Source organism: Peromyscus maniculatus, chromosome 1 (assembly GCF_049852395.1).
Source record: "Peromyscus maniculatus bairdii isolate BWxNUB_F1_BW_parent chromosome 1, HU_Pman_BW_mat_3.1, whole genome shotgun sequence".
NCBI lineage: Eukaryota > Metazoa > Chordata > Mammalia > Rodentia > Cricetidae > Peromyscus > Peromyscus maniculatus.
Window position 1 is genome coordinate 186,328,907 of NC_134852.1, and position 59,349 is coordinate 186,388,255.

At 43.7% G+C, this 59,349-nt stretch overlaps 2 protein-coding genes and 1 long non-coding RNA gene across 4 annotated transcripts; 1 reads left to right on the top strand and 2 right to left on the bottom strand.

The window, feature by feature from the left end:
- Positions 1-558: 558 nt before the first annotated feature.
- Positions 559-1,874, bottom strand: Ch25h (cholesterol 25-hydroxylase). Its single transcript, XM_006984030.4, has one exon. The coding sequence runs from the start codon at positions 1,834-1,836 to the stop codon at positions 982-984; it is 855 nt and encodes a 284-aa protein (XP_006984092.1). The 5' UTR covers positions 1,837-1,874; the 3' UTR covers positions 559-981.
- A 6,650-nt stretch (positions 1,875-8,524) lies between these two features.
- On the top strand, positions 8,525-19,932 carry LOC143270976 (uncharacterized). 2 transcript variants are annotated; one of them, XR_013048163.1, is made up of 5 exons: positions 8,525-8,899; positions 8,995-9,188; positions 13,244-13,324; positions 15,742-18,291; positions 18,410-19,932. It is a non-coding gene; the product is annotated as an uncharacterized LOC143270976 (long non-coding RNA). The 2 variants fall into 2 exon arrangements; XR_013048164.1 differs by having other exon boundaries at positions 15,742-16,356; positions 18,030-19,932.
- On the bottom strand, positions 13,756-46,214 carry Lipa (lipase A, lysosomal acid type). The gene is made up of 11 exons (XM_042262788.2): positions 46,059-46,214; positions 43,759-43,995; positions 42,376-42,493; positions 31,947-32,145; positions 30,654-30,763; positions 28,968-29,104; positions 23,158-23,304; positions 21,925-21,996; positions 16,394-16,465; positions 15,310-15,557; positions 13,756-14,186 (listed from the first exon to the last, which is right to left on the bottom strand). The coding sequence occupies exons 2-10, from the start codon at positions 43,861-43,863 to the stop codon at positions 15,324-15,326; spliced, it is 1,194 nt and encodes a 397-aa protein (XP_042118722.1). The 5' UTR covers positions 43,864-43,995; positions 46,059-46,214; the 3' UTR covers positions 13,756-14,186; positions 15,310-15,323.
- Positions 46,215-59,349: the final 13,135 nt, after the last annotated feature.

Here is a 59,349-nt window from a genome sequence, read left to right on the forward strand (position 1 = left end):
GAAACAGGTGCTCTAAGACGGAATTTTACTCTTATTCTTTATTAAGAAAGGGCTGTATACTTTGTATGTGTGTCTTCGTTAAGAAAATAAACTATACAAAAAGTCCAGGGTACAGTGTTCTAAGGGTCAGTTGTACTAGCTAAGAATGGACACTGCCTGAAAATGAAGCTTAACTAGTCAGCTTCTCTAATGCAGACTTGACTTATCAGGTTTGCTGATAACAAGGCATCAATTACTGTGATGCTCTGACTCTAAATTGCCCCACACATAGCACTCCACAGTATAATGCCTGATGCAAATCTCCTATAAAAATAATATACAGAATAAGTCTATCGTGTGCTTCTTATTTAAAAAAAAAAAAACAGCCAAAAAGCATTCTGAATCAAAGCAGCCAGACAACCCCCCAACGCCTTCTCTAAACCCTTTCCCTCCTCCAATCACCTACCACCAGATTCCTCTTTCCATGGCAGGGCTGGTGGATACTTCAAAGAACACTGAGCAGCCCAAGACTCCCTTACTTTTTAGCTTTCATCCACCAGGTGCAACAGGAGCCAGTGCTTGTTTAGTTCTTGTTCTTTTTTATTTTTAAAATACAATAAAATTCTTTCAATATAAATATATCATTTCATTCAAAAACTAGAAAAAATTACTATAACCTTGGTCACTGCCCAGCAGGAAAAGTTTGATTATTTAAAGAATCAGAAATCAGGTACCCAGTTTCAGTGTGATTTCAGACCCAGGAAAGTCTTGGTTCTACAAACAAACCATTCCAGAAATTATAACGAGTCCAATACACCATGCTGATTGTCGGGCTTGAAGTCAATGACATTGGAGTGAGTTGAAATTTGACACCAAGACTACAATTGAATTGATATACAAATTATATAAATTACTGTGGCGGATTGCAGAAACGCATGAGATTTTTCTAGTGTTCAACGGCTAATAAGTTACTTGCTTCTGAAAAAAAAAAAAAAAAAAACCTCAAGTCTCTTTCTTTTCCTGGTTCAAGTGTGAAGTGCACAGCTCTCGGGAGTCCGCGGAACGCAGGGTGCCCAGCATTTTGTCCCAGTGTGTGAAATAAGGAGCAAAGTTGCAGTTAAACTGGGAGTGATGCAGATCGTGGTGAGCCACGCCCCCGTACCAGCCAAAGGGCACTAGTCTGTGAGTGGACCACGGGAAGTCGTAGCCCGAGTGGTCCTCCACCGACAGCCAGATGTTAACCACGTGAAAGGTGAGGATGGTGAGCGGGTGGCACTGCAGCATCGCCACGTTCAGCACGTCGAAGAAGGTCAGAGAAAACAGCTCCCAGATGCTCATGTACTGCGTGGCCAGCGCGAAGGAGGACGCGTTCTGGTGATGCACCTTGTGGAAGGCGCGGTACAGCCAGGGCACCTTATGGTGCAGCAGGTGCCACGCGAAGATCTCGGTGTCGAAGAGCAGCAGGCAGATCAGGACGTGGCTCAGGAGCTGGAGGAACTCCGGGGCCTCCGGCGGCAGGAGCGCGGGACTGCGCGCCCAGTGCAGCAGCGTCACCGGGAACACGAACACCAGGTGCTGGTAGAGCGTCTGCCCCAGGCAGGGCAGCAGCTGCCTCGCGGACGGCGAGAAGTCGGGGTGGATCTTGTAGCGTCGTACCATGGGCACCCAGGGACACAGGACGTCTAGCACCACAAATGGCAGGCAGAAGCCCACGTAAGTGATGATGGAAAAGACAACCGGGAAAAAGGGTGAGCGCACGAACGCCTCCCCGGTCCTCATGGAGTCCCAGAGGGGCTGTAGCAGCAGTTGGCTGGAGCAGCCCAGGTCTTGGAGCTCCGAGTCGTTGTGGTAGCCCATGCTGAGACTGTGCCCCACAGCTTCAGTCTCCCCAGTCCCGCAGGCTTTTCTTAGGACCGCGGCCCCGCCCCCAGTGATGTCAGCGGTCCTTCCCTCCGTTCCCTGACACAGAATTTTGCTTAAATAGCACAAAGCTGTGCGTTAGGTTGATGTCTCTGTCCTGTTTCACAGCTGCATCGAATCGCCTCTTCCACATACATGCATGCAGCGGCACTTGAAGCCAGTCTCCGGGCATACGGAGTTGTTTGCTCACTTTTAGGCTATTGACACAGGAGTGAGCAATTCTGGCTTAGGAAAAGTCACCCGCCATCCCTGCTACAAAGTCCTATGTTCATCACCATCAGAAAGTGCTGTTTCGCCACCGAAACAGAATTCTGAGTTTTAAAATGTCTGTTTTGACAGTGTCAAGACATACATCTATATCTTGAAGATCTTTGGGTGCGCGCACCTTACCGGAACAGCGCTCTTCATGGATGCGCTGCAAACAGCGATAGACTCCTTTACAAAGAGGGAACCCAGTTTCTTCCACAAAGGCTCCAAAAAGTAGCAGTCAGGCTCCAGTTAGCGCCGATGATCCTCCCCTCAGCTTAAAGTCGGGGTGTCCTGAACAGGAACCAGATCATGCAAGATGTCCGGAGAGGAGGCAGCCACTACCAGCCTTCGCTCTGGGACAGAGAATGGAGGATACTGTCCTTCACATCCACTGAGGGTCCCTCGTTTGGGCCAACGCACCTCACCTCAAAGCCTGGTGGAGGCTGTGATCTATGCAATCCCACAGCCTCCCAGGAAGCCTGAGAAGTGTTGGAGATGTCCCGTCTCCCCTGCCATTTCTTTGGAGGTCTCTTAGGCTCCGACTTCTCCCCAGCCCTCACTTTTTCCCTGCACCTCAACTCCTCAGCACCCTCTCAGATGCTGGGGCTGTGGGCCCAGAGACTGCGCGCTGGAGGTCAGTACTGGGTCCTGGGATAGCCCCCCAGGAAGTCCAGCACAGAAACATGGCCCGCGTTTTCAAGGTGACTAACACGTGGCACAAGGGACCCCAGAGGAAAGCCAGGGGCCATTCTCCTGGTTTTTCCTTCTCGTGTTTGTGTCCTGAAGTCGGCCCTTCTCTGCTGGCAGTTGACATAGTCTTATGCAAGCTTGCATTTTCCCGTGTTATTTTCCAAGGGAAAACGGCCATAGTGACCCTAGGAGACTGCTGTAAGCCCTGAAGGACAGGCGGAGTGCAGCCTCTGCCTACTCCCTGCCAAGCACCAGCTAAGAGTGCTACTTGTAATTTCACTTTCCTGGAGAGCTGGCTTCCCACCTCCATCAGGAAGGAGGCAGTGTTCCCATTACTGTGGTTTCACAGCCCTCCATCTAAGGGCTTAATGCACACAACAAAAGGAAATAAGACACATGTCATTTTAACTCTGTACTTCACAAGTAATAACTAGGATATTTGAAATTAAAATAAAATAAGATTTCTTACAAGCAGAAAAGATAAAAAGATATAAGGAATGAACCCATATTGTAAAAACACAAAACAATAAATGGGCCTAACATATACCCAGAAAAACGTGTGTGTTATTAAAAACAGGTTCATTTTATATATACATATGTGTGTGATATGATATACATATACAATAGGCAAGTTCATAATTCAGAGTGCCCATTTGCTATGTGTCCCAGAGTTATCACTGATGAAGGAATATGCACATTCTTCATTCATTTTTTAGAGCCCCTAAACTGCAACTTTTAATCATATCGAAGTCTTTTTAGAAAGTAAAAATAATTTTATAAAACCTATTACAACCATTATGGAAATCAGTGTGGAGTTGTCTCAAAACAAAACAAAACTACCATATAAACCAGTTATATACTTCTGGCCATATAGCATCCATATCCTATTGATGTTAAAAGAAGCATAACATGACAGAATTGGTATTATAAAGGACTTGCTAAGAGTCTTCTTAGAAAACATTGAGTCATACAAGTGGAATTTAGCTAAAGGAGTGCTTCCTTCAAAATACCCCAAAGATAAGTAGCCTGCTAACCAGACCTTCATGAGATAAGGGAAATTTGGGATGCTAGAATATAAATGACTACTGTCCAGAATTGGCCAGCCCTTAGGCTCTGGTTCCCATGACTTATGACCAGTCATTAAGCTCCAGTTCCCATACCAAAGGCATACCTCTAACAGACAGCTCATAGTGGGTGCTGTCCTAAGTAGCCAAGTAAGGACACAACTGCCATTAAGTCCCCTATGCTCTCATTAGGGAAAACATAATTCTGTCAGGTGGGCAAGATGACGCTTGGCAACAACTATTTGAAAAAGAACAATGCTGTCATACTTAAAGCAGCTCTGACAATACATAGTATCTTTGCTGTGTAAATTTCCTATCTGCCTAAGCAGCCAGACTTGCAGGTTCCCATCTCTGTTGAAGGATGACAGTGTATATAAAATGTGTGTGCCTAAGCATATATAAGCTAAGGAAATCTTTGGTTGGAGGCTGGCTCTTCCTTCATTTCTAAGTATACGGAGTGACTTCTCACCAACACTACCACAGACATACCCATCCATCCATGTTCATTGCTGCCCTATTCACAATAGCAAAGACATGTGTTGCTGGAGGGCTTCTCTCCAGGTTCCCCAAGCCCTGCAGTCCCACAATCCACTTATAAAATAATCACTCAGATGCTTATATCATTTATAAACTGTATGGCCATGGCAGGCTTCTTGCTAACTGTTCTTTTATCTTAAATTAACCCATTTTTATAAATCTATACCTTGCCACATGGCTGGTGGCTTACCAGAGTCTTCACATGCTGCTTGTCCTGGTGGTGGCTGCAGTGTCTCTCTGCATCAGCCTTCTGCTTCCCAGCATTCTTCTCTCTCCTTGTCCCACCTACTTCCTGCCTGGCCACTGGCCAACCAGTGTTTTATTTATTGACCAATCAGAGCAATTTGACATACAGACCGTCCCACAGCACTTCCCCTTTCTTTTTTTTTTTTTTTTTAAAAAGGAAGGTTTTAACTTTTACACATCTCCAAAGCCAGCTTGGTATATTTGGGAATTTGGGCGTAGCTTCTCTTACTACTTCCTGCTGGAGGGGGGCGCTGTATCTTATGGGGACACAAAGAAAATTTTAGGTTCATGGAGTAGTCCGTGAGACCATATCGTCTGAACCAGTTGCCTTGAAACGATTCTGGATGTTGGATCATCTGGGCCATGGTGTCATCGGAGACCTTTCAGGTGGTCTTGGCTGGTCAAACCCGATGTATCTTAATCTGGAACAAATCCATAGCCTCTGGCTTTCTGTAGAAACAAAAGCAGAGCCTCTTTTCCAAAGCAACATATCCTTATAGCCAAATTTTGAAGTTAAGGTACCTTTAAAACACACATTTTGGCATAACTCAATAGCTTTTGCAATCAAATGTTTCTCTTCAGTTACGAATATCAAAGAGAACATAATCCAGATTCTCTGTGTGGTAGCCATCTTTATGTGGCTTATGTTTTATATTACCTTGAGCCTATTGCTTTAAACTGCAGCCTTTTAAGCCTGAAATGGCGCTGTGGCTGCTGGCTCCACCCACTTCAGCTTCCCAACATGGCGGTGGTACATTTTCCGCCAGCTCTGGGAGCCATCGTGGGTCTGTGCTTTTATCCAAGCAGCGTGTAGCCCAGAAACCTCTTTTTGTTTTGTACTAGCAAAGGCTAAATCCACCACGTAGCTTAATGTGCCACTTGCAGAGGCCTCATTCCCGCCATACTGCAGATCGAGCTCGCATGCTAGGAACCCGCCAGTAGCTCAAACCAGCAGGCTGCCGCTCATTTGAGAGAGACAATTAGGAAGCTGTTTTTAGCTCCTAGCTACAGACGTGGAACCAGCCTGGATGTCCATCAACAGGTGACTGAATAATGAAAGTGTGATACATACCCACAATGGAATTTGATTCAGCTGTAAAGAAAAATTCAGTTTCGGAATTTGCAGGAATATGGATGGACCCAGAAAGTATGATATTAAACAAGGTGACACAAACTCAGAAGATAGCAGCTACATGTTTTCCTTATATGTGGTTCCTGATGTGTAATGCATGTATGTACATAAAGGGGGTAAATGAAGGTAAAGCCTAAAAATCTAGGAAAGATACCAAAAGAGGGTAAAAAGAGGTGCTGAGGACGCTGTGGAGGGAAAAAGGACATACGTGATATGAAAACAGAAAAAAAAGACCGAGGAAAGTTATAAGGGAGATTCAGGGGAAGTAAAGAAATGGGCGTGATGAGAAGGAATCTACTAAAATGCACTTTGTTAGAAAACACCACAATGACATCTAATGCCTTGTGTGCTAATGTTTTAAAGAAAAAGTTATAAACGCACTAAAGTCCTCAAAAAATAAGAAAAAGAAAGAAAGAAGGAAGGAAGGAAAAAAGGAAGGAAGAGGGAGGGAGGGAGGGAGGGAGGGAGGGAGGGAGGGAGGGAGGGAGGGAGGGAGAGAGAAGGAAGGCAAGGCAAGGCAAGGCAAGGCAAGGCAAGGCAAGGCAAGGCAAGGCAAGGCAAGGCAAGGCAAGGCAAGGCAAGGCAAGGCAAGGCAAGGCAAGGCAAGGCAAGGCAAGGCAAGGCAAGGCAAGGCAAGGCAAGGCAAGGCAAGGCAAGGCAAGGCAAGGCAAGGCAAGGCAAGGCAAGGCAAGGCAAGGCAAGGCAAGGCAAGGCAAGGCAAGGCAAGGCAAGGCAAGGCAAGGCAAGGCAAGGCAAGGCAAGGCAAGGCAAGGCAAGGCAAGGCAAGGCAAGGCAAGGCAAGGCAAGGCAAGGCAAGGCAAGGCAAGGCAAGGCAAGGCAAGGCAAGGCAAGGCAAGGCAAGGCAAGGCAAGGCAAGGCAAGGCAAGGCAAGGCAAGGCAAGGCAAGGCAAGGCAAGGCAAGGCAAGGCAAGGCAAGGCAAGGCAAGGCAAGGCAAGGCAAGGCAAGGCAAGGCAAGGCAAGGCAAGGCAAGGCAAGGCAAGGCAAGGCAAGGCAAGGCAAGGCAAGGCAAGGCAAGGCAAGGCAAGGCAAGGCAAGGCAAGGCAAGGCAAGGCAAGGCAAGGCAAGGCAAGGCAAGGCAAGGCAAGGCAAGGCAAGGCAAGGCAAGGCAAGGCAAGGCAAGGCAAGGCAAGGCAAGGCAAGGCAAGGCAAGGCAAGGCAAGGCAAGGCAAGGCAAGGCAAGGCAAGGCAAGGCAAGGCAAGGCAAGGCAAGGCAAGGCAAGGCAAGGCAAGGCAAGGCAAGGCAAGGCAAGGCAAGGCAAGGCAAGGCAAGGCAAGGCAAGGCAAGGCAAGGCAAGGCAAGGCAAGGCAAGGCAAGGCAAGGCAAGGCAAGGCAAGGCAAGGCAAGGCAAGGCAAGGCAAGGCAAGGCAAGGCAAGGCAAGGCAAGGCAAGGCAAGGCAAGGCAAGGCAAGGCAAGGCAAGGCAAGGCAAGGCAAGGCAAGGCAAGGCAAGGCAAGGCAAGGCAAGGCAAGGCAAGGCAAGGCAAGGCAAGGCAAGGCAAGGCAAGGCAAGGCAAGGCAAGGCAAGGCAAGGCAAGGCAAGGCAAGGCAAGGCAAGGCAAGGCAAGGCAAGGCAAGGCAAGGCAAGGCAAGGCAAGGCAAGGCAAGGCAAGGCAAGGCAAGGCAAGGCAAGGCAAGGCAAGGCAAGGCAAGGCAAGGCAAGGCAAGGCAAGGCAAGGCAAGGCAAGGCAAGGCAAGGCAAGGCAAGGCAAGGCAAGGCAAGGCAAGGCAAGGCAAGGCAAGGCAAGGCAAGGCAAGGCAAGGCAAGGCAAGGCAAGGCAAGGCAAGGCAAGGCAAGGCAAGGCAAGGCAAGGCAAGGCAAGGCAAGGCAAGGCAAGGCAAGGCAAGGCAAGGCAAGGCAAGGCAAGGCAAGGCAAGGCAAGGCAAGGCAAGGCAAGGCAAGGCAAGGCAAGGCAAGGCAAGGCAAGGCAAGGCAAGGCAAGGCAAGGCAAGGCAAGGCAAGGCAAGGCAAGGCAAGGCAAGGCAAGGCAAGGCAAGGCAAGGCAAGGCAAGGCAAGGCAAGGCAAGGCAAGGCAAGGCAAGGCAAGGCAAGGCAAGGCAAGGCAAGGCAAGGCAAGGCAAGGCAAGGCAAGGCAAGGCAAGGCAAGGCAAGGCAAGGCAAGGCAAGGCAAGGCAAGGCAAGGCAAGGCAAGGCAAGGCAAGGCAAGGCAAGGCAAGGCAAGGCAAGGCAAGGCAAGGCAAGGCAAGGCAAGGCAAGGCAAGGCAAGGCAAGGCAAGGCAAGGCAAGGCAAGGCAAGGCAAGGCAAGGCAAGGCAAGGCAAGGCAAGGCAAGGCAAGGCAAGGCAAGGCAAGGCAAGGCAAGGCAAGGCAAGGCAAGGCAAGGCAAGGCAAGGCAAGGCAAGGCAAGGCAAGGCAAGGCAAGGCAAGGCAAGGCAAGGCAAGGCAAGGCAAGGCAAGGCAAGGCAAGGCAAGGCAAGGCTCCAGTGTGCATGGGAATGTTACTATGCTCTACTGGTCTATCTGCCATTGATGAGATCGGGGTAAGAAACAGCTTTGAGCTTCTTGACAGGCAGCACATAAGAAGGAAAGAGGACAGTTGTTTTGTTTTTTGTTTTGTTTTTGTTTTTAATGTTTCCCCACAGGGAAACAAAAGGAGGGGCCAGGAGGGGGCAGGGGGGCAGGGAGGCAGGAGGGGGCAGGAGGGGGCAGGAGGGGGCAGATCTCCAGCCTCCCTATTGGTGGGCTTCTTCCCGTTAGACAGTAACAGACTCCTTATTTCCTCTCACATGCTCATGCTGTTTTCATCTTCACTTTTAGGGCAACTTAGGAAGGTTCTTCTTTCTTGTCCCTGATAAAGGTAGCCCTTCTCTTGATGCACATCTCCAGGAAGAGAGGAAGATTTGGGGTTTGTTGAAAAAAAAAAAAAAACAGATAAAACTCCTCCTTCACTTTTGGCCACTCGAGGTCCCCACAGGACTAGCAGAGCTCACTATCTCAGAGTTACAAATGTGTTATCCAGGTTCCTTCGGGCACACATTGTTCCTGGCTTCTGCTCTCACTATCATGCTTGGATGTGTTCGATCTGCTTGTCCACTATGAAAGGTGGGTGGCATGGCTTGATTTGCATTTAACTATTATCTGTGCTGTCAAGACTTCATGCGTCCAATCCAAACCAACTCATCTTCATTCTATTTCAGTGGTTCTGTTGTCTGCCATTATTGGTCTCCACGTGCTTACAGCATCAAACCCTGTAAAGCAAAACCACGGGGGCAGGCCTTCAGAATGCCCTGTCCCCACGTCACTGCACCTCAAGGCATGCCAAAGAACAGGTGTCCTCCTGCAGTTCCTGAGGATGGAGCACACAGGACAGATATTTGTGTCCAAGGTAGAGGTATGACTATCTCAAGGAGTCTCTCAGTTAAAGTCTTCACAGCCTGAAGGAGGCATAATATAACCGATGACGAAACAGAACTTAATGAACCAGAACAAAGTTGAGTCTTATATGGCATTTGCTAAAGTGGAGACTTTTCTTGAATTCGCTGGGCATATACCTTCTGTACTTTCTGCAAACCCAAGAATGTGATAGTTTCTAAGTGAGTAGTTCTTTTAGAGTAAGGATCCTAGGACCTGATCCCACAAGGCCAAGAACCTCCCTCCCCAGTTGCTGCTCTCTCTCTCTCTCTCTCTCTCTCTCTCTCTCTCTCTCTCTCTCTCTCATCTACCACCCCCCTATATCCATGTGAACTAAAGTGGAACTGGAGCCCAATACACACCAGACACTCACTTTGTCACTAACCTCCAACTCCCCCACCCCGTCCTAACCATAGCATTCTGTATGTAAAGAATGTTCAGAAGATACTGCATGTCCATTTTAGAAGATATCAACTCAAATTTGAAGATAAAAATAGGCAAATAGGCTTCTATATTTCTGTATTTATTAATTTTTATGTATTTATTGTGGAACATTAGTAGATGCAGTTTTGGGTCTGATATTCAGGGACATCTGCCCACATGAGTGAGTGTTTTGTGATTTCACACGATATCAGGACTTTGGCCACACTATATCTTGTACTTTTCCATTTGATTTAGACTTCCTCTTTATCATTTTCATCCTGGCTGGAGTCCCCTAACAACCTTCAAAGACAAGAATCCTTCCTCCTCCAGTTATTCTCAGAGTCTGAACATAATTAACTCAGTCTCAACTATTATTTGGTACCAACTCACCAAAAGTCTTCGAAGAGTCCCACCAAGAGAGCTAGGCAAAGCCTGATGCTAACAATATGTTCTTTTCCAACGAGTTTGGTGGTTTCTTTTCTTTCCCCGAGTGGGACAATTTGGACAGCTATCTGACTGAACCAGCTCTCCTTCGATATCAGAGATTAGCAACAGGACCCAAAGAGGTGGGGTGACCTCAAAGATCAAAATGTGACCTCACATTTCGAAGATGAAAGATTGAAAGATTCAGTCTCAGATAGGTCAAGAGTAGCTAGGGCTAACGAGGAAGTTACAGCTGAACCAAGAGTTAGATTCAGCCAGTTCTTAGCCAGGGTGGCTCTCAGAAGGAGTGTTGAGTCTGCTTTTATGTAGTAATTTTCAAAAGATTCAGGGACCACTTAACCTTGATAAACAATAGACAATAGTAGGTGTTGGTGAAGAAGCAGGGGATGTTAGCTCTCTATGCATGCCACCCCCTGCCCCAGAGCTCCCTTGATGCCCCTGACAACCCAGATACTGATGCATGTGGTTTTGATTTATCTTGTGGTGTATAAGCCAGAAGTGCCCATGCTGATGGGACTGTCATCCACCGGCCACTCTGAAGCAGACATATACAATTGTCCCTAATCAAAAAGGCCCACTAAGCCTGTAAAGAGAGAAAATGTCACCAGCCCTGTACTCCTCCCCGATCAAATAGGTTGCCACAGAGATCAAAGCTTTAGGAGAAGGCCTCAGAACTCCAGAACACATAGCTTAAACCATGCCAAGTCCATTTTTATAGTGAAATTGACACAAAAGGTTTCATTTGGCTAGTTCAGAAATAGACTTGAAATCTGAACCAGGCACAATACAACAAATACTGCTGAATGATGACTGACAATTTTTCATCAGAATACTTTCTTAAACTGCCTTCCATGCATCACAGGAAATCAGAGTGGCTTCTAGTCTTAAAAATATATAAATTATATATTGTATAAAATATATTAAAGAACAAATGATAGGGCTGGAGAGATGGCTCAGCATTTAAAGGCTTGAAGCGGACCCCTGTTCAGACTGGGATCAGCCATCTGCACTTACATGACCACTTACAACTCCCAGCAACTCTGGTTTCAGAGTATCTGATGCCCTCTTCTGGCTTCCTAGGGCACTAAATATATGCAACGCACTTACATACATGCAAGCAAAACACTCAGACACAAAATAAAAACAAATCTTTTTTAAATGACAAAGTATCCAATTACTGTCTATTCTAAATGTCTTCATTTATCAATCAACATCTTTACTGGTCACAAACACAAAATGATCTCCATTGTTTGACAACGAAATCAATAAATGTTGGTACTTAAGAGTGTGAGACTTCAGTTAAAGCCTTTTCTACTGCCTATCTACCCAATTTTCAGGTCATATTTGGGGGGACAGCTACTCCTTGAGGACATTTTCAGATGTTATTCATTATACAAAAACTAATCATTATCCTGGCTAGAACTTACCACAGCTACAGCTCCACCCATGATCAAATTGCCAACTGGCTCAAGAAGCTCCCTAAGAGGACCATCCAGAGAAAGTTTTTCTCAAAAGCTGTTGTGGGAGCTGAGTTTGGTGATTCAGATGTGGAGGCAGGATAACTGCAAGTTCCAGGCCAGCCTGGGAATAATAGTGAGATTCCCAAAACAAAACAAAACCTCGAAGGGAGGCTGGCAAGATTTACAAGCAAAGTCAAGAGCGTCCTCTTGTGGGGATGAGAAATAGTGATTTATTTTCTCCCCCTTCATTCTCCATTCTTCATTTCCCCCACAAGACTACATCTTAGAGAAGGGTCACAAATAGACGGGTGATAATACAGTTGATCTCAGCCAAAGGCGACAGGGCAATAATCCCAAGGAAACTGAACGTTAACTTCTTCTCTCCGTAGGCTGCAGGCTTGTGGAGGTCTTTACATTGTCAACATAGGACTTGGTAAAGCCAGTTGAAAAGCCCCAGGGAGGCCTCACCAAACGGCCAGAGGGCTTCTAGGGGCAGCAGGCTCAACTCACAGATACCAAGACAAACTAAGTATACCACAAAGCAGGGTGGGAGCACAGCTCAGTAGTGGAGTCCTTGCCTAGAACACACAAAGGTGATCCCTGTCCCTGTGGGGGAACCCGGAAAAGAGACCACAAATGGAAGCAAACAGGCAGAAAAAGCCAGTGTAGCAAGAGCAGCCGAGTGGTATCTGCACCGTCAGACTAGCCCACCCACTTCTCTTCAGTTCCCAGTGCAAAGTATGAAAAGAAGACAGAGAATGGACAGGTAGAAAGCACGGCGTGCACCGCTATTCATCCTGCCATCTGGCGGCCGTATGGAGGAACTGGGTTAACCCCGCCCTCTCAAGGACCCCAGGGAGGCCCTTTAACAACAGCCACAGCTGGAAAGACCAAGTCACTGATGGCCCTCCCTAGAACACTCTCCACACTTCTGGGGGAAACGAGAGCTAGCAATTCCAACTCGCTGCCCCTTTCTTTCAGCTCTGTATTTCGTTGGCAAAACCCGTTTGCCTTCGTCAAAGGAGAAAGAAGGGAGGGAACCTGTGGCCAGGGAGGAGGGTGACTGCAGGAGGCACAGGTGGCCAGGGAGGAGGGTGACTCGGCAGGAGGCACAGGTGGCCAGGGAGGAGGGTGACTGCAGGAGGCACAGGTGGCCAGGGAGGAGGGTGACTGCAGGAGGCACAGGTGTCCAGGGAGGAGGGTGGCTGCAGGAGGCACAGGTGGCCAGGGAGGAGGGTGGCTGCAGGAGGCACAGGTGTCCAGTGAGGAGGGTGGCTGCAGGAGGCACAGGTGGCCAGGGAGGAGGGTGACTGCAGGAGGCACAGGTGTCCAGGGAGGAGGGTGACTGCAGGAGGCACAGGTGGCCAGGGAGGAGGGTGAGTGCAGGAGGCACAGGTGTCCAGGGAGGAGGGTGAGTGCAGGAGGCACAGGTGGCCAGGGAGGAGGGTGAGTGCAGGAGGCACAGGTGTCCAGGGAGGAGGGTGAGTGCAGGAGGCACAGGTGGCCAGGGAGGAGGGTGAGTGCAGGAGGCACAGGTGTCCAGGGAGGAGGGTGGCTGCAGGAGGCACACCCAGGGTTTGACTACTTCAGTTCTTTCCGAGGCTGTGAGGAAAAACCACCCAGAGGTTGTGCCAGTCTTTGGACCTACCTAGGTATCACTTGTTCTAAATTCTTTTATCTAAATCAAAGCATGTATCCATCTTGTCAGTTCCCGCATAGTTACTACAATGAAGACTCCATTGGACCCTGCAAATGAAGACTCCACTGGAGCATGCAAAGATGAATGGTGGTATGTACTCTGTACTTAAGTGCGCAGTAGTTTGAGCCCTCTGATCTGCTTTGCTTGTTTTTTTTTGTTTGTTTGTTTGTTTGTTTTTTGCAGGCACTAAGGCATGAACTGTCTCTGTCACCTTCATTTGTCTCATTTGTTCAAGGAAGGAGGTGACTGACAGACAACCCAAGGTTCTGCCTGCAACTAGCCACTGCCTGGGGAAGGGCTTCATTACTGCCTGGTCTGAATTCAGAGCCTTGCTAGCATGGACTGCGCAACCAGCCCCAGCCCTCCTTTGGCCCAGGATCCCTTTCTCACCCCCCAAATTATTCATGGACTATATTAGTGAAGTTTCCAAGGAGGGGAATGAGAGTAGAGGAAAAGTCCTGAGTCCTGCCAAAAATAATCAAGCATAGACTAGCCATTAAAAAGCAAATACTGCCACACAATTGTTCAGGCCTGTGAGGCTGAGATTTATTGAAAAATTTAAGTATGAACCTTTAAAATGTTACAAACTTGTATCATTCCACTTGCATGTATGGACCAACATCAAGTAATATTGCTGCATCTAAGTTAACTAGGTCAGAAAACTTATCAACCAGCTCTTTGGCTGACAATAGACACATCAGTGCAGGCAAAGTGGACAGACTTGGGCTTCCTGTACACAACACTGGTTTTCAAGATAGAATTCCTGAGTTGAACTTTGACCTGAAAACACTCAGTTCATTTGCGTGAAAATGAGGCAGGACACTTGTCCCAGGCAGCCAGCCTTGGCTTCATGCAGACACCATCATTGCAGCCACATTCACTTCTGGAAGATCAGAGGTTTGTCCCTTCACAGGATGCTTCTTCACAGAAAGGTGACCTGATGGGCAACCACCTAAGAACACACACAGTTGAGTGTATCGATCTTCAAAGTATTTACAACAGTTATTTGTTAAACACTTGTTATTGAGGTTTGATAAAATTGAAAAGGGAATATTTTTTCTGGGCAAGGCTGGGATAACACTGGATTTGACCAGGTAATTAGCGCATAAAAACATGAAAACTGTTGTTTAGACAGGCAAACACAGGATACATTGTGCTGAAGAGCACCTAAGGCAAGGAGATGAGAATTGAGTACATTGGTTTTTTGTTTTGTTTTGTTTCCCCCCCTCCCCGCCGCTGCCCATGTCTTTGCCTTTTTGAGATAAAGTCCCACTCTCTAGACAACCCCTAAATCTAGCAGCAGTCTTCCTTTCTCAGTCTCCCAAGTGCCATGTCAAGCCCAGAACAAGGTACTTTTCATACTGTGTTCAAAGGAGAGAAAGGTTTATTTTTGCTAACAAACGACAGCTTGAAGTGTCTTCTGTGCGCTCCCTTGTGTTGGGTGGGAATAGAAAGGTAATCGAGCAGCTTTCAAATTACAGAGGGGTTGGCAAGAAAGCTCTGTGGGTAAAATGCTTGTTCTACAAGCATGAGAAAGAACCTGAGTTTATATCCCTAGAATCAATGTAAAAAACGCTGGGTGGCACATCATGTGCCTATTACCCCAGTATTGACGAGAGCGAAGTTAGAGAGAGGCAGATCCTGGAGGCTCATTGGCCAGCCAGTCTAGCTGAAGTGGCTTGCTCCAGGTTCAGCAAGAGACCCTGCCTCAAAAAATAAGATGAAGAGTGTCTGAGGAAGACAACCTCCACACAAGGCAGGTCTGGCCCATGCATAGCACACACATATGCATGTATAAGTGGCACACATACACCAAAAACAATTGTAAAAAGTAACAGAATGATTCCAATGACGTTTTCACATATCACCCATACTTTTTAAAGACTTAGAGAGGCATCGCTGGTTGTTTATCATAATAAAATTAGACAACTAGCATGCCTCTTACTAACTAGAGAGCATTGGACATCTTCAAAGTCATCATTTACTTGCATATAAAAAAAGATTTAGGCAAGAAAAACACAAGCATTTTACAGAAATTAAGCAAACATCTTTTTGCCCTATTAAAGGGTATATACCTCAAGTCTGGCTTTCACTGGTATTTCCTTAATAGACTGACTATTTCATTATACATCCTCCAGGGGGCATCCAAACCCCAGAGAAAATCCAGATGTTCCCACTCAGGAATGCGCTTGTGGTACACCAAGTTGGGGATCTGAGTCAGTAAGATGTTGATGTCACTGGTGTCTGCCAGCCAGTCCCGGTCCCCGCTCCACAAAGCAGTGGGTATAGACATGTTTCTCAAGTCATACGGAGGGGGGTAACTCTGCAAGAAAAAAAGATTCACAGAAACCTTTGTAATTGTTCTTGTTATCATTTTATAAATGTTATAAAATTATAATAAATGCAATCTCCATTGAAAAACAAATGTCTAGTAAGTCTGATCTGAAATTAAAACAAATAAACAGACAAAACCCACACATTTTGAGAATCACTTTCCTGTTTTTTAGGCAGTCATAACAAGGAAAGAATTGGAGCTGTGGACATGTTCCCCTCAGCCACACTGTAGGGACCGTTTTATCCTCATGGATCACCGTGGTTATCCCTAGATGTGGACGCAAGGACCCAACTGAGCAGGAACGAGCTCTGTGTTCAGATCCTCCTACATTCTCCCCCTGAATGTGAGAAAAGCTGCACAAACCCTCCATGGTGCAATTTTCTAAACTTTGAATCACAAACACAAAGGGCTACTTCGAGAACTAAGAAAAACAGAAAGATTTTCATACTTCGGGGAACTCGGTGCTCAAAAAATGGGGATTTTATTTGCACAGAGAAGAAAAGGCTTAAGCCCTGTAATATGTCTGAGGTCTCACCTCCAGCAAGCCGCCAACAGCCCAGGGCGTCCTGGCTCTAAAGTGTATGCTTATGACCCTACTGAATCCCAGTGGCCCCTTATCTACAGCCAGAGAGGATGGGGACAGGAGACCTGCACCATTCCACCACTGACAGATCTGGGAAGATCTGAGTGGACTGGGAGAAAATACCTTGCCTTGCCAATTCTGCTGACAACATTCCCCTGGTAACTGAGCCCAACCAAGTTCTGGAAACCCAGGCTGGCTTCTTTGGTAAATTTTCAAAGCTCATTTTAATTAAAAGTTTTACCTGGTTATAATGAAAATAATTCTTGTCACTGCTTCCCCAGTCAAAAGCTTGAAATTTCTGGTATTTAACAACCTAAAAACAATAAAATTTGGAGGAAAAAAAAGTTAGCAGACACTGAAGTTTGAGATAATATCATAGGTTGCTAGAGTCAGTCGGGTCTTTAGAAATCAAGTTATACCCAAATCCAGGTTTATTCATCATTTCCAAATTTTATATATATAAATGTATGTATGTATATATATGTGTGTGTATATACATATATATGTGTGTATGTATGTATAAATATATATAAATTTTGGTGGGGGAATTGAGACAGGGTTTCCCTGTGTAACAATCCTGGCTATCCTGGGACTCACTTTGTAGACCAGGCTGGCCTGGAGCTCACAGAGATCCACCTGCCTCTGCCTCCTAAGTGTTGGGGTTAAAGGCGTGCGCCACCACACCTGGCTCCAAATCATTATTTGAAATAAAATTAAAACAGTGCTCTGGTTTCCTTTACTCCATGACTGAATTTCCAACTGGATAGTTGGGAAAACAGCTATGACCTGAAGGGTTACCCGCATGAGATGAACTTTATCTGTATGGACATTTTACACTAAAATTTGCTCCTTAGGCTTTCTCAAAGAGGTAGTGATTTTACTTGGAGATGTACATGCATACTGATATTTCAGGCTGTGATCAGCTACTGTATGTCCAACAGTGGTCCGGTAAGGCTGTATCACTAAATGACATTGTAACTATCACAGTTTGTATTCAGTATACTCTATGATGTTCAAACAATAATAACACTGCTTAGTGAAATGTTACCCAAAATGTATACCTCTCCTTAAGAAATGCCTGACTATACAAGCATAAGGTTGTGTTTTTGTCTATCCTACTTATCTATATGTATTATTTGTTTAGATTTTGAGAGAGTATACATGTGTTCACTGTGTGTGTGTGTGTGTGTGTGTGTATGTGTGTGTGTCTTACACACACTTGCACATGTATGGAGGCCAGAGGTTGATTTGGGGTATTTTCATCAGTCTCTCTCAATCTTGCTTTTTGACACAGGATCTCTCTGAACCTGGAGCTCACTGACTGGCTAGGCTGACTGGCCAGTGAGCCCTAGAAATTTTTCCTGTCTCCTCATCCCTAGCACTGGGATTACAGGCATCTGCCACAGCACCCTGACATGAAACTCAGATCCTCATGCTTATATGCAAACATTTTTGCCAACCGAGTCATCCTCCCAACCCCATTTGTTCACGTTTTAATGACTTATTAACTGAACATTTTTCTTCAGACCTGGTACACAGCACTAAATTTTTCTGTACGCCAGCACAATTTTAACTAGTGATACTACCACTATGACATGATAGGAATATAATATGAAGATATCAACAAAAAACTCATTTATTTGTGAAATGTCAAACAATACAAGCTCATATTTCCCTTAAATGTCGAAATTTAAATGGATTAAACCCAAAATTGTCAAGTCAAGAAGAGAACTGTAAATTGTTCATTTTGGCCACATGATGGGACCTGGCTAAGAAAACAAACAAACAAGACCAGACGTCCCTTGTCAGAAATGTTCTTGATAGCCGTAAAGTTTCAGTTGGCACCAACTCCATTATAGCATATTTCTGTTTGACAGGATAAAATCAGTGTGAATTAGACACTCCGGGGAATTGCCACACTAGACACGTTTAGCATCCATTTTTGCCATCGCAGGTGACAGGTGTTAAAATACGTGTGGCATACTGAGCAAAATGCAGACAGACTCACAGCTCCTGTGACTGCATCCACTTCTACCTCTAATTGCAAGAGCGAATGCCCCGGTGCAGCTAGTACTGCCACGGTCTGCAGGTTTTCGTTTACCTCACTCTCACATGTCATGCATGTGTACAAAGCACCAGGTGAGTAGGAAATAGCTTCTAGCTCAGCCTGAGTTTAGTGTGCTCAGTGTCACTTGGGACTTCAAGCTACCAACACTGTTGTTAAAAACTTAATCAAATGTACTTTTTTTTTTCCCAGCAAGTTTCAAAGCAGCAAGTTTCAAACAGTGGATGACATCAGAATGATCTAAGGTGGTTATTAATAGGCAGATGCTAGGAACACATTCAGAATTCAGATCCTGGATGGATGTGGGATAGGCCCAGAAATCTATTTTATCAGTATCCTCAGTAGTGTGGCTAACATTGTAAAGCTAGATGAGGACAGGCCTCTTCTAAGAAGAATAAGTACCCAGGCTCTAGTCAGTGGTCAGGAGGGGAGAGACAAGAATAGGTGGGACCTGGTTATAAGCTTGTCAGATTTGGCTTGGAGGTTGCTATGGTCAACCTTGATTGTCAATTTGACGAAATTTGGAATCAACTAAGAGACACCTCTAGACATGTCTGTGTCTAGGAGGGTGTTTCCAGGAAGGCGTATCTGAAGAGGATGGAAGATCTACTCTGCATGGGTGGCATTCTATGGGCGGGGCTAAATGAAGAGGAAAATGAGCCAAGCACCCATATCATTTCCTGAGGCTGTCTGACAAGTACCAAGGCCATCTCAAGAGCCCGGGGGAGAGCAGTAACAAGAAAACACCAGGCAACGGCTGGGCAAAGCACCTCCTGTATTGACAGAGGGACACCGCAGTGAGCTGAAGGGCAAAGAGCACAGTGCCCTCTCCACTGAGTCATGGGTTTGGAAAATGCTGAAACCCCAAGGTCAGCTTGGCCAGAGAGCAATGTCATGGCTCTCGGCCTGCAGTCTCTAACCCTGGCCAGTTGCTTAAAAGGGCAGATGAAAGAGGCTGGAATTGGAGTAGATGTTGGGGTTACAGCCAATCCAGCTGCTCTCTCCCAAACCCAGTGCCCAGTGGGGGCCCTCGAACACTGAGGACAAAGGAAGACCTTACTGTGATGATGACACAGCATGGTCTCAGGGCAGCCACAGTTTCAACGTGGCCACGGGCCTCTGAGAGGCCAGGCAGAGTGGTTACTTGTGAACTGCTGAAGCATGTGGCATACCACACATGGGCTGCTGGTAGCCACTACGCTGACAAGTAGCTCACTATCTGTCTTCAGAGTGTCTCAGCCAGCCAGCAGATATATTTGGGAATGCACTGATTTCTGAGGAAATGAGGCCTTTTTGAGACATGTCCAAATAGAGAGGTAAAATGCTCACACATGTCGGGGTGTTAGTATGAGAACATAGGAAGAAAACAAATGATCATATACGAAACCATACTTGAGAGTAACAAGGACCTGAAAGAAGGGCATTTGTGAATTTGAGAGCCTCCCAAGGTCTAAGGCATCTCGTTTAAGTGGTAAATGTGTGCTACAATCATGGCATGGACAACTTGCATTCTGGGGACCCCTCTTCTAAAGAAGCCACACAAAACTCTGTCACCTGACATTTAGCTTTCCTGACACAACAGTAACCTAAGAGGTGGCTCCTTAAAGAGAAGCCTGGAGAGGGCAGTTCATGTCAGCCAGCGTCTCAGACCACACTTCTTCAGATAGGGCTCCGAGGCAAGAAAGGAGGTCAGCGTGGCACCCCCCCCCCCCCCCCGCCCAGGGACGTGTACACTTGGCTAGTAGTAGAAGCTGATGGATAGGTTTTCTAAAAATAAAGATCCTTCTGAGTAAAAGGGATTGAACTGCTGATAAATACGATAAGGATAATCTCAAAATCATTATGTTGAGAAAAACAGCCAGGTGAAACTAAACAAACACATTATACTGTACACCTCTATTCATATGAACTCTAGAAAAGGCAAAACAGACTGTAGTAAAAGAAAGCAGATCAGTTGCTGTGGGGAAAGGATTTACCTAGGAACATGAGGGGACCGTTGGAGGTGGCAAGTATGTTTCCTATCATATTTGAGGCAATGGCATTACAGCTTATGCCAAAATGTGTCAAGTTGTACAATGTAAATAGCACTATGTCACGTACATCGCAATAAAATGCAAAAATAAAAGCCCAAAGTACAGATTCTCCAGTGCAAATGAATTAGAACCTCTGTGGACACAGGAGTCTGTTTTCAGTTTTTAAAAGTTTTTATGTTTCTTTTGTGTACACGATGGAGGGAGAATACGCACTTGTGAACAACAGAGGACAACTTTTTGGGAAGCTGGTCCTCTCCTTCTAGCTGTATGTGAGTTCTGGGGAGTTCTGGGGTTGATTACAAGTTGCCTGGCTTCCACAGCAAGCACTTTATCGGAGCCATCTTGCTGACCCATACGTTTTATTTTATTTTTTAAAAATATCTTACTTATTTCAGTTTATTCATGTATGATGTGTGTGTGTGTGTGTGTGTGTGTGTGTGTGTGTGTGTACACGTATGTGCTCGCACACACATGCACAGTATACATATAGAGGTCAGAGGACAACTTGGAATACATTCTGTCCTTGGACCCTGCAGGTACCAGGGGTCAAACTCAGGTCATCAGCCTTGGCAGCAAGTGCCTTTATCCACTGAGCCATCTCCTGGCCCCGTTCTCTTCATTATTAAAAGTTAGTGTACATCCCACATCTTATTTTTATTTGAAAGAATCCTTTATTAAAAGGTGTAACCCTTAAGGAATGAAGTGTTTCTGATGCAAGTGTGTCTGCCAGGTACTCAGAAGCTGCTGTCTAAGGCACCTTCAGAGCATCTTGGTTTGAAGTTTAAACAGCAAAGTATTTCACACCTGGGATGAGGTTAGCTGGAAAAGACCATTCTCAAAATTAAGCTCTAAGGCAGAAGAAGTAAGTCCTCCCTTATTGTCAAGTGGGAAAAGGGGAGCCAGTTGTAAAGCCATTGGTAGGAGAAAAAAATAGTCCCCTTCTTTCAGAAATGATTCTGCCTAGAACCGCTTCTTTCTGAAATGATTCAGCAAGAGACATCAAGTAAATGCAGAGACATTTCCTACCTCAAATATGTACTTACTATCTGTGTAGGATCATTAGAATAATTTTATTTCCATTTTAAGATGCTTTTTTTTTGATCCATATGTGAACTCTAAATGCTCTCCCACTGACATACACTGCTTATGTGATAAAATGATCAAAATTCGATTTTAAACTTAGTGACTCCCATTATCATACATGATCGCTTTGGCTCTGGTTTATCCACTGATGGTTCGGGCACGATGTGTTTGTGGGTTAGTGCTGAAATGACAACTTCTGCCTCCAGAGAATCATATTTTATCAAACATGAAGTAAAGTAAATCTGGTACACAATAAAAAAAATCGGGAGGTAAAAGGAAAGGGGCATAGGAAAGGAATATATAATCTGGGGTGGAAATAAAGGAGAAAGAAGTGAGGGAGAGAAGAGAGCAAACCTCTGCCTGACCACTGTCAAGTGAGGCCACGCCCAACAGTGTGTATCACGAAGGATAACTAAAGTGCCCCAACTTAGTGACAAGCACCCTGGACTGTGGGAAGGAAACAGATGCATGGTTTTGTTTTGGCTTGGGAAAGGCATGCAGAGGACTGCTCTGGGAATCCATGGCTTGTCCCATACCAGCTTTACTCAGCACAGACTCTACGCGTGCCCATCTGTGCCCCGGCGTGCTTACCTGGCTCCAGTGCATCATGTTTTGCACAGACGTTCCTGCAGGACAGTGTGTTGTATACACTTCCACTCTAGACTGAAAGATGAATGTGATGAGTTAGAGAAGGAAAACCGTGTTAAGCTGATATGCACTAACACATTTTCCTTTTGAAGAGATAAAATAATACTAATCTGTACATAGTCTTTCAGAATATTAATCTCTCAGAGGCCAGAATAGATCTGACTGCACATACAGGCAATAAAAATACACACACCTGCAGAGTGCAGCAAAGGCAACAGTGAGGCAAATAATGCAAAGGGGTGCAGGCTGCAATCACAGGTCATTTTTATCATCTTAATGCTTTCCCAAAGTTCCAAACTTTACAAACGTAAAGTTCCTAAGTTCATTAAGAAGAAATAAAAATATCACTTTAAAAACGTCTCTACCACCTTCATTGCAGAATATTTTGTGGGGGGCAGGGTCGGACTAGATAGCTCCAACTTGAACTTCAGGTCCTCCTGGCTTAGTCCCCCAAGTGCTTCGGTTACAGACTGCACCTCCACACCTGCCTTTACTCCAGAATTTTAAAATCTTTTTCAGAATTCAACACTCTAAAATATAAATACATTTAGAAACACAAGCATGTTGTAAGCCAGAGATTTACACTTCGTAACAAGCATAAATACATATGTATAGACAAATATATGCTAATGTGTGTAGTATATATCTCTGTGTATATATGTATATCATGCTCCAGATTTAAACACACATAGCTTTTTTAAAAGAACACACTTCTGGAATAAATGCTATATAAATATTGTGGCTTGTGACCAATCCACACATTAATGGTTTCTATCTAGGCTCTGTGTAGGAAGCTGACAGGAATGAGCTCAAAGGCAGCAGCAGATGGCACCACTTGCTAAAGTTGATTGTTGTCTTTCTTTTTGTTGTTGTTGTTGTTTGTTTGTTTGTTTGTTTGTTTTTTCAAGACAGGGTTTCTCTGTGTAGCTTTGGTGCCTATCCTGGATCTCGCTCTGTAGCCCAGGCTGGCCTCGAACTCACAGAGATCCGCCTGGCTCTGCCTCCCAAGTGCTGGGATTAAAGGCGTGCGCCGACACTGCCCAGCGATTTCAATGTTATATTTCTTAAATGAAAGACTATAATGTCTGGGTCCAGGTCTGCATCTCTCCTACAAATAAGCACATCCATAAATAATAACCGACAGCTGAGATCAAGTCTCAGTGTCAGTGGACATACTGTGTTTAAATTCTTCTCATTGAAGCCACAGATCAGAAAGAAGATATTTGTGCAAAGCTCCCTCATGATGACGTGGGTGCAAACGTGAGTGCTCAGCCATTTCATCACTGCGTTCTGGGGTAAAAACTGTCTGTGTCCAAACAAGTCCTGTAAGAGAAAAAGAAAGCCAAGAACGGGTCAGCATGGCAGCCTGGTGTGCCAGCTTCAACATCCCTTTAGACGCACAGACATGCAAGGTTCTCCACAAGGGGCCTCCAGAACACAATGGCAATCAACCAGCATTTAAGCAGGGAACCTGTGAGATCTTTCTGGACTAAATCAGATGTACTTAGAGACATGTACCGAAGTTCCCCAAATGAATAGACAGAGGTAGAAAGCTACATAAGTTTATAGTAGACTATTATAAAGGGAGATGACCATGACCATTTGGTGAAGGGCTCTTCCCAGTTGTTTAGGCTCTGACTAAGTATGTTTCCCTCTAATCCGATATTAGCCAAATTCAGGCCCCCTGCAGGCTGTTTATTGTTTGTTTGTTTGTTTCAAAACAGGGTTCTTGCTGGATAGCCTTGGCTGGCCTCAAACTCATGAGAATCCTGCTGCCTCAGTCTCTCAAAGGTGTGAGCCATCATGAATGATTATTGTTAATTTATTAAGAAATATTTTTATGATAGGACAACACTTAAGATTGACCATTTGAATCATTTTTAACTGACCAGTTCAGTGGCAAGCACATTCATGCTTGTGCAATTATCCCTATGACCCATCTTCAGACTGATCATTTTGCACCTTGCCCCTGAACCCATTAAACAATTTCTCTGAACCCATTAGACAGTTAATTACTTCTCACTTCCCCTGCTCCCAGCACCACATGCGGTTCTTTAAGTTTTAGTGGAATACAGCCACAGTATCAGTTAAATGAATTATCCCTGGCTGCTTTGGTAGACAGGAATAGTCAACAGAAACCACTTGGCCCACAAGGCCAAATTCACTTGTTCTCTGGCTCTTTATAAAAGAAGCTTACCAATTCTTAGTCTACATTGTCCTTAACCAATAGTCGCTGAATCTGTGCTCCAGGGAGCCAGGGCCATCACTACATTCTCAAGGCAGATCTTGTACTATGCAACAGGAGACAGGTCTACCTTATATGGAACTCAGATCTGTCCCTTTGCACTCTTGCTCACACCCACCCATGTGTTGTGAGCACACATCCACCATTCCAAGCAAGAATGGAAAACTCAAATATCTACAAAAGAAATGTTGTGGGTTGAGTTATGTCCCCTTAAAAGGCAGACATTTATGTGTTTTAACTGTCAGGGTTTGAGACTGCCCTTATTTAGAGATTGGGTCTTTTCAGATGAATCAAGTGATAGAGAAGTTGGACCTTCAAGTGACATGATTAGTGTCCTTTTAAGGAAGGGAAATCTGGCCACAAAAAAACAGACATGTACACAGATAAAACAGCAACTAACGATGAAGGCAGAAACCAGGATGATGATTCTACAGCCAAAATGGCCAAAGGTCACCAGCACACCACCAGTAGGGACAAGACATGCAGCCCATTTGCCTTAGAACCTAGGAGCGGGGCACAGGGAAGCTGTAAACACAAATGAATGAAGCCACACATGCAGCCTGCTTCTCTGTCTCTGAGTGGATGATTGGGGAATATCAACTACTTGACAAAACTGAAGGTTCCTGCTAAGCTCAGCACTATGACCACTACTTGTTCTACTTGTTCTGGCTTATCACTAATCCACAGAATGGTGAAACATAGCTTCCTTTTTCCTCCCTTTAAAAAATGTCAGTTATCTGATCTGCTGTGTAAATATCACACTAGTTTAAATGGATAATATTGTATTCTAGTTTCTGCCAGAAAACTCGGCCATCCATAGACTGCCTGTGATCTCTGTCTGTCTTAGGGTTTCTCTTACTTCGATAAAATTCCATGGTCAAAGCAACTTGGGGAAGAAAAGGTTTATTTCAGCTTATAGTTCCACATCACAGTCCATTATCTAAGGAAGTCAGGTTAGGAACTCACACTGGGCAGGAACCTGGAGGCAGGAACTGATACAGAAGCCATGACAAAGTGCTAGTCACTGGCTTGCTCCCTCATGGACTGTTCAGTCTGCTTTCTTCCAGCATCCAGGACCACCTGTCCAGGGGTGGCACTACCTGCAATGGGATGCTCTCTTCTGCATCAATCACTAATTAAGAAAACACCCCCAAAAGCTGGCCTACATGCCAGTCCAGTAGAGGAAATATCTCAATTGGGTTTGCTCTTCCCAAATGACTGTAGCCTGTGTCAAGCTGACATAAAAACTAGGCAGCACACTGTCAAATCAATCTTCTGTTGGACAATGTCTCAAACCTGAAAACAGACATCAGGTCTTAATGATCTTTCCTGAACAGCCACACAAGAAGTAACTAAAAGGAACTAGGAAGTAAATTCCACATGGAGAAAAGGTCATGTGACATGGAAAGTAAGCCCATGCACAACTCTTGGCTTAGTGTCTACAAAAGTCACTGGACAATTGCACATATTTTGAAGTTCTCTATTTAGCAGGATGATGTATCATTGGCTCACATCACTGGCAGATGAAGGATAAAGTTGACCTGATGCCTCAGAAGAACCGACCCAACTACTACTGTAGCAAACTCCACAGAAAACCACATCAATGCATGTCATATACACAGATAAAGGAGAATTTGCCTTAAGTATTTGTAGGCATGATCATATTGACTTTAATGGGTTTGTAAATTACACTTTTGTATTTTTTTCAAAGGATTAGAGGGGGTGTGGTGGTATTGTGTTCCCCAAAATATTGTGTATCCTAATAAACTTATCTGAGGTCAGAGACAGAACAGCCACAATATTAAACATGAGGATAGGCAGTGGTAGCACACGCCTTTAATCCTAGCATTCCAGAGGCAAAAATCCATCTGTTCAAGGATTCAGCCAAGCATGGTGACTCACGCCTTTAATCCCAGGGAGTGATGGTAGAAAGCAGAAAGACATATAAGGCATGAGGACCAGGAACTAGAAGCATTTGGCTGGTTAAGCTTTTAGGTTTTGAGCAGCACAGTTCAGCTGAGAGCCATTCGGATATGAGGACACAGAGGCTTCCAGTCTGAGGAAACAAGATCAGCTGAGAAGTTGGCCAGGTGAGGTTAGCTGTGGCTTGTTCTGTCTCTCTGATCTTCCAGTATTCACCCCAATAACTGGCCTCAGGTTTGATTTTATTAATAAGACCATCTAAGATTTCTGTTACAAGGGGGAACACATTACTTCCACAAAAACGACGTGTATTTTTCATAGCAGCTTTATGCAATGGTTTTTATGATTATTTATTCATTTGTTTGTTTGTTTTTTGTTTGTTAGTTTTTGTTTTTACTTTCCCGGTGTGTCCCCAAAAGCACTCTAGTCTGAAACCATGATTCCCAAATGCCAGGCCCATAGTCTTCATTAGAAATCATAGAGAATGTTTTGTAAAAACACAGATCCCTGATCTCCACTCCAGATTTTACAAAACACCATTTCTAAAGTGGGATGGGGGACGGTGTGGCATTTTTAGGTTTAAAGCTAACTCATAAACTCTAAGGAACAAGCTAGATTTATAAAATGCATTCCTACAGCAACAATCACACTCTCCTGTATCCACTCTAGAGCTCCTCCCCCAAACTAGATGTCTACCACAGCAGTCAACTATATTAGCAAGTCTTCATAATCAAAAACCGGCTATGTTAATGAGGAAATCAATTAACAGATGAGCTCTCCATGGGAGAAATGTTCAGTCTGAAGAGCAATCTATAGAGTTGGATACCACCTGCATTGAAACAAAACAATATATTTCTCTTGCTGCATCTCTATGTGCATAAATACATTTGTGGGGTCTAGTATTCTAGGACCTAGTATTCAGGAATTACTTATAACTTCTGAAGTGTTTGCAATGCAAATCAATACTTCTATTAACAAGACAGTCAAAACAAAATTTTATCAGCATGTTTGCTGATGCCCTGAATTCCCACAAGAGTCTGACTAACCCCAAACTCACTGTGTCACAGTTACAAAGACAATGAAGTAGAACAACATTATAGTTCTTCTACCTCGTTAAGAGTCTCATTAAGAGCACAGTATATATTTTCTTTAAAAGACTTTAAAGTGGCCTGAGAGAGAGTGAGAGCAAGAGAGAGAGAGAGACAGAGAGAGAGAGAGAGACAGAGGGAGAGAGAGCTATGTTACACCTACCTCTAAGTAATGAGTCACTTAATAGCAGGGGCAAGTTCTAAGTCCCAAGTTCTGAAGGAATATTAGCATTGTGCAACCACCACATAGTATCCTTACACAATTCTAGATGGGACAGGTCAACCACTTGACACAGCTACTTGATGTAATCAAAAAAAATGTGGTGAACACGAGATTCATGAAGCCACTGCTGGCACATCATGCCACAAGCCTTTACAATAAGCATTTTTGCAAGATGAAGAAGTACGTGCTAAAATAATGATTTAAAGGATAGGATATAAAAAAGCCAGCAATAGTTATTATCATTATCAAGAATGGCATTCTGCTTTGCTTCTGTTGCTGTGAAACAATCTAACCAAAAGCAATCTGAGAGAGAAAGGGGTTTATTTCATCTAACACATCCAGGTCACATTCCATCATAGAAGGAAATCAGGGAAGGAACTTAAAGGTAGGATCCACGGAGATTCTTGCTGGCTCACTCACAGGCTAACACTTAGGTAGCTTTCTTACACAACCCAGGGCCACTTGCATAGGGATGATGCTGCCCACTGTGGGCTGAGACTTCCTGTATTAATAGTCGAGACAATATCCCATAGGCATGCCACAGGCCAATGTGATTTAGGTAATTTCTCAATTAGGTCTTTTTTTCTCAGATGACTCAGGGCTGTGTCAAGTTGGCAGTTAAAGCTGACTATGGCATAAATACTAGGCATCATTATATGCCCTACACTTTTATGTAACTCTTGTGACCATAGATTTTTGTATGCTAGCATCACCACAAATATGTGAACTATATGTTGGACCATCACTAGTTGATAGGAAGTTTTCAGTTTCAGTGTAATCTGTTGGGACCACAATCCAATGCATGATTCCTCAGTGTCAAAAACCCATTACAGGGATGGAAATGCAGCCATTAAAGGTTAGACTTACAACCAAACATCAAAAACCCATACACACCATATGGCTATATATAATGCTCTCTAGGATTTCGAGTGTGTGTGTGTGTGTGTGTGTGTGTGTGTGTGTGTGTTTATAAAATACATAGCACAGGAATAATGGATTGTTCATTCTTAATGAGCTTAAACTCCTCTCATGAGTGCTCTTTCCCCCTTGGAATGCAGCTTAGAAATGAATAGTTCCAGGGACGAAGCACTGATATGCTTAAGGGCCAAATCATACCTTCGATCATTTTCAGCATGGCTAGGGACAGGCACATAGAAATGGCATATTTCTGGTCTCCTATCCCCTGTCTATTCCTGTGTACCCACCTGCCCTGTGGATGAGAAGCAACTTTATGAATGCTTAAGTTACTTTTTCAAAGACTTCCTTGTACCTTCTTTGTATGGTGGATAGGGAGCTGAACTAGTGTGTTAACTATGACTACATGCAGCTGTGTGTCTAGTTAATAACACGGTTCCCCCAGGCGCCTCTGCAGGAGGAGGGCGGCAAGTACACTCACTGCTCCCATAATAGCATACACAGAGGACACTGCCAAGTCTCCTCTAATGACTAAGTTTTCAGGCCAGAAGAGAATATCTGAGGAGAACGGGGATGGGTGAGACCCACGTACCTCAATAAGAAGGTCTGGCAACTGTCCAATCTTGGCCAGAGGGCTCATGGCAAAACTGAGAGACACCACGGGGGCCATGGCGAAAAACATTTTAATCTTCTTTGCCAGCTCGGGTATCTGTGAAAATGCTATAAAACCTGTGGGGCAAAAGAAAGAATTAGATTGTCTAGTACTGCCTCCACAAAACAGAAGGGTCACTCATTGAGCCCTACGGAGGAAGCCCAGTAAGCAGCCACACACGTTGAACACTTGAACAGCCCTCTCAAACATTCTGGCTCAGAAACACAGAATTTAGGTCCAGATTTCAGCCTGCAATATGCATGGAAAGAAGTCCAGGATAAGAGAACCAGGAAGTCATCTGTCTCCATAGCAATGTGAATCTCTACAGCTCCACCCTACACGTCTACCCCTTCCTAATTTGCAAACCATCCAAACAGAACACCCGTGACTCAGAAGCCACATTTAGACTCCCCTCGCTGTAAAATATTTTTTACACTTCTCTCAGATCTCTCCATGCTTCTTGTCTCTAGAACACTTTAGAAACAACAGACTTTAGACAAGTCACCTAGTCATAAAAGGGGTAACACTGTCCCTGGAATACTTTAGAAAATGGACTTCAAGAGACAAGTCACCTAGTCATAAAAGAAGTAACATAAATAAAGAAGAATAGAGAAGAACATGCAGCACCATTTTTCTGGAGGGGGAGGCAATTTAACAACATGTTAACACCCTGAAAATCACTCACTCTTTTCACTTTGTGAATCTCCTTGCAGAATGTACTCTATGCAGAGCATGTGCCATGAACATGAAAGTGTTAGTGAACACCCAAACGGCAGAATTTAATAAGTTATGGAACATATTCCCAGCTTCTCATTAGAGAAACTTGCTTGTTAAAATTAATGCTAATTTGCATTTTTTAAACTTTGCAAAGTTTTGTACTTTTCTTTGTAACACAAACGTATTGAGCTGAGAAGACAGCTTAATCCATAAAGTTCGCCATGCAAACAGAGCCTGAGCTTAAGCCCCAAAGCCCATGTCACAAAGCCAGGTGTGGTGGTCTGCAATTCTAGTTTCTGCTCTGGGATGGTGGGGACAGGTGTATCCTTGAGGCTGCCTGGCAGTTGGTCTAGCCTAACCAGTGTCTAGCCCAGGCCAGTGAGAGACTCAAAGGAACAAGATGGGCAAAGCCTGAGAAGGACTGACAGCCAAGGTTATGCTCTGGCCTACAGCTGTGTTTCACTTAACTGTATTTCTTTAATTACTGCTTTGTTTATTTTAGGTGGTGCTAGGGGATAGACCCTGGGGTTCAAACATCGTGGGCGAGCACTCTACACTGAGCTGCACCACAACCTGGCACTGAGCATTTAAAGTATATTTTCTTATTGACTCTTCAAGGTTGCTGACACTGGAAAACTTCCTACTTTTCTATCTTCTCACATCCCTACATTGCTTAAATTGGAAAACACATAGCAGGACATAACTTGCATCAATTCTTTCAATTTTAAGATACTTAACAATTTATACTAAATTCTGAATTTCTGTAGATTATGACTGAACATTTCTTGCTCCACTCATGATTTCCGCTTGGCATTTGAAAAACATCTGTATTTGAAGTAACATCATTTTTATGTAACATCACTTCACTTTAAGGACATATGGCCTTTTCCCTCTTCAATGCATACATACCTATGGTGGTTCCTTGAGAGTGGCCCAGATAAAACACTTGCTCTTGACCAGTTGTATTCACAATGTAGTTAATTGAAGCAGGTAGGTCATATTTTGCCATCTCATCAAAACTACAATCCAAAGGACAAAGGACTCTTCAAATGAAATAGCACACAAAAAAGTAGAACAGCACCTAGATACTTGGCATGAAGTGTGTTAGCACACACTGAGCATGACCAAAGAAGCCTGCATGAGTTCAGAACACTAACCATGTCGAGGACCAAGGAAGTCCCCTTCATTCCCTTCCAATGGTATCTCTTGAAGGTAACACCTCTAATTTTTCACATCTAAAAATTAGCTTTATTCACTTTGCATATTTCCTGTTAATGGGATTATGTAACCTACCTTCTTTCATACCTGGCTTCCTCCATGTTGGTACATGACTATGGCTGTTTATTCTCATATTTTTATGTTAATACACCATACTTGGATCATTGAATGTACTGCTGGCATGCATTTCAGTATCCGTTGTTATGAGTGTAAATGGTGTTACAATAAACATTTTCTAAAAAGTGTCTTTTGGTAAAAGTTCTCCATCTTGTAATTCATGACTAAGGTAGCTTTAGTTTTATCAAAAGGAAGCATCTATAGGGCCAGCCTTCTATAATACCTGCTACACTATGCTGTAGTCTTTAACTAGGTAAGGGTGTGTGTGTGTGTGTGTGTGTGTGTGTGTGTGTGTGTGTGTGTGTGTGTGTGCATGTGTCTTAGATGAGGAAAGTGACAATCCAGTTATTAGAAAGCACTTAGAATATGCCAGGCTCTGTGGAAGCTCCTTCCTTGAATCCTTTTCTTTAGGCCCAGTGAGTTTATGAGAGAGTCCTTTATTATCCCTATTTTATAGATAAGGCAACAGACTCAGACAGTTTATAGCTGTGCCAAGTGTCACATAGCAGTTGATTGGTAGAGCCAGGAGTAAGAAAGAGAGAGATAGAGAGAGAAGTAAAATGAACATGGGAGTATGTGTGTTATGGGGCGGGGGGGGGGGGGGGTGCCTGATATTTAACCTAGCAGCTCCTCCCCAATGCCAGGAATGTTAAGAATAACTTAAGAATGCCTAACTGAATCTAATCACTTATGCATTCATTTATTTAAATTTACCTTCATGTTGGTTAAATTAAATTCCTGAGAAGTTTCACAGCTGTTCAAAAGACATCAGTTTCCTTATACAACTTGAGAGTTACTCCTAAATCCACCTCCCAGCTAAATTTCCATGTGTCTAAGGATACCGAGTCATAATCAACTGTGATGTACCTGAAGGCCCAGAATTCATCCTGAGAAACTGAAAGAGTCGTGTGTCTCTGAGACCAGGTGTTCCCTCTGCTGTTCCCCATCCACACATCAAAACCAGCATCGGCCAGAATGAAACCCAGGCTGCTATTGTCAGTGTTCGTGACCCAGTTACTAGAATCTGCCAGAAGGCCATGCTGAAGATATACGACTGGTCTGGGACCTGAAAAACATTGACGTTTAGAAGGTGACATATCCAGTCTTCTCAGCAAACGTGATGTCTTGCTAAGCAGTCAACAGTGAAGAGAAACTAAAGCAAACAGAACAACGGAAACAAATGAGTAAGCTGAGGGGCACATGTCCTTGAAACAGTGCTGACAAGGAGACAACAAACTCCACTTCTTTTTTTTTTTTTATTTTTTGCATCTCTGCTAACAAACCATTGACTTAAGCATCAAAATAAAATTCAACAGATTTGGGAAACTGGCAAAATGTTTCTATAATTGGCTCACAATGATTCCAAACAAAATAAACTGGGAGGAAAAATGTCATACACAACGAGATGGCTCTATCCACCCGCAACAACGGCTTAACCCTAAGCAGAGATAACAGCGACTATTGACCAAGATGAAGAATAACAGGATGGCAGAAGCACTCACGAGTGCTTAGGGTAGTGTGGCTCCTCATTTCTAACATTTGAACAGAACTAAGTATAGGCGTTGAGTGGCAGTGACATGTCAATCTACACCACTGAGGGTGTGCTTAAAAGATGAGGCTGTGCGTGTGCAGGAGCAGAGGCATATGGGAAATCTCTCTCTATTGATGTTTATAGTAGATTTAGTCATTGCCAAAATTTGGAAGTCTTGGTTGCTCAACCCTGCATCTGCTTGATTTTGAAATGACCCTAAGCCTGTCATTTAAAAAAAAAAAAAGCAAAGTCTAATAAAAAAAAAAAAGTATAGTTGTAGAATAAAGTCTTATGGAAGAAGAAGACATGAGTTTGAGATGGGAATCTGAAGGGGAACACAGAGGAACTGTGGGGTAGGGGGAGAGTAGGTATGATAAACATGTATGTGCTCACATATTAAATCCTCAAAAAATGTTAAAGAAAGTTAAATAGAAAAACACACACACATGAATTAAAAATGTGTATATGCCTTTATCTTCTATTCACCTCTTCCTGAGACAGTTAAACTGCCAGAAAAACAAAGACTTGGAGGTACAACCCCCCTTCCCCCACCCCCAGACAACCTGACCTCGCGAGACTTAGAGGGCCGCGACCATGCAGTCATTCATCAAGCAAACCCTTATTCAGCACCACCTGCATGACAGGGCCTTCTCACCATGGAGACATAGCAAGGAGCAAAAGCAAAAGAAAACAGCACCTCGGAAAACGAGCCAACCCCGGGTCCATGACCTTCTTCGCTTTCTAACAGTACTTTAAGGCTACGTCAGCAAGACTGAATTTACTGCAAAGGGTCTGCCTTCAAGGCACCGTGCTAGATGTACCATCCCTGCCTTCAATGAAGATTTTAGTTCATCTTGGGAAATATGAAAAATAATCATTAAAAGTTTGAAATTATAAACAGCATGACAAATATTACTGAAACTTCTGCCTCTGGGAGCTAATCCAAAAAAAAAAAAAAAACCTGAAGTATCATTTTTCTAGCCAAGGGCAGGCAAAGTGACTTCATCCTGGTCACCTAAACAGCTACCACCAAGCAAGCTGGGGACAGCAGCCCCATGGCTGTACACTGTAACGCTGCCCGTGTGGTGAGGTGAATCTTGGGTAAAGTTAGGCTTGACAATGACTGTGGTTCACAGGAGGAAGGCTTGGTGTGTGGGGGAATTCCTCCTGCCTCCCAAGACACGAGTCTTCATGGGAAGCTACTTCATTCCAAAAAGTCATGGGGAACCAGCTGAGGTCTAAGGAAGTAATAAAACCACGGGCAAGGAGGAAGGGGGTCAAAGTTGAGTGTGTCAGCATGACACAGAACTCAATTTTCACGAGCCATAAAGTCTCACTGGATTGATTCAACTTCATAACTGGTAGCCAGGGCCAGTGAGTGATCTTAGACTGCCAGGCTAAGGGGAGCCTTGCAGTTCCTAGGGAAGGTTATGACCTCAGCCCAATGGCCCCGCCTCAGGAATTAGCTTTAAATGGTAGAATTCTTTGCCTGGCTCAGGAATTGCAAGGCCCTCTGCAGCCTGACATCTTAAGTTCCTTGCTAGTTTGGGAAGAGTGTGCATACCCCACAAAAAGATTGAATATCTTTCTACAATAGCAGATTCTAAACAAACTGGTAAGAGGGACCTTGAATGTGGTATGTACCCATTTCCAGGGTTCCTTACGAGGGAGTACAAAGCTAGAGCTTCCCCTCAGCTTACATCTCCCAGAATTGGTCACATAACTCACCCAGTTCACAGGAGCTCAGCACCCAGCCAAGTGGAACCTATGCTCCAGACAAACTCAATGTCCAAGGGTTGGCACAACCATCCCTGAGGTAGACTTCGGTCTAATAGCTTTCTGAACAAACTCTCCTCACATGATAACCTAAGCAAGCTTCTACAGTCTGAATGGCTTACCATACTCTATTGTTCAAAACAGCTACCAATTATGTTCAAGGCCTATGTCGTATATGGCCTACATTTTCATATCCATGTTAAGGATAAGGCGACCCACGTGTGGAGAAAACAACTGGCCCTAGAACATTTAGCCAGCAGTGTGCCAACACTGAGACCCAGGTCTATCTCATGTCAAACGTCTTGCTTTTAGCCAGTGATCTAAAGGAAAAGTAATTTTAAAAACTAAAGTAGAAAAGAGGTATGCACATAAATATTAGCTCTGTCTCTAGCCAGCTCCTGGCAAGTCAAGTAGCCTATGCCAAAATTTGCTATGTTCTGAAACAATCCCGAGTGATTATGAAACAGACACATCACTGGCTTTGGCCCTGATCTGGAGAATGAGGAACTCCATGCACAGAGCCTGGCCTAGAAGGCCTTGTTTTTGAAGCTTCCTTGGCTGTTCCTAATCAGCCCACCAGAGCTGTATTCAGATCTACTTAAAGAGAGTCATGCCCAGACACTTGATTCAGCAAGTTGGGCCGGGGCAGAATGAGTCACCTAAAATGCCCAGGAAAAAGCCAAAAGACGTAGACATCCCCCAACAAGCTTCCAAGGGGGATCCTTAGGACCTCCTTCTCAATGATTAGTAAGAATGGATTGTGGGGTTAATAGCTCGCTGGTACAGCAAAGCCTAGTGTGTGTGAAGCCCCAGGCTTGCTCTTCAGTTCCACACAAATGAAAAACAACAATTGGGTTTTTACTTGTCCACAGTAAGGCTCCTGAGTGAATTTTTATAGTCTAGTTCTAGTTTGAAGATTCGGCCTTAAAAAAAAAAGTTCAAATACTATAGATTTTTGTTCCTTTCTGTTGTAGTGACAAAATACCTAAGAATGGTTAATTTATAAAGACAAAGATTTATCACTTTGAAGTCAAGGCTCAGAAGTCTAAGGCTGTTGTTTTCTTCGCTATCCCATACGGTAGAAGTTGGCAGAGTAAAAAGGCACACGCCTTTTTACTTAACCCCCATCACCTCGTTTTCCTCATCTGTGATACAGGCTAACCAGAGTCCTAATGACTCATTTGATGATTCATGTGTGACAGGGGGCACCTGGCTTGTCCACAGCAAGCAATCAGATAGCTGTGTGGCCTCTGTCAGTGTCCAGGCCTTCACCTCTCAAAGTCTCTCTGCAGGAAAGGGAGTGACCTGCACTGCTGGAGGGAATACAAAACCCTGCGTCACCAGGTCCCATCTCTAACGCAGGGCTGTTCTCCACACCCCCAGTGACAGTCACTGTGACCGTTAGGCAGCAAGAAGGCAGCAATGTGACCCACGCCGTTCACTGCAGGGCCTGTAGCAGCTGAAGCCGAATCTGGCGCAGGGCGCACACAGTGAAATGCAATGAACACATGATGGAGCAACACTTTCCTACCCGCCCACCCACAACCTGAATCACACTGTCCACATTGTGTACACCACCCACCCAGTAACCGCTTAGTACTTAGCTGTTCTAACTGCAGATTTGCTGTTATAGTCTAGCAGTAGTTATGTTTAAGGCTTCCTTAATAAACTAACAATGCTGGCAATCCTATTATAAGACATCGTTATCATTGTTCTATTATAAGCCTTGATAATTTCCTACCATCTCTAGTGTATTGACTAAATTTTATCATGGGTCTAGTTGTATAGAAAAAAACATAACATCTATGGAATTCAGAAGTATCTGCATGTGATACTGAAATACATCACTCACAGATAAGTGCAGACCAAGAGCCGTCTAGGTACAGGCACAGACAGACGGAGATTGAGGCATTCCAAATGCACCCTGTAGAACACTGAGTGACAGAGATTCCTGCATAGTCAGGATGGTGAGATACCCTTTCTGTCATTCTTCTTACTTATTTTGCAGACTGAATTTTGAAGAGAAGACCATGCCCCCACCCATCCACCCCTTGCCACACAATTAGTATATGATGGATAAAATCCGTATCATCCAACATCAAGGTGCCCATCACCCCTGTCTGGAACTGCCTTTTTGCCTTCCTGCCTTTCCAGACCATCAGAGAAGCTGCACATAACCACAGCATGAGTCCACACTTCAGTGAATGCTGAGAAATGATTAGCTCTGGAGAGCAGCAGACAGGCTCACAGAGGGAGCACTAGCAGGGAGCATACAGAGAGGATAACACTGGCACCTGGCTTCCAGGTGGTTCTACCCATTGTATGCATCTTCAGCATCTTCTGCCCACAGTAAATAAATTTAGACATCTTTCTGGAAACTCTCTTCTCTCCTTGAAGTTTAGGATAGACACTCTGTCACAGAAGACTGGATGCTAAGAAAGCAGGTACTGGAGATCATGGTGACGTGTGCGGATGCCTCACTGTGAGTGAGGGTAAGGTGCATCATTGTGCAGGGTAAGGTGTCTCACTGTGAGGGTCACATGTCTCACTGTGCAGGGTCACATGTCTCACCATGAGGGCAAAGTGACTCGTAGGCCTTACAGCAATGAAGGTGTAAGTATTATTTTTCTCATGTAACAGATGAAGAAACTCAAACTCGGAGAGGTTTGGTAAACTGCTACCCTCACGCTGTCACCTGAGGTGGCGCTTTTAGTATGCTCACCCGAGGTCACACAGCTGTTAGCTGTGTCCTCCACAGACTTTGTCCATGGCTTCTCTGAGCCCAGAAGATAGGGAAGCCTTGACTCAAATGTGACCTAGAACAAGGGACATTTGGAATCTCAATGCTTCACTCACCCCAGTCCCAAGAGGGCTACAGAAGTACTCAGGAATAGGCTGAGTCCTTGGGCTGCAGCATTTTCGGGTTTTTGTTTGTTTGTTTTTGGTTTTTGGTTTTTTTCGAGATAGAGTTTCTCTGTGTAGCTTTGGTGCCTGTTCTGGAACTCACTCTGTAGACCAGGCCTGCCTCTGCCTCCAGAGTGCTGGGATTAAAGACGTGCGCCACCACCGCCCAGCAGACTGCAGCATTTTCAAAACAAATGAGTCAGAGAAGACTTTGGCCTCCAAGGGGCACCAACTGCACTTAGCCCCATGGGGAAGGCCGTAATTACACGTGTTATCATCCATCTGAGTTCTTGTTGACCTAACTGCTGTGAAACAAACACGGAAGATATAGCCCCAGGGGCCTGATCTGTTTGGAGTGTCTGGGGAAATCTCTCAGACACATGACATTTAGCAGCAGCTGGCCAAGTAGGGGAGGGGTGTGAGGAAGGGAAGGGGCAGGCAGAGCAGCGAATGCTCCTCTGCGCTACACTTCCTCTTTACTCCAACCTCACGCAGAGCGTGGGAGACAAACTACACAGCTACCACGACTTAAGTCCAAATGTAATCCCCTACCCAATGCACCATCACAAGCTCAGCAAGCCTGAGCACGCGCTCAGCTCAACCTGCATGTGTTCAGTGCCTCTGGCACAAGGAATTACATGCCACATTATGTAGGCCTACTGAGGCTGCATTCATTTTTTTAAAATGTAATTAATTAAATAAATTAAATAAAGTCAGAAACCCACAAATGGTTTCCTTCAAAGGGAAGCTTTCTCTAAGGAAAAAAAAAAAAAAAACCCTTAGAATTGGTCAGGGTGCTAACATAAATAGCCAAATCAAAACAAAGGCCTGGAGGCTTTTCTGTGGAAGACAACTCACAAGCCATGCTATGACTTTCACCTATGACTCAAATGGCTCAGTGGGCAACCCCTGGGGAGACTATGCCCAAGCCACAGTTGAGAAGCCTGCTTCTGAACGCTGCCCGTAGTCCCACAGCCCAGGACGCTCCCTCACCAACCAGACCATCAGAGGCAGAATTGTTCAGATACAGATGAGATTGTCTTTAAAAACTTGCTGATTTCTCAGTTAGGCAATTAGGAAGTAAATCTGTCTTGTATTTTATTTTTAATGTTGGCACAAGTAGTATTTCCTTGTTTTAGCTAAATAAAGTCTATATTATAATGATCATGGGATCAGCTTGCTCAATACTTATTATGTAAGGGCATTTGTCAGTTCAAGGAATACTGCCTCCACAGTCAAAATGCCCAAGTGACTGCCCTTTGCCTTGGCTATCTTGAACAGGAAATGAGTTATAGATCAAGAACAAAGATCTAGGTATCTAGAAGTCTGCCAGGAGTATGTTATAAAGGTACAAGCTTTTCAAATCCTTGGTCCAAGCAGGAAATGACAGCCTTGGAGCACTAACATTCATCGTGAAGGTTGAGCAGATAAAAACAAAACCACTTCTCTTTAAATGATTCATTTCTGTATTTCAGTTCCCTTAAGCAGTCAGCAAATACAGTGGTGGTTCAACATCTGTTGAGAATGGTTCCTTAAAAGTGGGGAGATGGCTCACTGGGAAAGGGCACTTTCTGTGACAATGTGAGGATTTGAGTTCCAATGCCCCACCACCCACATCCCCACCCTAACAGAGTGTGAGATGGAGACAGGAGCATCACTAGGGCTTGCTGGCTACCAGGCTAGCTCCAGGCTCAGTAAGAGACCTTCTCTCAGAGGACTAGGCTAGAGAATGACAGACAGACAAGAATATCTCATGTCTCCTCTGGCATTCACTAGCCTGTATACACACACACACACACACACACACACACACACACACACACACACATCACGCGCACGCACTCTACACATCAGATAAATGTACTTTAAATGGAAAATTGCAGGCATAATTGCCAATAGCCACAAGTACCAAAGTCTGTTGCTCTGGATGGGGTGAAAAGTGCAGACACATAGCCAGGACAGAGTATTAAAGAACATATGTATCTTGATCCATTAGACCCATAAAGAGTGTTGCCTCACAAAAATCACACAACACCTGAGCTTTTAGTAACTTCATCTACAAAATGGCATAAGACAGAGGAGGTCAGAGAGGCTGGCACAGGAGGCAGCAGGCAGCAGAGCTTACAGCAGGACATGGGCAGAGCAGACACCTGGCTCAGCCCTGTGTTCACACAGAACCTCGGACACTCGAGGGAAGCTACTCATACTGCCTGAAGAGCCCACTCATTATTTATATGTAAACAAGTGTTCCCTAAGAATGTCATCCTGATAAATAAATAACATGTTAATGTATCTTATAATTACCTGTACAGAATAAGGCTATACAAAGTTATTTTCTATATGCTAAAAGCACTAATTTCATAAAACATAACATTAAATTTCCATATTCCTGCTTTGAGATTCTTTTTCTATGGTACATGGGGGCCCCTCCCCCTCTCCAAAAAAAAAAAAGTGAGCCACTGAAGATTCTCTCAGCTTCTGCACTGTCTTAGGCACCTATCTGAATAGTAACAAGAGCCTAAAGTGAGATGTGGTCAGAAGTAGGGAGAAAGGGATTAACAAGAGATATTTTGCAAGTAACCTAGAGACGGGGAATCAAGAATGATTCTGCACGGGTTGTGGACACAGCTTGGCAGCAGCGCTTGCCTAGCACGCACAAGGACCCGAGTTCAATCCCCAGCACTGTCAAACAAACAGAAATGACACTGCAATTTCTAGTCTAGGTCATTGGAAGGACAATGGTGCTATTAATAGGAAGTCAGAAGGGAAGTGGCATTCACGAGATTGGTGTCATTTGGGGGACTGTGTATTCTCTTCGGCTTTTTTGGCTTTCAGCATGGCAGATTAACAGCTCTGACCACACTGTTCTTCAATAGACATAATAAAGAGCCTCTGTCCAGGACTTGGGCTTAGACCACAGAGAACGAACCATAGGAAAGGCATCTATGCAGTACTTAAGAAAATCAAACCTCCTTTAGAAAATTGAGTCACAGAATTCCTTGAAAAGCCCCCTTTGAGGCTGGCTGGTAAACACACAGATAACTGACCTCCCCGGGGAGGTGGGGGGGATCCTCAGAACTGTGAAGGACCTAAAGCTAAAGCCAGCTTTGGTTGAGAACACTCAGGCAGTGTTCCGCATTCTGAAGACAAGAGGATCTACTTCCCTAGCCTGCAAGGGACCACCTAATGCCTCCAAAGATCACTGTCTCTTTGTTTGAGGGGGCACCTTCCCTCACCTCCATCTGCCAGTGTGATGTGTGTGCACAAGACAGGAGCCCTGCAGGCTTTAATTACAGTGTGGAGACGGAACTGGGGAGTGGATGCAGAAACAGAGGTGGGACACTCTCTCAGCATGGTTTTACCTGGGACATTTGAACAACGGCTCATATTAGTTATTAGTAATTGATGTAAGTACTTTATAGGAAATAAAATGCATATTTATTTGTCTTTAGATAGAACCTAAAACCTATGTACGGGTATTTTTCTGAAAAAAAAAAAAAGGGAAGGAAACTAAGATCATGTGCTTGCTCTTGCATAAAATATATACCTTATGTGTTTGTGAGTGGGGAACACAGATCAGTGCAATTCATCATTCATTTTGTAACAGATTCACAAGGGAAATACAATAGTATAGAGCTATAAACACTAAAACGGAAACTCAAATGAATTTCAAAAAGAACACTCCCATAGCCACATAAGCATTATTTAGTGTCTTGTGATAGGCAGAACCTAGAGGCAAAAGAAAATAGACATATCAGATGACTCAGAGAAAGCTTAAGGCAGATGTTGATGCAAAGCTCACACTCGCCCAGGATTTGTTGTCTGCTTTGAATAATCCCTTGGGAAGCATGTGAGGCAAAGAAACACTCTCTGTGTAGTTTAAACCCTGACAGAAGACAGAGCCAGCCAATTACTTTAACCCAGACCTTAGTTTTTCGTAGAGCAATAGGCTACATTTTGAGAGACGATTGAAAGAAGTTCTATTATCCTGACAGCTGTTACCATTTTCAGGTAGTTCGTCTGGAAATGCCATCATCTCATCAGGACCACAGTTTTGCTGGCGTTATAAATTGATCAAAAAAAGGATATAAACATATGCCCAGGTCCATATCTTTAAGGCAAATCTATAAGAACTTTTATATAGTCCTAGTAAAATTCATTGTCAATACATTCATACATAGAAAGCAATTTTTCAAAAGTCTGTCAAAAACATAATTTATATATCTTTTGAAGACAAAACTCTTTGAGGGGAATTTATCTTCTAAATAAACTTGTACTTTATGTATATTTTTTGTTTTGTTTTGTTGTTTTGAGCAGCAATATTTGTTAGTTGAAAATTCAAAGTAGTAGAAATGTTCATTAACAGAACACTTGTTAAGCAAATCATGATACAAGCATGCAATAGAACACACTTACCTTTAGGCAAATGCTTTATGAATTACTGGTAAAATCTCTGTGATGGTAAATAAATGCACTTTTTGTGAGTTTGCTGATAGCAAATAAGTAAACAATCAAACAAATAAATAAATGAAACACTGTGTCCTTTATAGCACCCTTTGAACTTAGAAGGTGGCAACAGAAAAATAATCCATATTGGTTTCCAATGAAGGTACAAAGATTTTAAATGAAGATATTATACAAGAACACTTTCTAAAAACTAGAAAGTAAGATAGAAAAAGTATTCACTGTATATTTCTTGATTTTTCTCATATATTATTTGTATATTGTATATATATATCTTACTTGAATATATTATAGTACTTTAATATATTACCTTTTAAAAAATGAGTAATTTTTAAACTGCTAAAGGCAACTGTTTAATGCTCAGGATAGTTCATTAGATAAATGCTTCCTTGAGAAACAAGAGAAGTAGATATTTTGATACTCTACATGGAATCTGACCTTTGAAACTAGTACAAACTATGAAATTGGACAGTCTGGCTTTAAAACAGTTACCTCAGCTTAGCTGGTACTTTGACCTCCAGCCTGTCCAGTGGCAACACTGTCAAATGAAGCCTGAATTTGGTCACCAACTCAGAGAATATGGTGACTGCCAATACATCTTGCCACAGAAAACACCCATACCTTTGTCAGAATGATTCTTCCGCCCATGAGGGATTCTGTGAAGACTCAGAATATACCCATCCTCTGTCTGGACCGAGTGCTCCTCAGCAGTGTATCCCCAGTACGTGATCAGTTCAGTCTGGGGAGAGAGAGGACAACAGACATTCTATGCTGGACTCTGATTCTTCAATCTCCAGAAAAAAAAATAGGTACAGGAGAAAACAGATGCAATGACATTTTTTTTAGCTTTTTAAAGGAAATCATTGCTACTTGAGTCTGCTCAATCTAGTAGCCAAGAGCCCATCTCAAGACCCAGTCTTTTACACTCACAGGTATCCCATCATTCTAGAATGTTCCACAGCAAGTGTGTCAGATTTGGGGCCTTGTTGTTTGCATCGTGCCTACTGGGCACAAATAAACACTTCTTTTCTAAATATGCCAGCTAACACTTTTCATGTTTCGTAAAATTCCTAGCCTAGGCAATGAGGCAAAAACATTTCACTTTCATCCACGGACCCAGAAACTATTCACTAGAACATCAAGGTAAGGTTGAAGGAAAGCTGAGAAATCTGAGAAATGGGAAACCATCATCAAATTCACTTCTCCACAAGGAAAGATCCATGGAAAGTGTCACTGGGAGCTCAGCGGGCGAGCATAAATCAGTTACTTGGAAGACTGAAATGTTCATTATCCTCTCTGCCATAAATACCTGAAAGACTTTAATTTCATTATTTATTCCCTTAGGAAGGAATTGTTAAAAGAGGGGGATGTCAAAAGAAAGCTTAACCTTGGCCTGGATCATGACATACTATCCTGTCTTCCTGGAAACTTTCTGTCTCTGCAGTCACCCAATTCTTCAGCTGGGTCAATCCAGTGTCTATTTTAAGGTTGTTGTCTCTTTAATAATCTATATTTTCTCGCTATTGTATTCTTATGTGTGGTTTCCCAGATTTCACTGTTTACTTAAGATTACTAATTTTGAAATTAATTCAGGGGTTAATTTTTTTTTGCTTATATCTTCTAACAATTCCTTCTAATATTTTCATGATTATATTGAGTTATGTTCCCTGGATAGTCTCCATTACAGCCCATGTTCAGCACTCAACAAAGGCATTCTTGTAAAGTTTTAAGGTGTGTTTAAAATCATTTAAAAATGAAATTACTAAAACACATTACTTAGTGTAAGCCCTGTATCGTGTTCAGCAGTCTAAGGAAGCTGCTTGTGGAAGTGGTATCTAGTGGGAAAAGTCTAGCAAATGGCATCTGCAATTCAGAAAAATCAAAAAGCATAATGAGCCATAAAGAGATTAGAATTATGACTTCCCACAGCTCACAGAACTCTATTTAAGAAAATAACACTTGGCATCATTGCATTTTAAAAGTGCGTGACTTTTAGAAACTCACCACGTTCATGTTTGCTTCAGGGTCCACAGCTGAGACAGACCCCATGGGCCCCCCAGAAAGCAGGATCCCAAGGACAAGGCAGACCACCATGCCCATGAGCCCCATCTTCCTCTGTTTAAACCAGCCAGCTGAATTTTACCACACGAACACGCATCAACAGATCAACTCCTTCTTTAAAAGTCTTGAAGCAAGTGTAGGATAAAATCTAAGCTATGAAACAAATGGTCCGCGCCGTCTCTGGAAGGGGAAAACATGGATTTGTTTTTACTAAGGAGCCCCCAGAGCCGCCACCCACAGTTAATACACAATGCACACTTCCTTAGACACCTACTCACCATCCGCTCACAAAATTAAACAAACGATTGCTAGAGAAGCAGCATGGAGAGGAACTTAAGACGGGATAAGAAAAAGGAAGAGCCATAGAATTCCCCACCTTTCCCCCTCTGCTTGGGATTTAAATAGATTTTCAAGTTCAGCCAGCATCTGTTCTTGCCTACCACTATCTCTGCAATTTGTTCTTTCCCGAAACTGTATGTCAGGATGCAAAACCAAATGACTGAATGGGTAAGCAAAGTACATCAGAGGTATACATAATTCAGCAATGAACACACAATAGGGACAAATCTCAAAATAATAATGCTACATAAAAGAAGAGGTGGGAAAGAGGTGAGAGGGAAGGAATTGTCCCAATGTATGTAAAACTTGAAGAAAATGTAACGTAGTCCATACTGACAGAAAACAGATTAATGCCTGGGAAGAAAGACAGGAGGGGACAATTCCAAGGACCATGCACAGGGACTCTTGGGGGTGATGCCCGCCTTTATACCACTGAATATACTAATTCCCCAGGTATTTGCACATGTCAAAACTTAGGAATTTCTAAATGTCCTGCCAGTCTACTTTAACACCCCAGCACTGTTGTTTGAAATAATGAATGAACAGACTCTCCTAAACCAAGTTCCACGTTTCTGGAAATTGGCTCTCAGGAGATTGCAGTGAACTGACTCCCTTCAGTAGACACAATTTCTCCTAAAGTTATTTTGCCAAGGAACAGTGAATCTCTGCATTCTAGACAGAAGAGGATAGATATTATTTTGAGTTTGTGCTGGCCAAGCAAGCTTACTGCTTTTAGTTACCAGCACGGTGTTCTGTGGCACAGTCCAAGGCTACCTTTTATCTTAAGGTTACTGTCCCAGGCGTCCTTCAGTACTAGAGGACAACAACAACAAAGACTGAAAGAGGGGAGGGTGTGAGAAAATGAAGGTTCTCAGCACAACTTAAAATAAGTTGGCGGTGGGAGCCGGTTTTACAGAACCTGGGTGCAGTCTCCAAAGCGTGCTCACTCCACAAGGGTGACAGGGAAGTTCTGCACACACAAGATCACCCAGTAGACTTTCCTTCCAACACAACACTGTTGCTCAATAAACTTGACAAGAAATCTCACAGAAGAGACTGTGCAATAAGGCTCTGGGCTGTTTAGTGTGCTATTCTAGTCAGAACACCTTTATCACAGGATTTATTTATGGCTTTGTAACAATCCAACTCATTATCAGTCTGCCTTTATTTCACCCCAGAAAGGAGGAAGGGCGGAGCTGAAGTTTAACTCAACTTTGAAGCTCCAGGGCCAGGTCCTGCACGAACCAAATGTACAGGTGCTGCTTAAAAAAAAAAAGGGGGGGGGGCGGGATGGGGCAGCTACGTGCCGTTCAGTGACAGACAAAAATATGGGCCCAGTGTAGTTTTTCAATTACTTTAAGCTATTGGCAATACCCAGCCTGCAAACAGCGCCTCCTACAGTCTACTCCTCTACCAACCCGACAGTACGAAGCCCATTTTTCAGGATAACTCGGTCACATCAGTCAAATACTGAAAGCAAAGAGCTAGCTAGTGTACAGCAGTATCACTGGGGTTTTAACCAGGACCCACACCCAAGTTTGCTGTTGACCATGTGTTTGGCTAACACTACCTAGGATAGATAACGGGAGGAATGGACGAAGAAGACTAAGAAGCAGGCATTCTATTTGTCCCCCAGTCCATGAACTCTGGGCAGGTTCCCTGATCTGCGATCGCGCCTGCCCAGGAAGCGGGAGGGCTTTCGGGGAAGGATAAAACATTTTTGGGAAAGACCCAGGGCATTGCCACCCTCAAAGCACTTGTAAGTGCCCGAGGCAGAACTCGCCCGGGAGCTGAGCAACTGGAGGCCAGAGACCGTGGTGGGACCTCCCCCACCAGCCCTGGGGACCCTCAGGACACCAGCTCCCGAGCACGCTGCACCCAGCCAGGCCCCGGCCATCACTCACCCGCAGCAGTCTTCCAAACTCTGTTTCCAGTAGCAGTGCCCACTGCAACCTAGGAGAGTGTGGCCAGCCTGCAGCCTACATGGACATGGTGGGAGGGCCGAGCCTGCCCAGGTCTTTAGCACAGCCAATCAGAGCAGCCCACCATCGGGAAGTGCCCCGGTGACTCCACCCCTCCCGGCCATCTGCTTAGCCATAGCCGACTCAGAGGAGCATGCGCCTTCTAACTGGCACGGCCCAGCCCAGCCTGGCCCTGCTCCCAGCCGCATGCCAGAGCTGCCTCCTGCTCCAGAGCTGGAAGGTACTCTGTACACTCAGCACTTAGCAGAGTATCCTTAACTTTTTCCTTTCATGAACCCTTTTCATTTCAGAAATTGTCTTTCAACCTCCACTAGATAGGTATACAAAACAGGTACACAAATTAAGCATTTCTTGATAATAAAAATTAAAAATAAAGAAATTTGTTTTAAAACAGGTATTTGGTATTATATACCTATATATTCATATGTGTACATATAATTATATATGTATAATTTTACCATTTTTTGGAAACAAATTTGTGTACTACAGACAGATGTGCTTATTTTTACATAAAGAAATCTTGACTGAATACCTGATGTTGCAGGACCCATTCAGCATCATCTACAGTTTTCAGAATTGATTGGTATTTTGGTGTTATAATTGTCCATGGTGAGACCACTGCAGCACCTAAATATGTAGAATGGCAGAGGTATGGTTAGAGCCATTTCAAAAACTGCCGAAGTTCTGTTGTAATCTGGAGCCAAAATCCAGTTCATGGCTTTTTAGGAAATGCAGTCAGGAACCCAAACAATAACTTTTAAAACCAAACATTGTAACACAATAAAATCCAAAGCTACGCTGCTTTTATACTTGCATGCTGAGTAATGATGGTGGGGAAATATTAAAACCCTTGGCTTTCCAAAATTTAACTGTTATCATTGTATAAAGAGCAGAAAAATTTGTATGTGCAGTACAAACACTGCAAGCCATAGTATAGAGTGGTCACTAATGTGAACAAGGGTATTTTAGGCTGTCTGGCTGTGGTGCATGCAGGCACACACAGAACAAAGGGTGTGTATTGCATGTTCAGAGCCAAGACTACAGTGATACTGTGCAAAATAATGTAGGCAAGTACAGCCAGAAACACATCCACATTGTTATGTGTTTCATTTTGGATTTACTTTTGGTCACCGCACATTCAGGACCCTTTTTCTGTGGCCATTTATTTTTTCTTTTTTGTGACATACTCACCCATGGGGTTGTGACCTATACAGTTTAAGAAGCTGGGACATAGAACACATGAACTTTATAAATAAAAACAAATTACAAGCTTCACATAGCACGCTTAATGTGGATCCTGGCGTGAAGGACTCACTGTACAGAATATGCTTTCTAAACCCCTATTCTGCTCACATTCTAATGGGAAGAAACTCACTAAGAATAAACTAGAAGGGGCTTGCTAGCTTGGGGTTCAGTAGCCAAGGTGTTCCCTTTTCTTCTAGCCAAGAAAACAAATTAGTGAAGGTTTTTCAATAGAAGGCAGTTAATAGAATGGTTACTCTGGAAACTGAGGTCAGCTTCTCCAAAAACAATCCAATCAAGAGTCAATGGTTTGGACAATGGTAGTGATGGCAGCGGAGTGAGCGAGCAGCCAGCTGTAGGGATGCTCATGAAGAGACAACAGCTCCTGCCAGCGGACTAAATGGAGGTAGGAGAGGAAGGAAAGGACCAAGGACAGTACAGTCACGGTGAGCAAAACAGCAGTACCAGAAGCTAAATTGGAGATAATACCAGGAAGAGGAGCTGAGAAGCTAACTGAGCTTGTTGTATAATAGATGTGTTGATTTAGAAATGCCTGTTAAAGAATTTCATCAGGTAAGTCCACATCAGAAAAGAAATTGATTGCAAAGATAAAGGCATTGCTGAAAAGCTGAGCCAGGTGTGGCTGGCCGGGTGCCTGAGAGGTGACTAGCAACAGTGGGAAGGGTCTGGGTACCACAGGGAGAAGACAGTGTCACCAGAGATTGAAGACTGAGCTGCAGCCTCTGCCACAGACTCCTGAAAACAATAGAAGGATCTAGAAATGAGGGGCTTTCCTTTCCCTGTGCCCTGGCATCTGTGGGTGAAACGCAGGCTGAAAGCTGGGTATCACAGCAGTTTATGAAATGCCCCCATAAGCTGGGTGGACCCTCCACCCACTGTAATGCAGGAGAGATCTGGGAAGCACAGGAAATGAACTGAGACCAGTAGAAAAATATGAGTCGTTCACGTGAATATGCTGATGAACACTAGAAGAGTTAGGGATAGAATTCAAAGTCAAGTTCCAAGCTACAGGTATTATTTAAGAATAGTGCGTTTAGATATGGAATTTAAAGCCATGAGACTAGATGATATCTCCCATGAAGTCAACCTAGACAGCAGGTGCTTAGAGGTTCAGAAAATGAGAAGATAACTGGGGACCTGAGGATGTTGCTCTTGGCACCAAGAGAGAGGAAAGAGCCACCCTGCAAGTGTCAGTGATGGTTCCAGTGAGCAGAGCCCTGTGACTGAACAGCTGACTCCTTGTGATAGGAAGCCCCTTTCTGTGCGATCTCAATCCTCAACCAGACCTCTGTATCTCCATCTCACATAAATAGAAATGGAATTTAGAAAAGTTGTTTTGCCTCAAGTCACCAAGACAGAAAGTGATGTCACCGAAATGCAATCAAGGAAAACGAAATTCACATCACACTCTGTGAAGGAATGAGCAAACAACCCATAATACCAAGAAGTTTCTCCATCCAGATAATGGCTTTAGGCCATTATAAGCCACAATGATTTGTGAATAACCCAGATGTTTGCTATGAGAGGAAGCTGCTGGTAGTGGTGATGATGGTACGCATCAATGTGCTCAAGGTATGCTTGTTTTGTTGTTGTTGTTTGTTGCTGCTGTGGTCCTGGAGATAGAAGCCAAGGCTTCACATATGCTAGGCATCATGGTTAGCTTCAGCTGTCAATTTGACATAACTATGAAATAGGAACCTCAACTGAGGAAATGCCCCCATTGTATTGGCCTGCAGGAATGTCTGTAGGAGTGTTTTCTTGATTGCTAATTGGTATAGGACAGCTCCATTACTAAGCAGGTGGGCCTGGGCTGTATAAAAATGCTAACTGAACAAGTCACAGGAAGCAAATCAGTGACAACCAGCATCCTGCATAGCCTCTGCTTCCATTCCTGTCTCTGGGTTTCTTCCTTGTGTTCCTGCCCTGAATTCCTTTGATGACAGACTGGAATCTGTAAGCTGAAGTAAACCCTTTCATTCCCAAGTTGTTTTTGGTCAGTGTCCTATAATAGCAACAGAAAAGAAAATATAGCAAGTACTATACTATAGAATGGTAATGTCTTTTTCTGAAAATATCTCTTGCCTTCAGAGAGACTGAACTGTTGCCAGACTTTGAAACCAAGTTGACAATCTGCCTTGAGATCATTTAGAACTATGCAGTCAATCTGCTGTGCTACTGTGTATTCAACCTGCTTAAGTTTAACCTGCCTTGAAGAACACATTGTAACTAACCTGGCTATGTCTTGTATTTTTCATCTAATCAGCTTTTATAATCTAAGATAAATGCATAACTTTAATCCTAAACTATGCTCTTTTCCATGGCTCTGACATAACCTAGAATAGAGTGTGTTGTGTTATATTGTGGTGTGTGTGTGTGTGTGTGTGTGTGTATGTGCGTGTGTGTGTGTGTGTGTGTGTGTGTGTGTGTGTGTGTGTGTGTTATGGTAATGATTACTGCCAAGAAGTTGATAGCAATATTAAACAACAAATATGAACCATAAATACCGGAAGCAACACATGGATGTTGAATAGTATCTGTGTGCAGTTTAAGTGCTCTTCTGCATCAGTTGGAAGTCAGTAAAGCAACATCTTCCCTTGTGAAATTTTAGTAAAGAGTTCTGTAGAAAAAAAAATCTTTATTCCTTTCCCATACCATATTTTCTGTGCTGTTCAGTAAGTACAGAGCAAAGTCCTTTGTTAGGAATAGGCAAGACAGACAGACAACAGCAACAGATCTGACGACATAACAGAGAAGCTCTAGTCTAATCCACTCTGAGGGAAATTCTCTCTTGTTATTTTGTAATGTGATATCCAAGCAACAGAACTACAAACCCAGCCCCAGGAGAGGCACTTTACATTATAAACCAGGTTGACAAATACTGAAACAATAATGCTTTTAGAAATCTTGCTTCCAGCCACTATGGGGTAGCAATGGCCAGACTTGCTCTCCTATCTTACACAACCCAGGAAAACCAGCAAGTTGTGAAACAGTAGTTTCCTGCTGGACAATACACAGGGCAGGAGAACAAGCTCCAACACAAAGAAAACAAGTGAAATGCACCCTGCAGCGCCCAAAAGATTGCCTGCTGAGAACTCACAGTTACAGAGCAGAGCAGCAACCCAGACACAATCCAGCACTTTCTCTCAGTGTGGCAGACAGGAGACTTCAGGAGGGCCGAGGCAGCAGACTGGAGTGGAAAGGCCTGCATAGGAAGAGCTCCCCTGAAATCTTTGATTTGGTATTAATCAGAACTTGCAAGTGAAGAAACAACACTACACTAAATTGGTTTTAGGTTTAGGTTAGTTTTAGGTTAATGTTGTTTAAAACATGATTGATGGACTAGATTCCAGATGATCCTTTACTAAGGTGCCCCAAGAATTCAATGAGCAAAGAATAATCTTTGCAACAAATGACACTGGAAACCTTGGGTGGCTGAGTGGGAAACATGAGGCCTAGTCATAGGAAAGTCTATTCAAAACGGATTGTGACGTATAAATCTCAGCGCCAAAGCCATAGACCTTCTGGGAGTCAGTGTGAGAGAGAATAAAGGAAATCTTGGGGAAATTGAGATTGGTCAGTGTGGTGGTTTGAATGGGACTATCCCCCAGAGGACTCTTTATTTGAGTATTTGCTCTCCCCCCACCCCAGCCCCTGTTGATGGCTGGGGAGGTTTAGGAGGTGTGGCCTTGTTGGAGGAAATGTGTCACCAGGGGTGGGCTTTGAGCTTTCAAATTCTCAAGCCAGGTCCAGTATCACTCTCTATTCCTGCTGCCTGCCAATCCTGATGTAGAACTCTCAGCTACTTCTCCAGCACCATGTCTGCCTGTACCATGCTGCCATGCTCCCTGCCATGATGATAATGGACTAAACCTCTTAACTGAGAGCCAATTTCAATTAAATGCTTTCCTGTATAAGAGTTGCCGTGGTCATGGTATCTCTTCACAGCTATATAACCCTAACTAAGATGTCATGTATTGTATTTAACAACACACGGGGCTGATGAGATGGCTCAGTGGGTAAAGACTCTCGCCAGCAAGACCAATGACTTTGGTTCAATCCCATGACCTCACATAATAAAACAGGAGAACAGATTCTGAAAAGTTGTCTGGCCTCTCATCTTGTGTTGTGGCATACCTAAGTACACACACACACACACACACACACACACACACACACACACACACACCACATGACAAAGATTTTAGTGATAATAATAATAATAAATAAAAATACTGAAAAAGTGCTTAAGCAACTTCTGTAAGTGCTTATTTGTTATCTGTTAGTATCCGTCATTCAATTATATATGCGACATGTGTCATCCCACAGGCAAGCCAAATTAATTGGATAAAAACAGAAAAGCACAAAATGTACAAGAAGTTCACCAACAAGAGAAAAATCTCTAGAAACCACTGTATATACATCCAGACCAATTTTGCCATGTAATTACTTAATTCTTACAATAACAAAACATTTTGTATATAAAATGTTCAGTCCCATGTCTTAGGGTTGCAAGTGTTTGCATGTAAGGTTCTTATGATTTATTCTGACTAATTGAGTCACTTGGTTTATATGTATTTCTGAGGCTGAAAAACAATTTATGTCCAGATCTAAGAATATTATCTGGAAGAAAAAATGGGAGTTATGTTTATATCCATTGATTATGTATGTAAATACCATACATAATCAATGGATATAAACATATGTCCCATTTTTATCTTTAAAACTTTTTATCACGTTTTTATTATAAAGCAATTTTGTCTGTTTTAAGCTATTAAATACTTTAAAGTTTAAAATGTATAATTTTTGCAAACCTGGAAAGATTATTTTCAGGATGCTGAATTACAATAATAATTCCCAGACATGTATGTGAAAACTAGAATTCTCTCAATCATTAGTAACTGTTTACTGAACACATTGATTCCAACAGCATTACCTGTGCTGTTTTCTTTTTGCAAGCGATGCTTGATGTAAAAAAAAAAAAAAAAAAAAAAAAAAAAAATGCTTGACACAGGTCATTTGGAGACATTCAGTTAAAATTTCAGGTTTTAGATGCTGCCTCTGAAGGGAACATTGCTGGTATGTGATTTGAACAGAGGTCATCTATTAGTTGAGGCAATTATTAGTACATTTGTTCCACAGATTCTATGGGAGACCATTTCTGGAGCCCTGATGAATATCAAAATTTGTAAATGTTCAAATCCTTATAAAATACATAGTGTTTGCATAGAACCTAACTATGTCCTTCCAGATACTTTGAATGATGTCAAAAGTATTTATAGACACTTAGTATGATGTAAACACTTATAAAGATAACTGTCATTCTGCATTGTTTAGGAAATAATTGAGTGACAAGGGAAAGCATCTGTACATGTTCAGTTCAAATGTAGTTTTTTAATACTTTAAATTTATATTTGGTTAAAAATACACTTGTAGAACTTAGAGACATGGAGACCTGGTCATAATTTCTCCATCATAACCATAACTTCTCTGTCATAATGTTATTAAAAGGATTGCACAAAGACGTCCACACAAAGCAGTAAGTGGTGCCTGGCACAAACACCCAGTAACTGTTAACCATCGGTCCTCATTACAGTGAGATAGTCCTAGTTTAAGAAATGCTGCATGATTAAAAAAAAAAAAAAAAAAAAACCTGGCAAGTACTCAAAAGGCTACATTTAGGGCTACTACACAGCCCAGCACTCCTACCCCTAAGTATACACTTAAGAGAACAGAAACATGCATGCATGAAGACCTGTCTGTGCACATTCATGGCAATATTGTTTGTAGCGATGAAGCTTGGAAACTACCAAATGTCCATCAACTGATGAACAGAAAGTTACAGATGATACATTCACATAGTAGATGTTTGGCAGTAAAAAGGAACAAAGTGCTGACTCGGGCTGCACCCCAGACGACCCTGGAGAAGCCCACATACTGCCTGATTCCATCTCTGTGAGATGTCCAGAAGAGGTGAGGTCATGGATACAGAAAGCAGATCACTGGTTATAGAGACTCGGGTAAGAGAGAAATGGGGGTCGGCTGCTAATGGGATAGGATTTGTCTGGAGAGTAATGAAAGTATCCTGGAATTAAATTAATTAGACAGTAGGATGATTAGGCCACACTCCTTAGACAATTAAAACCCACTGAACTGAGCAGCTGGAAAAGGTTGTGTTTTATGGCATGTGGTTTATATCACAATAAAGCCACTTAAAGACACGGGCTTGAGCAAGCTGGTGCGAAAAGCACTGAGCTATGATTCACATCCTGGTGTGGTTTGGCAGTCTATCCCTGCAATAATTTGGGGTTTGCTGTTGCAGTTTACATTTCTACAGCTCTTGGTTTGTAAAAATCACTGCCAGAGGTGAGGGACAACGAAGAGTAAGATGGCTAGGGTGCCATCATGTGCAGCCTCAGAAACCCCCGTGACAACTTTGGCTTTCATGGATGTGGACATGTTTGTCTTTTCATTCATTCATTCATTCATTCATTCATTCATTCATTCATTCATTCGTTTGTGTGTGCGTGTGCAGGTATATGACATAAGTATGTTCGCACATGTATGTGTGTGTAAATACACTTGTCATAAGTCTGTGTGTGGAGGCTGGCAGTCAATGTCAAGTGTCTTCCTCAGTCACTCCCTACTTTAGCTTTTGAGGCAGCTCTCCCCCTGAACTGACTAGACCCACTAGCCACCCGTTTTAGGGCTCTGCTGTCTCCAACTCTCCTGTATCTTCCAAACATGTGTGCGGGTTTTCACCTGAGGATGGGAGATCCTAACTCAAGTCCTCTTGTCTACACAGCAAGCTCTTCCCCTGCCGAGCCACCTCTCAGGCTGTGCTGTTTATCTTAACGGATTGTTATTGAGGAATTTATGTTCATACTACACATTTATATGATATTGTAAAACCGAGTGGAAACGCGGTTACATCTCAATATGATCCACCCAGGCTCCATCACACTATAATTCACATTTCTGTGGGTTTTCTGTTGGCGTACTATCGTTTGAAGAGCGATCGCGGTTTAGAAGCAAACAAAATGCAGAGAAGACAGAAAAGAGAGAATGTACTACAGCTTTTGTCTGTAGTGCTCATTTTGTGCAGATGAGGGACAGAGCGAGGGCAGAGACTGGGCCAAATCCTTGAGACCTTTGTAAGGAAATGAGCGAAAAGTAGCGGATCTGCTTCTTCCCCAGTGCCCCCTAAGTCCCTGAGCCCTGGGAATGGGGACGAGGAGTTCATTGTAAATTCCTCCCAACTGTAGTCTCCTAGAGCAGTTCCATGATTACACTTAGTACGTCTAGTCTTTCCAAGAATTGGAGGAGGATTTACGGAATTTCCAAAAGCACACAATTAAGCAACTTCCCAGCTTATCCCCTTCTTCTTTGTTCTAACTTGTGCATCTGATGCTCATTTACACTGAACAGGTTGAACTTGTCGGGATGCAGCCACCAGGACACAACCCTCTTTCCTGCCCGTTCCACACCCCATCCTTCATAGAATCTTATAGTGATCCCTCGCCCTGCCGGGTTATTCCCCCTCTCAACTGCCACTTCACAGTCTGTCTCCCCTTCTCCACCCCAGGAACACTAAAGTTGGTGCGCAGCCCTGGGAAAGGGCTGTGTGGCCTTTTCATGTCCTCTTCCCGGCCTTTCTCTTTCCTGACGTTCCCTTACCCAGTCACTGCTTGCCTGTTGAGAAGCAGCAGAAGACCAGATGCTAGAAATGAGAGTTTAGAGGCCAGTGTTTACAAATGATGCTCTTGTCTCTGTGGGCAAGCAGTATTAATAACTCTCTCATTTAGTACACACACGACTGCGCCAACTTTTCTGGAATAAAACTCAGAGCACGCCATCTGACAGCCGCAGACCATTTTATGAGCAGTAAGGTAAGAGTCAAGTGGGACTGGACGTCTGACAATCCCTTCCCCACTGACCTCAGTATAGCCTTAGAGTCTGTGGACAAGCTGTTCTCATGGCCTCCCCACTCTCAGCACTTAAGGTCTCCCACTCCTAAGACACTAATATGCTCACACACTAATACTCCTATCCATCCCTATGGTGACCATGGAATTTCAATAGATTTTTTTTCCCCTGTTTGGATCCCACTTCCAAGTATGCCTTGATTTTTTCATATCTCCATTCTTTGGCTGCCATGAGACTAACCAGGAAGTAACATTGAGACATGACATCCTTTACAAAGTTCTTACTCAAGAATCACATAATCAAATTACAAATCTCTCCCCTCCCCCCCCTCTCTCTCTCTCTCTCTCACACACACACACACACACACACACACATCCGTCATGTTTTAAGTAAGTCATGAGTTTGGCTTGAACCACCTTCATGGCTGTCCTGGGCCATGGGTTGAGCACTTCTTGGCAGAGTGGTCGTCAGGCAAGCAGGCTGACATCTCTGGGGTTCATGTAAGAGTCAAACCTCACTCAGAAAGACCTGCACAACAGCAAGGTCCATAGGTGAGGACTACCTGAGAAACATCCGCTCTAAAATCCAATTGAGAAATCCAGCAGCTTAATTTCCTATGTTAAGCATATTTAATTACTGTTCTAATAAATTCCATTAAAACAGTTGTAAACTCTTTGCTCATTTTCCTCAGATATCCTAATGAACAGGGTCTAGAATTTCTTCTTATTTGACAATTGATTTTTAGGAAGGGAACAACACTAAACTGCTAAGCTACTAACTATAGAGAAGCACAATTATAGTCATTGAGCAGACTTAAGGCACAGTAAGATGGTACTATTGATAGCTCAGAGTTGGGAACAGCCAGCAAGTGCTTCTGTAATGTTTCCTAAAACTCCTCATTCTCTTCTTCCTGGAACTGTTCTTTATGAACAAAACCCCACAATGTCCTCAGTGAACTACTTACTGTAAGTGGGAAACAGGAACACCTGAGCTGGCTGTAACTCGTGAATGGTTGGTACTTATCTGGGCCCTAGTACTGAAGATCAGTAACTCTGGGAAACAACAACAACAACAACAAAAGACAGATCAAATGGTGTGTATGTGTCGGGGGAGAGAGGTGCTTTCTTTATGATAAACCTGGTAAGCATTTTTTAGTTTCTCCTTGTACAGCATGTGGGGCTTATTGAACCTGCGATTGGATTTATTTTAGCAGTTTTGGGGCCACTCATGATCTCCTCAAATATTGCTTCTAATCTCTCACTATCTCTCTCTCTTTAAATAATTATTTTAGTATGTGTATAAGTTTTACCCGTATGCATGTCTGTGCTTTGCATGGGTGCTTCGTGCCCACGGAGGCCAGACTAGGGCAGGGGAGTTCCTGGAACTGAAGTTACAGGCAGTCGTGAGCCACCCTGTGGGTGCTGAGAATCGAATCCAGGTCCTCGGGAAGAGCAGCCAGTGCTCTTAACCACTTAGCCATACATCCTGGCCTCATCTTTTACTTCTTGACCTCCAGTTATGCATCTGGTTGACCTTGTTCCAAGGCTGGTAATTCTCATGTGTTTTCGTCTCTTGCAGCTTTCTTTTTCTCCCAGTTTTTTCTATATATTCTTTACTGACAACTTCTTTTAATTTAAAAAAAAAGATATACAGGGTTACATAAGATGAGTTTTATGAAAGTATACACTGTGCTTTGAACATATCCTCCCCCATATTCCACTGCCCTCAGACAGTTTCACCTCGGCTTGCATCTGACCTATCTTCTTATTTTGCTCCTTCGGCTCTCATTACCCCCCATACCCACTAGCTCCCGCCTCCCTTTATTCTGTGATCCTCTGCTTTGATCACTCACTACACAGTATCTGACTATGGCCTGTCCAGTCTAACAGGAGAATTTTGTTAACAAACCCTTGACCGGAAGCTGACTATCTCCCTCACAACACGGTGATTGCATTCCTCTCTGAAGAACAAGAAGAAAGGCTGGGGGCAAAAACAAACAGCTATGCTTACAGGATGGGAAACAATAATTTCGTCTACCAAAAAAGAGATGCCATAGAATCAACTTAGGATGGAGATGAAACTGGCAAGATCAGATACATATAATCTGGTGAAAGGGTTTAACCACTGGGCAACAGAGAGAGGTATAATGGATTGTTATGATGACATTTCACTACTACTGTTAAATCGAGGGAGTCGAGTGCAAGGAGAATTCTATGCAGGAGCTGGGCTGCCTAGAGGCTGGAAAGTTCAGAGGGGCTTTGTAGAAGAATGGATAAAATCAACCCTCTCCCGGTTCCAGAAGTATATTGGCTGCATACTCTCCAAGTGTGCGAAGCTAAGAGCGGTGGAGAAGGGCACCCCCTGGCGACAACAGCAGGATCCAACGGGAAGCCGTGCTAGGGGAGAGTGTCTCCCCAAGGCAAGGCTCCCAAGGAGCGGTATTCCTTCCATTTAGGTTGCTTTAGTGAGTGCAAGCTCCCACCCTTAGCAGAGTGGTGTAGGGGCTCCAGGAGATGGGGCTCGCTCTAGGAAGCAGTAGGGCATCCCCCAAACACACACCTAACTAGTATGCCAAACACACACCTAACTAATGCCGTAAATATTTAGGAAACAAAGTGAAGCAAGACCTTTGAATGTGTAACTCTGACTAGGGTAGCTACTGTTCCCGCAAAGCCGCAAGTGTGGGCGCGGAGCACACCAGGATGCGCGGAGCGGTACCCGGAGGGCCTGAGCTGTACCCACTGGCCACGCACCCACCAGCAGCCTCCGTTCTGCCGAAAAGCAAGTCCTGACTGTCTGCGGCTACCGCTCTTTTACCTATCAGCAAGATACACCGAGAAGTAGATGTGGTGGACTTGACCTTTGTTTCCCTGGGCTGCCACGAGGGGGCGCGGGTGGACTCCGGGTCCTGAGCCACCCAGAACTCAGCTCCAGCAGCAGGCTTTCACGGTTGTTTTTTTCCTTCCGTTCCCCGTTGTTTATTTCAGAAAGAATGTGCCAGAAATTGAAGAAACGTTTTTTTTTATTCTCCACAATCTCTCAACTCTGTAATTCTATTAACGTGTTAGCATGTAATGTTTCCGCCCCTCCCCTGCCCCGTGTGTGTGTGTGTGTGTGTGTGTGTGTGTGTGTGTGTGTGTGTGTGTGTGTGTGTGTGTGTATGTGTGTGTGTGTGTGCGCGCGCGCGTTTTGCTGGGTTGGTGTTTTAAAGTGACAGCTGATATGGAAAGTCCTCTCTTTGTGGAGGTTGGGAGGACACAAGGAATTTTTTCCTTCCTTTCTTTTTTTTTTTTTTTTAAGAAAATATTTTCTGGATTCAAAACGTTGGTAAAGGAAGGGGAGGGATAAAAGGTATGAGTAGGGACTGGGATTCAGAGATGAGGAAGGCACCCTAAGGCATTTGTGGTTTACATAATCTTGTGTGTGGAGGATACTTGGGAGTGAGTGCTCGTGTCAGGTTCTGACTCCCCGTGTAGATCAAAGCAAGCAGTGTAAATAAAGTCAGGAAATATCAACAAAAACTCAGAGAAAACAAAAGTGCCTTTTCCAAAAAAGGTCAAGCAGTAGCTGAAAAGACCATGCAGAAGATAAGACCTTGTTCCTTCCAGACACTCTGAACATAAAGGATACCTAGGGTCATAGAACAAGGGCTAACAAACTTCTCTCTGGAGGCCAGATATAGCTTGTCCTTTGCTTCTCTAAATAAAGTTTTATTGAATCAGATGCTCACTTATGCTACAAAAGCAGAACGGACTAGTTGCTTACAAAGCCAGAGAAAATGTTTATTATTTGGCACTTAACAGGATCCAGAACATTCCTGGGATTCTTGAGACATAAGGACTAGTAACTACTGGAGATTGTGTGCTAGGAAAGCTTAGGAAAAACACAGACATCCACATGAGGACTTGTTTTGTTTGTTTGCTCTGTTGTTGTTTGAAGTAGTTCAGTACTTTTTTCCTTTGGGATATAATTTAAAAATAAAAAGGTTCTAGAATAAAGGGTGATCTCTGTATTTTGAATTTTTTTT

What these genes read in the sequence shown, in the direction of transcription:
- Ch25h (XM_006984030.4), bottom strand. Translation starts at nt 1,836, where the DNA reads ATGGGCTACCACAACGACTCGGAGCTCCAAGACCTGGGCTGCTCCAGC.
- Lipa (XM_042262788.2), bottom strand. Translation starts at nt 43,863, where the DNA reads ATGGGGCTCATGGGCATGGTGGTCTGCCTTGTCCTTGGGATCCTGCTT. An exon ending in GATGAATTCTGGGCCTTCAG is followed by an intron (nt 30,764 to 31,946) that starts GTACATCACAGT and finishes TTTGGATTGTAG; the next exon opens with TTTTGATGAGATGGCAAAAT. An exon ending in TGCCAGACCTTCTTATTGAG is followed by an intron (nt 23,305 to 28,967) that starts GTACGTGGGTCT and finishes TTTCTCTTACAG; the next exon opens with GACTTGTTTGGACACAGACA.